Source organism: Mirounga leonina, unplaced genomic scaffold (genome assembly GCF_011800145.1).
Source record: "Mirounga leonina isolate KUSES-001 unplaced genomic scaffold, KU_Mleo_1.0 Mir_104, whole genome shotgun sequence".
Lineage (NCBI taxonomy): Eukaryota > Metazoa > Chordata > Mammalia > Carnivora > Phocidae > Mirounga > Mirounga leonina.
Genome location: NW_023270231.1, coordinates 976461 through 1047325, shown reverse-complemented (window position 1 = coordinate 1047325; position 70865 = coordinate 976461). Strand labels below are relative to the sequence as shown.

Sequence of the window (70865 nt, the reverse complement as noted above, 5' to 3'; positions counted from 1 at the left end):
TCCCATGGCCAAGCGTTCATCCACTGAAGAAATATTTGTGCGGAGCATCCTGCCAGGGGCAGGGCGCAAGCTGAGAATAAAACAGACGCTGCCCCCACCCCTGTGGAAATGGACACAACCGCGCCAGCAAATACACGTCGAATCCCAGATCTGATGGGGGCCAGCGGGGTGGTCAGGGAGGTCTGGTGGGGGGGCACTGTCAGGGGCACAAGGGGTCGAGGGGGAAGCACCAGGACGTGAGGGCGGCAGGCCTCCTCGAGGAGCTGGAGGGAAAGCAGGACGTGGAGGATGAGGCGCCGGGAGCAGAGGTGCGAGCGGCCGGCAGGCAAGGTCCCACAGGGCCTCCAAGGCCTTTGTACGGAACCTGATCTTTACTCAACTGCAAGGGAAGCCACTGGCGGCCTGTGAGCAACGGAGAGCTGAGGAGATTGACATTTGGAAGAGATCACCCTGGTGCTGCTGTGGGAGATCACAGGGGACCGGAGTAGAAGCAGATGGGTCCTTATCTCATCCTCCCTGTTTTCGGGTTGAATCCAGGTCTTATCTTGCTTTCTAGAGAGCTCCTGGAGGCCAGGCAGGGTGCCTGTCCCGGGTGCTCACCGAGCCCAGGCTGTCCCGTCCCCCAGGCTGGCTCCGTGTCTCAGCCTATGCTGTGTCCCGGGGTACAGCCTGGGATCCACGCTGCTCTTGGCTCCGGGGCTCGGCGGCCCCAGTGCGGGTGGAATGTTTGACAGAGGAGTGCGCACGTTCTCCAAACAGACCTTGATTCATGTCTCCAGGAGGAACTTGCAAACAGACTCTGCCGCTGCATCCATCAGAGGAGAGATGGGCTCTGTAAACAGAGGCCCACGGGCTGTCTCTGTCTTCCTGCAGACACCCCTCCCTGTGGGTCGCCGGCACTGCCCTGCCCCGCCCCGGCCACGGGGGCCACGCTCTGTGGCAAGCTCCTCTCGCGAGCCTCAACCATGCACGGCCCTCACGGCCTCCGTCGTACAGGTGAGGAAGCAGTCTCAGACATGGCAAGCCAGTTGCCCAAGGGCATGTCGTCACCCCAGCTACTACAAGCACTAGACTGTTCTCCTACTATACGTGATGGCTAATACAACTAACAGTAACTCACATTTACTTGTGAGCATGAGTCATGTGCCCAGCTCTGTGCTAAGTGCTTTATGTAGACTAACTCACTTGGTCCTCGTAATGATCCTGTGAGGTAAGGGCTCCCATTTTCCCATTTTTCATATGGGGAAGCCAAGGTAAAGAGAGGGAGATCAGGTGATTTTCCAAAGTCCTGCTGAGCATAAGTGGGGAAAGTGGGACTTGAACCCAGGCAGGGTGAACACGGAGCCCATGCTTCACTCTCCCTGAGGGAGGCTCACCTGCCTCCCGGGAGCTGGGAGCAGGCCCTCACTTTTGTCTGTTTGCCAAGGGCAGAAACTGAGGCCCCAAGAAAGGAAGTGACTGTGTCTCGGCCCCCTGGGCTTCCACGGCAACGTTGGGCCAGGAGAGTGGTGTCTGTGGGCTCTCCTTTTCAGAATCCATGATAGGAGGTAGAGGGCTTCCTCCTACTCCCAGCAGTGCTTCTGCCTTGTTGTGTGACCTGTGACAAGTTCCATCTCCTCTCTGAGCCTCAGTTTCCCCAACTGTTCAATGGGGAACCCCATTATAAGGCCTACTGTAAAACCAAGTGTGTGAAGGGGCAGGGGGACGGGATGAGTTTCCTGGCCCTGATTCCTGTCCTGTGAATGGAATGTCCAAGCGGCCGTCGTTCTGGAGTTGAAAGCCCCAGGGGTGGAGCTGGGCTGTGCTGGGCCTCCTCCATGGTGAGACCCCCCACCTTGGGCTCCAGCCCAAATTGCCAGACACAGGCCTGAGAGGAGGGCCCCCTCCAGGCGGGGGGTGACCAGGAGCCAGCCGGGCCGGCCATTTGTCCACAGATGGGTGTGCAGATAACGGGCGTCTGGAGATAAGGCAGGGCCTGCTCGAAGCCTAGTGGAGAGCCAGGCCAACTCGGGGGGGAGGTGGGGTGGAGAGACAGGGAACTCAGGGCAGCTGGGCCAGATATGGCTGGATCCCAGCCCTGAGGCCTGGACAGAACTCTTTCTGCCGCCCTGTTATACAGGGCTAATGGCTTCCCCTGTTCTGGGCCCGCCCCCACCCCCACCAAAACAAAACAGAATAAAGCAAGCAAACAAACAAGCAACATATACTTTTATCAGAAGCACTGCTTAAGCTGGAGAGCCCTGGGCTAGCCCTGGGTCCAGCCTAGCCCTGACTAACTGACAATCCAATTCTAACTGGGTTCTTAACCAAATGTCACTGCCAGCATTACTAAAGGAACCAAGCAAACTGCAGTTCGAACCCATTTTGATTGAAAAATACGCACATTTATGTTTGTATATTCATAGACATTTTGGGAAAAATATCCCTGCAAATGTCAACAGCGTTAATACCCAGAGCAGAGCTTTTCAACCTCAGCACTTTGGACATTGGCTGCGTAAGTCCTTGCTGTGGGGACTGACTGTCCTGTGTGCCACACGATGCCGAGCAGCGTCCTGGCCTCCAGTCCGCAGATGCCAGGAATGGGGCCACCTCCCCGACCCGAGCTGTGACAGCATTCCCACATGTCCCTCTCCTGTTGAAAACCACGGATCCGGAGGACACGCGAGGAGGGACTTGTGCTTGTTAAACCCCACACTGAACGTGTTGTCGTGTGCAAGCATGACTCCGTGAGAGGAGAAGAAACCCCAATAAGATGAAAAACTCAAGAGAAGTCGTTGCAGGATGGACGGACGGATGGGATGGACGGATAAATGAACACGGACTGAAGGAACCCGAGGAAAATCAGAGCCTGGGTGTTCAGGGGCAGCACTGGAGACCACCCAGTTAAGGCCTGCGGTTTACAGAGACGAAAGGGAGGCCCACAGAAGCCAGGGGCTTGTCTACATTCACAGAACGGGCTAGCACCGTGTGAGAGGGAAGGCTGGGTGTGTTGGCCCCCAGCCCAGGGCCCCGAACCCCACAGTGGGGAAAAGCAGATGCGAGAACAGCGGGCTGAGAAAACGTTCCTGCTTTTGCAGCTGGAGGCAAGTGACCCCGCCGGCGACCTGGCCCCAGGGGCCCTCGGCCTGCCCCGTGCGTGCATCCACGCGGCAGTCTGTGTCAAGGGCCGGAGGAGGTGGGAAGGTCTGTTCCACGCCCCGGGTGGTGGCAGCACGCGTGGGAAGGCTGCCCGAGAGATCGAGGTAGCCCAAGTGCCAGGCCCCGGAGATAGTGGGGGGCCCTAGGCCTGCTGAGGGTTGGATGACCCAAGAGGTGGGCTGCCTCTCTCCCACAGATGGCCACAGCAGGGGGGGCGGTTCTCTTTTACTGAACACTTACTAGGTGCCAAGGGTCCCACGGGGGACCCCGAGGGGAGATGGGATCCAAACCTGGCGCCCCTGGCTCCAAAGCCGGTGCCCCTCACCTTGCCCTCGACTCCCGGGGAGCCCTGTGCAGCAGACAGAAAGAGGCCATAGCAGCACCCCCACAAGGGCCACGAGGAGCCAGCCCCCCCGCATCCGCCGCGGACACCGATGGCAAAATGTGGGCTATGCCACAGCGGAGCACGACTCAGCCTCACAAAGGAAGGGACTTCTGACACCAGCAACAACATGGATGAACCCTGAGGACATCACGCTCTGTGAAATACGCCAGTCACAAAAGGACAGATGCCGTATGATTCCACTCACATGAGATCTCTAGAGAAGTCAAATTCGTAGACGCAGAAAGAATGGTGGTTGCCAGGGGCTGGGGGAGTTTCAGTTTTGCAAGATGAAAAGGGTTTGGGAGACTGGTTTCACAGCGACATAAAATGTACTTAATGCTACTGACTTGTATACTTAAAAATGGTTAAGATGCGGGGCGCCCGGCTGGCTCAGTCGGTTATGCGTCCGACTCCGGATCTCAGCTCAGGTCTCCATCTCAGGGTCATGAGTTCAAGCCCCATGTTGGGCTCTCCGTGCTGGGTGTGGAGCCTACTTTAAAAAAAGGTTGAGGTGCACCTGGGTGGCACAGTTGGTTAAGCACCCGACTCTTGGTTTCGGCTCAGGTCATGATCTCAGGGTCCTGGGATCGAGCCCCACAGTTGGGCTCCCTGCTCAGCAGGGAGTCTGCCTGTCTCCCTCTCTCTCTCTGCCATACTCCCCTACTCACTCTCTAAAATAAATAAATACATCTTAAAAAAAAGATTAAGATGGTAAATTTTATGTCATTTGTATTTTACCACAATTAAAAAACAAAGATGAGGGGCGCCTGGGTGGCTCAGATGGTTGGGCAGCTGCCTTCAGCTCAGGTCATGATCCCAGGGTCCTGGGATCGAGCCCCTGGTCTGGCTCCCTGCTCAGCGGGGAGCCTGCTTGTCCCTCTCCCTCTGCCTCTCCCCCTGCTGATGCTCTCTCTCTCTATCTCTGTGTCTCTAATGAATAAATAAAAAATCTTAAAAAACAAAAACAAAAACAAAAAACGAAAGATGAGGCAGAACATAGGTGAAATAGTCAGTGTTCCCTCAGGGAAACAAAACCACTGTGATTTCTGGAAAAAGGGCTTTGTTGTGGGAATCACACCCTTACACAACTGGGGGATGGGAATGCAGGAGGGGCACTGGTGGATCGGAGGAGACAGCAAGGGGGTGTCGCTGGAAGGGTTTTGGGAAGGTGCTTCGGTGGCTGCGTCTCTCCAGAGCACCTCCACTGTCCAGGGTGTTGGGTCCCAGCCGCTGCTGGTCTGTGGGGCCATCATTTGGCATTCAGCCTTGGGAGAGGAACGACTGCGGCTTCATTTCCGCCTTCCAGATCTCCACAAATTCTTCTTTTGACCAACTCTAACCAGAAACCCTTAGAGGGAAGGGTGTTTAGGGAAACAGCTCCCAGCTTAACCAAGATGGCCCAGAACAAATCACTTCATGGGGTGATGGTGGAATGATCTCCTAAATACATAGTTAATTGAAAAAGATGGACAAAAATGTGGATAATACACACATCATTATTTTTTAAATTGTGGTAAAATACACAGAAAATTTACTGTTTTACAATTTTTAAGTGTACAATTCAGTGGCATGAAGGACATTCACATTGCTGGGAAACCATCATTCTGTCCTGTAGAACCTTCTCATCATCCCAAACCGAAACTCTCCGCACATCCTTTTTTAAGGACACATGCACACACTTCTACTTCAGTATGCACAGAATATCTCTGGAAAGATACTCAAGAAACCAAGAAACCAGCAGGGAGGAGCGGGAGGGAGGTTTACTGATGGAGACTTACTTTTCGCTTTGTTGTTTTGTACTGTTTGAACACGTACTTTCATTCTTTTGTCTGTGAAGCTGCCCTAATCCCTTAATTCTGAGTTCAGAAGGAAGGAATCTTCCTCCTTTCCCAAAAGTACAGTGGCTGATCCATGCCCCCCCGAACCCTCGCCTGCTGGCATGGTTTGGTGTGGAATAAAGATGGCTACACTGGTAACTCATTGTGTGTAACCCCCGTGCTCAGAGCTCAGTGTCCCCCTCTCTACGAGGGAGGGCTTGGTGCAGGTGGCACCCAAGAGCCCATATGTTCAGGGATGTGTCAACTCTAATCAGAGTTTCAGAACACGCCCCACTCTCCGCCGGAGGCTGGGTCTTTGCAGGGGAGGGGAGGCAGAGATGCAGAAGGATAGAGGGACCTGGAAAGACCGCAATGGGGACCGGATTCGACATGAGAGTTCCTTCTGCTCAGAAAGAGCCAGGAAGCTGGCCCCAAACGAATATGGCTTCAGTAATGGAACAACGGCTTCCATTAAGCAATCGGGGGACGCTGTGGAGTTCCTTGTTATCCTCGGTTTTCTCTTATATATTCAAATAGGTTCCTAACGATTAAAATAATAGTTATGCTCACTTTGTACCACGATGTAAAATCATGTGGTTTACCATACTTGGGAAACGCTGTCAAACACGATCACTGTACAATGGGTGCGTCTGGGCCCCTGGACGTGGAGATGGTGGACAGGGTGTGATTAAGCCTTCTGATTTGAGCAGATTTTCATTTGGATGTTGGCTCTCCTAGGACACGGTAAAAACAAATGGCAACCAGGACTATTATTATGTATTGTGAAATGAAGTTATTGCATACTGTAAAACGTAAAATGAAACATGAACTTATTTCTAGTGTTTAAAAAATAAGATACCTATCACATGTACTTAATTAGGCATAGAGTACCTCCAGAAAGATTAACAGGGCATTGATAGTTGTGGCCGCCTGCAGGGAAGGGAGTGAAGAGCCTGGGAGGCTGGGGGTAGGGAGTTGGCTGTACATCCTGTACTTTAAAAAATGGCTTGACTTTTAAACCTTATAAATGTATAGCTTTTAAAAATAATTAATAGGTGATTCCAGACCTGGGGCAGGAAATGTGCACGATGAGCCAGGAACATCTTATAATCAATGTTAAAGAGCAAGGGAGCTCTCAGAGTCTACTGGGGTCATGCAAAACTGAAGAGGCTCTCACTGGCTAGAAGATGGGAGGAGAAAAAGGAGTATTAATATGGTAAATAACAGCAATGAGTCTAGAGTTCATAAAGAAACATCCATCCACCCATACCTCATTCATCTCTTGTGGAGGATGCTGGGTTTGGCTGATCACAAAAATAGGCCCAAGTCTTCACCCTTCCCTGAAACTCTGGGGAATTTTGCATCTTCTCCCTAGGAGGTGGGGTCTATCCCTTGCCCACTGTGAATCTAGGAAAGGCCACAGGATTTGCTTTAGCCAGGGGATGCTGGTGAACGTGACCAAACAGCAAGCTGAAATGTGCTTGCATGGATGGGCTTGCTCCTGAGCTCCTGCCCCTGGAGGAAGAACACGTCCCAGCCTGACCCTCTGGCCCCATAAGAACAAAAGACACGTAGAACAGATCTGAGCCCAGAAGCGGCCTGGGGCCAAGCCCCACCTCCTTCATCCAAATCCAGCTGCCCCACAGACATTCCAGAAACAACCACAAACCTGTCTTTTACACCACTGAGTTTGGGTGTTTTGTTACTCAGCATTATTGTGGCAATAGTTGGCTGATACAGATCTTATGATGGTATTATAGTTGGCTTTTTAAAAAAAAAAAAAAGCCTTACATTTCAGAGGTATAGACTAAAATATTTACAAATGAAAAAAAGTAATTCATTTTAAGAGAAAAATTGTACTCTCTTGTCAGACGACCATGTGTCCTATCTTGAGTCTTGGGGTCCTGAGGCACTTCTCCTCAGTGATTCTAGAGATTTGGAGTCCTGGAGTGTCGTAGTTGAGGGATACTCTGGACTATGCTGTCCATGTCCTCATTTGGGAAGTCTGTGGATCATGGGGGAGAAGGAACTTGCCAAGGTCACTATATGCTGAGACCCCACCCAAGACTCCTTTTTCCGTTCCTCCACATTGCTGTGAGCAGGAGGCTACAGCTGGGTTTGGGCATCAGTATGCCTTCCTGGGCCCCATCTCTGACCCAGCCTAGAAAAATCCAGAATTGTGAGTACAAAGAAATCTCTTCCAGTCTTCATCCTTTGGCTGTGCAAAAGTCCCATAAAAGGCCATCTAGATCCCCAAGGGCCTGGTATAGACCCAGGACTCCCCCAGAAAAAGAGATAGTGACAGAGCTGGTTCTTAAGAACAGGCCCAGCTGTGCTTCCAATCACCCCTCTATTCCCCCAGTGCCTCGAACCATCACAGTAACACCAGCTCCTCCCACCTCGAGGCTTTTGATCCACACAGGCTCATATCTGTCCTTTGGAATGTCATTCCAATTCCATATGTTTGGAGGAGCCAAATGATTCCCCCGGTTATGTAGATGAAGATACTGAGGCCCCAGGGAGCCTTTCAAAGTCTCCTGGGGTATCAGAGGCCATCTCTACAACCCAGCTACCCAGGCCAGGCTACGTATAGCCCAGGTGTATAACAGGCTTTCTAGGTGCCCCCAAGCTCAGCTGCCTGACTTGCTGGTCCTCACCACCTGCCCAGCAAACCCCCTTCCCCACGAGGGCCCAGGGCAGCTGGGCTGGAACAAATCCTGCGTGCTCTATGGCCACTGGACAATTTGGGATTCCCTGACCCTGGTCTTCTCTGCCCCAAGTGCCATACCTCGACATCTGCATAGCCAACTCGTTCATGTCCTACAGGTTTGTGCCCCAAAGTTGCCTTATTAATTATTTAATTAGTTATCATGCCAAGTGAAGGAAGCCAGTCACAAAAGACCACACATCGCATGATTCCCCTTACATGAAATGTCCAGAACAGGCAACCCCACAGAGACAGAAAGTAGATCAGTGGTTGCCAGGGGCTGGGGATAAAGAGGAATGGGGAGTGGCTGGGGGCAGGGTTTCTTTTTGGGATGATGAAAATGTGCTGGAATTACACTGTGGTGATGGTTACACTACTCTGTGAATATACTAAAAGCCACTGAATTGCTTACTTTAAAAGGGTGAATTGTATGATATGCAAATTCTATCTCTATAATGCTATTTTTTAAGGAGTGAAATAGGAAAAAAAAAAGTGGCTTTATGAGTGAGGCCTTCTCTGACTACCCAACTTGAAACTGCAATCCCTCTCTGCCCCTCACACTGAGCCTCACTCTGCTTTATTGTCCTCTAAAACACTTCTCACCATGAGCCATGTGACCTGTGTTTTTGTTTATCGCCCTTCCCCTCCAGCAGGAAAGAAGCAGGGACCTCCCCTGTCTTGCTCCCCGCCTACCCGCGTGCCCAGAACAACGCTTGACGTGTAGTAGGCACTCAGGGACATGGTTGATGAACTCGTTACCCAGCCCAGGCATTTATAAGGTTCCCTACCAGGTGTATCCCACCTGGGGATCCTGAGACATGGTGCCTTTTAAGCATCTCCAAGCCAAAATTTTAGAGTGACTCCCCTTTGGTAATCCATCTGCCTTGCTCCCTCTCATTCCTGCCCACCGCCCCCAGACCCCCCCCCCCCCCCGCCGAGCCCCCGACCCCCGCCCCCCCCCCCCCCCCCCCCCCCCCCCGCCCCCGGCCTCCAAGGAAGGCCTGCTGGGACACTTCCCTCCTTCCCACTGTCTGCGTTGCTCATCCTGGAAGCATCCCACCTAACCTGTCGGTCTCCCTCCTGCTGGCATGCTCCTCTCCACACAGCACAGTGACCTTTTGGCAAATGCAGCTCTAGTCTGATCCACATAGCCCCTGCTTTAACTTTAAACATCAGGGACTCCCCGCCGCTGTCAGGATAAAGGCTAGAGCCCTTGCCGACCTGGCTTCTGCCCCCTTTCCCTTGCACAGGCTCACCCTTCTCTCCGGAGCTCCAGCCGCACAACGCCTTTTAGGTCTTCGAACTCAAAGCCTGCTCTCTTGCTGCTAGTTCTTGTACAGTCTGTTCCCTCAAGAACACTTGTCTTGCCCCCTGTTTGACTTCAGGGCTCAGCTTAAGTGTTGCTTCCTCCAGGAAACTTCCCCTGACCCTTAGTAGACTCAGTGACACCCCGGAGGTCCTAGGCATCCTTCTTTCTCTTTTTATACCGTTTTGTCTTTCTATACCATTTTGTCTCTTTTTGCATTGGGCTTACTAGTCTGTTCTCCGAGGCTGAACTCTCCTTATGACAGGGGATGGGGAGCGACTTGCCCCACTCAGGGCCCAGCCAGGACCCGCTGCACATTAGGTAATCATTCAACATTCCAGTCAACAAAGGGGTGAATGAATCAATACACCCCTTCTTCCAGGCCTGTACTCCTTCCTCCTTTCCCTCTTTTCTAGTCCTGCCCACTCAGCAGGCGCAATTCAGTCCCATCTCCTCAGAGAAGCCTTCCCTGATGCCTGTAGCAGAAATGCAGCTCCCGTCCTCACGCCTCCCCTGGGCACTTGGGTGGCACACCCCCTGAGAACTGGGCTCAGGCGTGTTCCATCTCCTCCTTCACTGCCAACAACGTGAGTGAAGCAATGTGGCTATCCCTACACCCAGAGACTTGGGGCTCAGGGAGGATGCAGAGAAGGTACTGAGTGGAGACAGAGGTTGGGAGACACAGCAGAGGATGCTCAAGCAAGTGCACGTGTCACCCAAGAGTTCCGGTGTCAAAGAGTCAGAAGGACTCATGGTTAGAATAGATCGTCAAGCCATATGTAACACCTGATCCCCCAATGATGGAATTTTATTGATGACTCACTATGGAGCACTCACTATCTGCCAGGCTCTGGCTGAATTTTTTTACCACAGCATGTCACATAATCATCACAACTGCCTTATGCACTGGGCACTACTGCTGCCGTCATTTTACGTATGGAGGAAGGGAGGTTCAGAGAGGTGTAGTAACTTCCTCTAGGTCACACAGCAAGCAAGTACCAATGTCGAGATTCTTAATTTCTCTTCATGACTAAGGCATGCCACCTCTACAGCGTCACCCAGAGATAAACATCCAGCCTCCACTTGCTTCCCACCGTTGTGAGAGAGCTCACCACATACCAGGTCATTCTTCCTTTATTCGTTAAGTCAATGAATATTTATTGAGCACTATGCAGACACTGTCACTGGGGCTAAGGGATGTACAACATATCTGTTCTCATGGACCTCACATTCTAGAAAGCAGGAGCAGACAGAGGCCACTGAAAAGTAAAAATCCGAAGGGGCACCTGCACCCCAATGTTTTTTTTTTTTTAAAGATTTTTTTTTTTTTTTTTGAGAGAGAGAGAATGAGAGAGAGCAAGCACATGAGAGGGGGGAGGGTCAGAGGGAGAAGCAGACTTCCCGCCGAGCAGGGAGCCCGATGCGGGACTCGATCCCAGGACTCCAGGATCATGACCTGAGCCGAAGGCAGTGGCTTAACCAACTGAGCCACCCAGGCGCCCCTGCACCCCAATGTTTATAGCAGCAATGTCCACAATAGCCAAACTGTGGAAAGAGCCCAGAGGGCATGTACTGCATGGAGCACTGGGTGTTATACGCAAACAATGAATCATGGAACACTACATCAAAAACTAATGATGTACTGTGTGATGACTAACATAATAAAATAAAATACAATAAAAATAAAGAAATACAATGTGTCTGCTCACATCCGAGCAGCACAGCGGGGACCATAGAGGCTGGTGTGGAGCCTGGCACCCAGGTTCGGGCTCTGCCTGCAGGACCCACAGGGTGTTGCTGGGGAAATGACTCCCCACGCTGGAATTTGAGCTGGGAATGGGTTTCCCTACGGAAAGAGTACTTGTTAGAGACTCAAAGGACAAGGCTTGAGTCTATGTGAACTTGGATGGGTACCTCCCCCTCTCTGGGCCTCAGTTTCCCTATCTACATTCTGAAGGAGTTGGAATTTGCTACGAGTTTCCCAGGCCTGAGAAGCAAGTCCACGCCTCCCCCACTCGGGGTCCTGGACCCACACAGGATTCTGGGAAGCAGGTGAGAGAAGGACTGGGGAGGCCCCAGTTGTCCCCTACCCCCCAGGGCCTCTGCGCCTGGGAATGGAAGGAGAGATGCAGGAAGGGCTCCAGCCCTGATGTTAGCAATAGTCCTGTTTCCTGCAGGCCCCGTTCTTGGGGAACAGTCCCCCAGGGTTGTCAATCCTTTCCCCCTTTCCTTAACAGCCCTAAACTGAAACAAAGCTGGTGGGGGATTTTGCCTCTACCCCATGGGTAACTTCAGGCAGGCATGCTTCACCACTCTGGGCCTCAGTTTCCCCAGCTCTGACCTTCCTGGTGCCCAAGCTATCTCAGTGGGCCTAAAGGCTGCAGCAGGGTCGCCGATGGTGCCTCGGTGGGGCCCTTTATTGGGAGAGAGCCCACAAGGGCGACCTGTGGAGGGAATGTGCTTTACCCACAGGAGCAGGGCCCGGGTCAGGTGGCGAGTCTGGTTACTGCCTCTGTGCATCAGGCCTGTCGCCTGTTGACAGGATTTTTTGTTTAATTGGAGGCATAAGAAAACAATAACATCTGTCTGCATGAGGAGAGTTATGGGAGCCCAGTGAGGAGAGCTCCAAAGGAGGTGAGTGGGTGTGTCAGCGGGGGGGGGGGGGTTCTGAAATCTGAGCTCTGCCATGAGGGCTGGTGACCCTGGGCGAGTCACCATGGCCTCAGTCTTGCCCTCCAGAAATGGGAGGTTGGACTACAGCTGGCCCAAAAACACCTGCATCAGGATTCCCCAGGGAGCCTATTTAATTCCAACTCCCAGTGGTGTCCAGCGTCGCCGACCCAGAATCTCCTAGGGAAGAGGCCCGTGAGTCCGCCACATCCTGCGTGTGACTTGGCAGGGTGAGAATTGGCACTGTGGTCCCCAAGTGTCAGCACAGGGTCTGGTGCACAGGAAGTGTTAGTTCTTCTTGTGAGCTGAAAGTCTAAAGGATTTGCACCAGAATGTTAATGGGTGATAAAATTTTAGAGATTTCAATTTTCCCCTTTTCTTTTTTGCCTTCAAGCACTTGCTGATTTTTTTACAGTGGACATGTATAGCAGTGTAACTGACAAAAATAATTATGGGAGAAAATGAGATGACTCTACAGTTTGGATGGTTAGTCTTTATGGTAGGTGTGCATGTAATTATATTTAAATTTTTTTCTTAACTGCATGACTTACAGGTTACCACAGCAGTGCAGGCTTACTAAAACAAATAAAACAACAGAACACAAATGTGTACACGTGACAGGTTGTTATCCAAACCCTCCCTGCTCTTACCCCTGAGGTAACTAATGTTAACAGCCCATTGGGGATCATTCCACACTGTTCCTCTCGCTCACACAGAGACTGACATCTTGGTGTAAGGTCTGTTTGGGACTTTTTGTTGTTGTTGCATTTACTGAAATCTAATCATCTTGTATACCACCCTGCAATTTATTTTTCTCTCTTGAAATATATCACAGACATCCCTAGGAGAGAAAACTAGCTCTATTTCATTTCTTTTTAGATTTTCTCAATAAATATTTAATTCTCTTTCCTGCCTCTACAAACAGAAACAAATGAAAATAAAAGCTACCTCTAAAACTTCAGGATTCCAATTTTGAGCTTTGAGATGGACCATGCCATACCCATCCCCCTTCAACACACATAGCTGACATGTATGCACACACAGGTGTGTGCATGCACACGATATGCACGTGGATGTACACACACACACACCCCTTCTTTCCTCTCCTTGCATTGTTGGTAAGCATGAAATCTCACCCCTTCAAGAGCAGAGAATGGGTCTTAGTCACCTGGGCTGGACGCACGCTATGAAGTCAGACCCTCCTTCTAAATTAGCATTGAAAACCAATACCAGCCAAAGCCAGAAGGAGCCCCCAGACCCAGCCCGATCCTCAGGCTCTGGAAATGGATTCTGCTGGTTTAGGGGGATAGCAGCCTTTTCTTTCAACACAATCATCCATCAAACCTTTAACCCAGAGTTGCAAACTGAGGCCACATCTGGTTACAGATGGGTTTAATTTGGCCCAATCAGCATTAAAAATGTGTTTTAAGGGGCGCCTGGGTGGCTCAGTTGGTTAAGCGTCTGCCTTCAGCTCAGGTTATGATCCCCAGGGAGCCTGCTTCTCCCTCTGCTCCTCCCCCGTGCGTGCTCTCTCTCAAATACAGAATCTTTAAAAATGTGTTTTAAGTTAAAACATTTAAAAAATGGGAAATTTCATGGGGACGCCTGGGTGGCTCAGATGGTTAAGCGTCTGCCTTGGGCTCAGGTCATGATCTCAGGGTCCTGGGATCGAGTCCCGCATCGGGCTCCCTGCTCAGCAGGGAGCTTGCTTCTCCCTCTGCCTGTGGCTCCCCACTGCTTGTGCTCTCGCTCTCTCTCTGACAAATAAATAAATAAAATCTTAAAAAAAATTTAAAAGTGGTAAATTTCATATAATAGCCTAGATTCCTGCTTTTCTTGAAAATTCCAGGATTTGGCCCCTCTGGGCCCAAATTCCCAAGTGGCCACAGCCAGCCGGCACCGAGCACTGCTGCCCCCTGAAGATGGGGCGCTGCCCTCCGCACAGCCCCACCTGGCCCACTCCGCTGGGGGGTGTTTCCTGCCTGGTCTCTGCTGGCCTGTACTACAGTGGAGGCCCGCGGAGGAGTGCATCACAGGTGCGCCCGGGGCAAGAACAGAACGCCCAGAAGGACACTGGCATCCCAAGAAACAGTCCTTGCCAGGGGCCTCCTTTGGCCCTTCATTGGCTGAAATATGTCTGGTCACCCCTCTATGTTGGGAAGCCACAACACCACGGTAACAGCAGCTACTGTTTATTTATTTATTTATTTTAAATTTATTTGACAGAGAGAGACAGCGAGAGAGGGAACACAAGCAGGGGGAGCAGGAGAGGGAGAAGCAGGCTTCCCGCTGAGCAGGGAGCCCGATGCGGGGCTTGATCCCAGGACCCTGGGATCATGACCTGAGCCGAAGGCAGACGCTTAACCAACTGAGCCACCCAGGTGCCCCAACAGCTACTATTTACGGAGTGCTCGCTACGTGCTGAGGACCGAGCTGAACACTTCACTCTCAGGACCTCCTTTGACGCAACAATCTTATCTAGGCATTATTGTCTCCACATGGACCTGATGAAGAAACCTAGGCTCAGAGAGCTTAGGTAATTTGCCCAATTAACGCCATTAGCAAGTGGTGGAGTTTGGATTGTGACCTAGCTGCAGAGCCCGAGGGAGTACTTAGCCCGCGTGCCACACCCCTGCCTGGACCAGCAAGGGCCTTCCGATCATTTGCATATGAACCTAACCCTGAGGGAGTATGGGAGGGCTGTGGTCCACTTCAGCTTGCCCTCTCCCTCCCCCGTGGAGATAGCACATCAGAGCGGTCAAGAGCAGGGCTCTGGTGTGAGAGAGACCTGAGCTCAGAACCCAACAGCTGGTAATCCCATGTACTAGCTGTGGAACCCAAGCTACCAACTAAACGTGGAGCCTCAGCTTCCTCATCTGTGACATGGGAAGGAGAGGAACGCCTGGCGCTGAGGGTTCTTGGAGGGCTGAGCTTGTGCATTTGAATGCTCCATGTGTAGAGTTCTTTGGTGGCAGGCATAAGAGAGTCTAGCTAAAAAGTGAACCAAAAAAGGGATAGAAGGACATGGACTACTCAGAATCCAAAGAAAAACTGAAGAACCAGGAAATGAAAGAGCAGGAATAAGGACAACCCCTGGAGCAGTAAGCGTCTGACCTCTTTTCTCCCCATCCTTTATTCAGTGTCCCGGGAGACTTGCCTGCCCTGGGTCCCATTCCTACCTGGGTTCCGTCAGGTTTCCTGGAAGCAGAGCTCAGGACGAGGAATCCTGTGTGATCTGTTTGCTGACAGGGTGCAGGCAGGAGAAGAGCAGGCAGGCAGCAGGACTGGGGAGGGAAGAAGCCAAAGATGTGGTTTCAGGAGCAGTCTAGTCCTGGTCTGATCCCACGGGCAGGCTGGAGCATGGTGTTTATACCAGTCTGTCCACACTTGAGGCCCAGCAGCTGGGTTTATAGCCCCCATGAATCAGTCATTGACCACAGGCTACCCCCAGGGAGACGCACACCCTCCCAAGTAGCTCCAGGTAATTCACCTGGGGGTACTCTTCCAGAGAAGGAGGCAGCTGAGAGCCATTAGCACCCAGCATCTGCATGGGGAGAGGGTGCGTTAGCCCAGGAAGGGAGTCTGGGCAGGGCACCCAGAACATTACTGAATGTCCCACAACGAGGGAGAGGTAATTACTTGAAAAGAAATCAGGGCACTGTTTGCAGAAGAAGGAGAACTGGAGACGGAAAGCTGCGGGGGGAAAAAAAGCAAATATTCACTACCAGTGGTCAGCCCTGAGCCTGCCACGTGTGTAGTAAGCGTCAAATTAGCGGTGGCTATTATTATAAGTGTAACAGGATATTAAAATGGAAGTGGCAGCAAGAGGCCAAGGTGTAATAGATGCCACATTCCAGAGTAAGGTACAAGACCATGGTAGATAAGAACTGGCTGTTTTCAACCCCTCATTGCGGGCAGTGTTAAAGGACTGGAAGAAGTTGAGGATGGGGGAGGGGGTAGTTCTGTAGAGTTGTTGGTCTTCTGTGAGTACCCTCTGCCCTCAAAAAAGAGTGATGGGGGATACTCTCCCTTCATCTCCCATTGGGAGGGTGGTACTCCTAGAGCTCAAAATATGTCTCCTACATTTCAGTGGGCACAACACCTGCCGTTGGACCACCCTGCCCGTCCCACTGAATGGGCCACCTCTGGGCTGGCCAACTGCTTCGACAGTGGATGGGAGGGGCCGTGGCTGCACTGGGTAGCCTACTCTCAGAGCTGATTGGAGCAAGGGCTGTGCAGTTTGGTGAGAGAGCCCGGAAGATTATCTCAGGGTCTGTCCGAAGAGGGTTCCTGGAGGGCAAGCCGAGAGGAGTCGGAGGGCCTGCTGGATGCCGAGGGGCTGAGGAAGGAGAAAGCCGCCTCCAAGTATAGAGAGATATATCCACCTTGCAAAGGACCTGCGGGTGAAGAGCCTCAGGAAGGGCAGAGCGAGCCATGGAAAAGCCCCCCTGCGGGAGTCTACTGTAGATGCCTGCCCGGCCCAGCGCGCCCCCACACGGGGCTACCGCAACAGGTAGCCCCTCTCTTCCTCCATGGCTCCAGCCCTGGAAGTCAAGCTTACCAAATTGTGCAGGGAGGGGAGATGCACCAGGCAGGAGACAAAGAGAGAAGCCAAATATGCTTCCTCCCTGAATAAAGGCTTCAGCGGACCTTCCACACAGCCAAGCTGGGGATGGGGGCTGCAGGGAGAAGGCCCTGCTTCCAGCCTAGTATGGAGATGTGGTGGTCTGGGGGGACTGAACTGAGATGATATCTAGTGACTGGAAGTGGCTCCAGGACTTTTCACTACTGAAAGGAACTAGAAAACTCATGGCTCTGCCCCAGTCTTCATATAGGGTCAGGATAACTAGCCTCACAGAATAAGTAACAAGGGACACAGGGAGCAAAATACAAGTTCCTTCTGCATCAAAGCCTGTGTGTTCTGAGTGTTGTAATAAAAGTGACTTGAGGAAAGGCATTGGAAATGACATTTCCAGATTGGGGCCTGAATATTAGGCCAGGTCTCATTCTGGAACCAGTGAGCTTTCCAGAGCTGAAAGGGCCTTAGGGACCATTCAGTGCCCCCAACATATTTTGCAGACTGGGAAACTAAGGCCCATGTATGAGCAGGGACTTCCAGGGGCTCAGTCTGGCCTCAGGCATGAGTAGGTTTGAGCCCTGGACCTTCCTCTGGAGGGCTCTAGGAGGAGATGCATTGGGATGAAGGGAAAAACTCCAGCCAAGGCATAATGGTGATGGGGGTGGGGGTGGGGGGAGGTGGAAATAGGACTTGTTCCATTTGGCTTTAACAACAGGGTATGTGGGGGGACACAGGCAGAAAGAATCTAAGGAAGGATGTGGACAGGTGCTGGAGAAGGTTGGCTTTCCCTGCTCAGGAGACCTTACAAACACCCTGTGGGCAAGGGGAAGTCCTCCGAGGGGGCTGGATAAGCAAGAGACATAATAAGAATTGCAAGTAGTTGGTGAGTGTTTCCTGTATGGTAGGCACTGTTTTAAGCATCTGAACATGCATTAGCTCAATTAATCCTCACTTGATCATGTCAGGTATGAATTGATATTAAATACCCAGAGACTGTGGTATAAGGGTTGAACCACTTACCCAAAGTAGCACCCTGGCTGGAGTCAGGATTCCAACCCTAAAAGTCTGACTCCAGAGCCCACTAAACCTGGCCTCGTGGGCTACAGAGGCTTTAGGAAGAGCATCCTGGGGGTCAGAGATGGACTGGGGGAGTGAGAACAGTTAGGTGCATGTAGAGTCTGCCCTTCGAGAAAAAGCAGAAGTACAGGGTCTGTGAAGACCACATAGAGTTTGCCAGAATTTCCAGGATCAGAAGAATCACAGAACAGAGTGGAAGATGTGGGGGGGGATTGGGGGGAGGGGGTCAGCTAGTTTAACCTTGTGTTTGGAGGTGGGAACAGAGCCTCAGAGAGGCAGGGCAAATTGGCATGCAGCTTGCTGCCTAGGCTTGAACCCACATGTCTTGACTCCAGTGATGGAGATGGATTTTAAAAGATGTGAACTATTAAATAAATAAATAAATAAATAAATAAATAAATAAATAAATAGATTTAAAAGGCATGAGCTATACTTTCTGGACCAATGTGATATCCTGTAAGAAAAGCTTTTTTAATGGGCATGTCCTTTGATACTTTTAGGACTTTGTCATAAGGCATATACATGCAAAGACATATGTCACAGAATGTTTCATTAAAAATAATTCTAGTTATTATAAAAATGCCCAATAATAGGGGAATTGGTGAAGTGAATGATGATAGATCTACCAGAATACTATGTAATCTTAAAGAACAATCATGTTGGGGGCGCCTGGGTGGCTCAGATGGTTAAGCATCTGCCTTCGGCTCAGGTCATGATCCCAGGGTTCTGGGATCGAGTCCCTCATCGGGCTCCCTGCTAGGCGGGGAGCCTGCTTCTCCCTCTGCCTCTGCCTCTCTCTCTCTCTGACTTTCATGAATAAATAAATAAAACATTAAAAAAAAAAAAGAACAATCATGTTGTAATTCAGGAGTTCTTAACCTGGGATATATGATTGGGTTTTAGGGGACTGTGAGCCTTCTAAAATTGTGGGTATGATATGGGAATGTGGATTTTTCTGGGAAGTGGGTCCATAGCTTGCTTAAAATTTTCAAAGGGATCTGTGACCAAAATAGGTAAAAAAACAAAACAAAACAAAACAAACTGGTATTATGGAAGAATATTGATAAAACCTCTTATTTAAAATGTAGATAAGAGAGTATCAACAATTACCAACCGTGGCCAGCCTTATTTTATTTCCACTGCCACCCAAGCCCCCCTCCTGTATTATTCTGAAGGGAACCTCAGACATCATTTGACTCAGAAACTGCTCAGAATGTATCTCTAGAAGGACTGTTTAAAAAAAAGAATGGACACAATGCATTGTCACACTTAAAAAGCTAGCGACAATTCTTTATCATCATCAAATATCCAGGTAAGATAAAAAAGCAAATGACCAGGAAATAAAAAATAAAAATAAAATAAAACTCACAACCCATCGCTAAGTGAGAAAAGCGAAATAGGATAGACTATGACCCCGTTTTGAAAACCATTCACATCATAATGGCGACAGTCATTTGGGGTAGGTAGGGTGATAGGTGTTTTCTTCTCTTTCCCAGGTTCTCTGTATTACTTTTTGAGTTAAAAAAAAAAATACAAAAAGATAAGAAGGTAGATTTCTTTTAAAATTCTAAATCCTCTGATTCATTCAGCATCTAAGTTTTAAGAGTTGATCCTGTTCCATCTTGAGATGGAGAGGACCCAGGCACCCAGGGAAGGTCAGGGTCTCAGCCACAATCATCAGGGAGGGGAGGCTATGAAGGGGGAGAGGAGGGTCTGACCGACTTTCCCAGCCTCTTGAGAGGAAATGTAGAAGCAGAGGTTCTGGAACATCTCTCAAGCTCTGGTCCCTGATGTCCTGCCACCTCCACCCTCTTACCTTTCCACCTTTATCAAGCCTCACACGTTTGGGGCACTTTGCTGCTGGAGTTGACAGACCAAACGAAACAGGGACGGGCAGCAGATAACCAGAGCCCTTTCTGGCCACACATAGGCCTGTTGGCTTGTCGGGCCTGGAAGAGAAGGCGTCTTGTTTCCCTAACACATTCCAGAGTCATGTCCCCCAGCCTGCTTGGCCTCCTGGCCAGATCCCCGTCCAGCCACTCAGGTCTTCCATGGTTGGGACAAAAAGTGAATGAAAGCCCTGACACCGTGAGGCTCCTTTATCCAAAGGCACAAGTCTCAGTTTTGCTGTGTGACCTTGGGCAAGTCCCTCCCCTCTCTGGGCCCATGTTTCTGCAGCTGGACAGGAAGATAGATCATTTCTGAGACATTCATCCCCGCTCCAGCCACGCAACTCTTTAGACGGCCAGAGTTCCTACATTTATCAGAAATGGGAAGTAGATCCACCACACCTCTAAATGTCAGCCTGGAATTTCATGGCTGCCTCCGGCCACAGCGTGAGGGCCAGTTGCTAAAACTTTTTTTGGCAAAGAGTTCATAAGATAGTCACCGCAGCTCAAGACCCAGTACACACACATATACTTGATATAAAAGTTCCATGCAGGAACACTTACCTTTCCTTCACGAGACGCACTCTGATATTTTCCATTCTATTCTGCTTCTCTTTTTAAATCTCCGATTGCAATCTATCCAGGTGTTTTTCTAATCGAGGAAACAGGTATCATTTCCATGTTGAAAAACACTGATTCAGGCAGCTATTGCCCCTATTTCCGATAAGGCTGTACCAGCCCAGACAAACACAAATGGGTTTTCACTCTCTGTTTTTTTTCAAATGGATTCTATATTAACTGCGCTTCCTAGATTTTATTGTGCCTACAAATCTCTTGGAATGTTTTTAAAAAGTAGATTTGGACTCAGTGGCTCTGAGGTGCAGCTAAGCTGCATTTCCTTTTTTTTAAAGATTTTTTTAATTTATTTATTTGAGCAAGGGAGAGAGAGAGAGAACACAAGCAGGGTGAGGGGCAGAGGGAGAAGCAGGCTCCCCACTGAGTAGGGAGCCCAACATGGGACACAAACCAGGGACTCCGGGATCATGACCTGAGCTGAAGGCAGACGCTTAACCAACTGAGCCACCCAGGAGCCCTAAGGGTCTGCATTTCTTTTTTTTTTTTTAAAGATTTTATTTATTTATTTGAGAGAGAGAGAGCACATGAGAGGGGGGAGGGTCGGGAGGGTCAGAGGGAGAAGCAGACTCCCTGTCGAGCAGGGAGCCCGATGTGGGACTCGATCCAGGGACTCCAGGATCATGACCTGAGCCGAAGGCAGTCGTTTAAGCAACTGAGCCACCCAGGCGCCCAAGGGTCTGCATTTCTAATGAGCCCCCTAGGTGATTCCACGTTGGGTGAGCAGATGGGTATCTCTGATATCGGTTCACTGGTTCCATTTCATTCTTGCCAATGGACAATTTTCCTCCTCCTTGGGACAATTTCCTTCTCTCCTTCCTTCTTTTTTCTATCCTTTCATAAATGTGTTTGGAGAAGCCAGCGGTTCAAATCACGACTCTGCCTCTTACTAGCTGGGGAAGCTTGGACAAGTTACTTAAATCTTCTGTGCCTCAGTTTCTTTACCTGCAAAATGGGGATAATTACTGCACTTTTCTGATGAAGTACTCTTGAGATGAATGAGATAATCCATGTAACATTCTTAATACGTTGCCCACCACATTATAAGTGTCAAATAAACGCTATGGTTGTGGTCATTATTATTTTTATTGCCCAGGTTACCCGATGGTACTTTTCTTATTGACTATCTCCTCTCATAGGAATTATGTTTCATGTTATATATTTAGTTTGGAGTATGAATTTATTTTTTAATCATAGAATCACAATTATACAACATTACAACAAGTTTGAAAAGTAGAGGAAAGGCAAAAAATATTATCCATAATTCCAATGATTCCATCAACAATGATTGTTTTGGGAAATCTTCTTGTGCATGCCTATTTGATGGTCCTGGTTTCTGGTTGATGCCTGAGTGCAACTTTTTCTTTTCTAAAACCCATTGAAATCTCTCGCTTACATTTGGATATAGATTCATGCTATTTGTTTTGTCTTAAAAATAAAGCCTTTCTTATTGTTATTTTGAAGGGGGAAAAAAAAGCCCAGTACATTTAATTTTGTGTCCTTTTTTTTTTTTACTCAACATTAGATTATATTCACTTTTTCCCTAGAAATTCATTCTAAAAGTATAAATGGGAGTAGTGTCCAGTGCGACAAGTCTGACTTCTAGAATCAAATCATCCCAACAAACTTGGCTGAGGTTTGACTCCAGTGCTAGCCTTGGCAGTGGACGCATGACTTCGGGTCTTACAGACACACAGAACTTTGGGACTTAATGGGCCCCAGGGAGGATCTGGGGTCTGGGGTCTCACAATGAGGGGGCACAGAACTAAGATCAGAGAGCATGGCCTTCCTTATGAAGGGTAGCAAGGGACTTAATTAAGGTGCAGAATCTATTTTACTTCCATTTTACTAATTTAAGTGAGACTTTATTTTAAAATTCCATATGCCAGCTCTCTTCCTAAAAGATTGTTCCTTCAACCACATCTTGCTGAGCCTCCACTGAGTGATGGGGCTATACTATATGATTAATTTCTAGATGATCATAGTGCCAGAGGCATTTCCTCAGGGTTGTCTATATTAAGCAAGTTACCATTCATTCAGTGAACAAATCTTTAGTTAGTGATTTCTATGTCTAGGTGCCAAGTGCTGGGGATACATCGGTGAATACAACAGATTTGACTCCTCTCCTCATGGGGTTTATAACCTTATTATTATGAGTTACCTATTTAGATGCAGCCTGATGAGCCCCATATGCTCCTATTAAAACTGATGAGCATGAACTCTGTGTATCAGGGAAGATTCTTAGTATATGGTATTTGGGGGTGAGGGAGTGAAACAGAGTTGCATTGCTCAGGTGGCAGGTTCATATTCTTTAATGAGAGTACATTATTATTATTAAAACATTGTTGGAGAAAGGGGCACCTGGGTGGCTCAATTGTTAAGTGTCTGCCTTCGGCTCAGGTCATGATCCCAGGGTCCTAGGATTGAGCCCCGCATTGGGCTCCCTGCTCCGCGGGAAGCCTGCTTCTCCCTCTCCCACTCCCCCTGCTTGTGTTCCTTCTCTCGCTGTGTCTCTCTCTGTTAAATAAATAAATAAATAAAATCTTTAAAAACAAACAAACAAAAACATTGTTGGAGAAATAAAAATATTTTCAGGATATTAACAATCTTTCTTCCACCCCCAACACACACATCATTTCAGTGGTTAAAAGCAAGGACTTGGGGGTCAATCGAGACCTGGACTTGAATCCTACTTCCCCAGTGTCCTAGCTGAGTGACCTTGGGCCTATCTCCATATCTATAGAATGGAGTTGAGGGCCTTGCTGCAAGGATTAAATGAGGGATGTGTGTAAGGCACATGACATCCAGTAAGAGCTTAATGCAACTGTCGATGGTGGTCTGCTGTGACAGAAGGTGGTGGGGGGGGGAGGGTTCCTGCCTCATGGTTTCAGGAAAGAATTGCACATTTGTGAACTGCAAACAGCCCACTATCCTGTTTCTTGGGCTGTCTGTGCAATTTTGCTGGAGTCTCCAAAATGTACTCTGATAGTTCTGTTTGGTACAAGGTGGGGACTGCCCCACTCACTTGCAATCCACGGTGTGGCTGGGCTGCCTCAGGCAGGGACAGCCCTAAACTAATATCAGAGAGAGCAAGCAGAAAGCTGTCAGATCAAGTGACAAGACACGGAGGAAAAGCATATACATGTTTAAACGTCAAGAGTCCCAGTGACAAATACATCTGAGTTTATGCAATTACATTTTTCCCCCTAGAGCAGAAAATGAAAAATAGAATGTTAGGGTTGGAGGTGACTTTAGAGACCATCTAAACCACAGCTTCATTTAACCAATTATTTCTTTCAGGGAATAATTTTTTGGAGGTCACATGTGTGCTGGGTGCCAAGGGTAGGACAGGTGAAGACAAGAGCCTTGTCTCTTTCTGGAGTCTGTAGGATTCAGTGGAGAAAACTGAAATAGCTCATTAGGATCAAGGAATTGTCATTTCTCCCTATATTTTTCTATACTTTCTAAATTTCCACAATAGACATGTATCACATTTAACTGTGTATATATATTGGCTTTGCTAGAGTCACACAGCTAACAAGAAAATATATTTGTTGATAAATAGGTTCCTCTTGAGACCCTGCCATATTCATAGAACATGGTTCCTGCATCAGGATGAGCTTTATCGGAAACACACATCCCACGCCCACCCCAATCCTACAAGGTTCCCTGCCTTGGAAACATGTTCAACAAGGGGATTGTGATACCCACTCAACTTTGAGAGCCAGTGCCAATGAAAACTAACTGATCCCCAGGTAGTAAAGAAAGCAACAGTGATTTTTAGAAAACTCATCCCAGAAATTTAAATTAATGAACGAATTTCATGAATACAAACCCATTTATCTTTAACTGGAATAAAGTCAACTCCCTTTTTTTCCTCTAGTGCCACAACTAATTGCATCCATTATGTGTTTTTAACAGATGCTATAAATCAGTGTGCCCCGGGGGGGGGGGCGTGGGGCGGTGGGGGGAGAGCGAAAAGGAGGGGGCATCCAACATCTGACAAAAGGGAATACTAAACAAGTGGCACACACCTTAGAGTGAGCAGCCCAAGGTCTCATTGCTGTGTGCTTCCCTCCCGCACCAGCGCCCTGCTTACTTCTGGTTGCATAACAGCTTTTTCCGGGCCCTACAAATCACAGCCCTGTCCCAGTTCTTGAGCAGGCGCCCTTTACACTGCCCAGCCCCACAGCCCTCCGGCGTTTGTAACCTCTCTCTCTTCCAGGTTATCATCATCTGTCAGATCTGAAGTTAAACAACAAGAAACATGTCAGGTGAGTGGCTGGGAGAGACACTTGGCTGTTTATGAGAAATATTCCATTACAATCTGACGCAAAATGTTAGGATGCATCTGCCAGCAAGCACCCAGGCTGAGAGAGTTCCCTTTCTCCGCAAGCAAGCTGATGGGTTTGTGGATTCAACCCATGTTTATCCTCTCTGGCTCCGTGGCAAAAGCCCTTGGAAAAACCTGGCTCGTCAGTCAGATTCATTCAATTAGGATACCCAGTTCGAGACATAATGGGTTTTGGCGAGCTCAGTAGAGTGATTGGTTTTTATACACATGCACAGAAAGATTTGATTTCCTCTGTGGAATTTATGGCAGGGGAGAGGAGGTGATTAAATTAATTTCTCCTCTGGTTTCAAGGCTTTCCTTTCTGTTCTCTCTTCTCCTGCCACCTTTGTTGTTCTTTTTAAAATTCTGAGGGCCTTGCTTGCATGGATGAAAATGAATGTAATAACTACCAGCAGTTGGCTTGAGTTTGGGGGTGGGTTCCACTGTGACTTCTTGTTCTTTGCTCCATGCTCTGAGTGGTGTTGGGAAGGTAATGGGGACCATCGTGTGCCCTGTGGTGTGTGTAGGTGAGGTGACAGGGTGTTCGTGTGGCTAAGGAGTGATGTTCATACCAGGAAGAGGGCTTTCTGGCAGGGAGCCGGCTTTCTTTCGAGTTTCATAATGAGAACCCAAAGTGTGTGCACCCTTTTCCTAGTCACCAGGTATGCCTTTCTTTCTGATTTTTGCTGTTCCCACCATGCACTTGTCTTCTCAGCCCCTGGCTCTGGAGCCACATTCTGCTGCAGCAAGGGGAGCTGTGGGGCAGAAAGGAGCAGATGCTGGGAGAGAGACTGAGCAAGCCTGCAGAGTTCCTGCCCCACCCCATCTCCCTCCCAAAGCCAAAGCCCTTTTATCCACTCCTGACTTTTTAAGCAAGGACTTCTCTGGTTAAACTAAAGAGACAAAGAAGACCCCTGAGAGATTTAAAAATTCAATGGAAAAAGCAAAAAACACGAAGCACTTAACTTCTCTCCCAAAGGACAGGAGAGCCTGCCAATTCCCTTGCAACGCCAGAGCTAAGCATTTTCCCAGTGTCAACATTAAATCCCTTTTTTGTGTTTCTCTCTTGAAGTGTGTTTACAATTGACCATTATGTGAAAGATGACGGATGTAGCCTGGCCCCGTTCAAAATAGTAAGACTAATAATGATGCAGTTTCTTGCCCACAGACCCAGTTTCCGTATGCCTCTCCGAAGAAGGCAAGAGTTGAGGAGGCCAAAACAGTCACCAGTAAGTGTAGCCCGCCACTGATCCATCCCGCCAACCCAGTTGCCCAAACGTTTGGGCTCCTGTGGACTTCTTCACCAGGAACTCAGACGAGCAGAGTTCTCAAGATTAATACCTCAGCCTCCAAGCAACTTTAAAAGTCTGCATCTTGCCCCAGTCCTGTCGGCAGCTGGAGAAAGTGTGGATCCCATGGCCCATTCCGTTTTAGTTTGGGAGAACTGAGACCCAAGGAAGGAGGAGCCACCCCTCTTCTACCCCCGAACCCAAGTTTTAAGGCTGGAAAATGGAAGAGCAACCCTATGTCGCCTCACGGTTCCTGACCCATTCTACCTCCCACCAGTTCTTGATCTTCCAGAACGGACTAGGTTGACCCGACTGGGTTTTCTCCACAGCAATTTATTGCATTTCTTTGAACCAAATGCTACTGCGTATAGATCACTCCTGCCAGGTTGTGGCTGAGGGCTCAGGCTTGCGGTGGAACCCACAGACTGGGATAAGTTACCCAACAACCTGGGATTCCCGCACTACCTTGACACCATTCTTGCGCAGAGCCGCATTGCTCCAATGTACACACGGTTTGGAGTAAATCCCAAACCTCTCTCCCTGGGATAGATGTGCTTAGACGAACAAGCCTAGAGCGGAGAGCTTGCCCCCCCCCCCGCCCCCAACTGGGGACGCTGTGGGGGCGCTGCCAGAGAAGTGCATGATCCCAAGTAAAAAAGACGGTGAGGTAAGGTTCAGCCTTGCATTTCTGGGAAAAAGCAGACTCCATGATTGCTCACGAAGGCCCTGTGCATCCAGTTCTGTTTGGACTACAGGACTCCCCAGCCTATGGGGCTGGTGGCATCTGTCCTTGGGGACGTGGTCCCAACTCCAGCCTGTTGCCAGTCCTCAGCCAGGGTAGGCTAGCAGCAGGATCCAAAAGATAGGTGGAGTGGATTGATTCCATCCTCCCAAGGCATTCACATTGGATTGAAAAAGGAAAAATTTCTCTGACCTGGGAAGCAATGGTCAGGCGGTGAAACTGACGTTCATGACACCCAGCGCAGAGATAAACTTCTCGGCAAAAACAGCTTTGCACACAGTTGATCGGTTGGTTGGGGGCCAGGAACAAGCGACCTGCAACCCAGCAATATGAAACTAACCAGCGTGCACTTAACGAAAAACCTGCTGTGTCTAAAACGGAGGGTGCACAACCGAACCCGGTTAGGGGACTACCTGAAACTGATCGCTGTGAGGCTAAACCAAATGGAAGCGCCCTGAAAGCAACCGGCCTGGGTGGAAAGGAACCAGAATGAAATCCACCTGCTTGCCACGGCGCAACTGACCACGCAGGGGATTGGAGCAGCGAGGGCCGCAGAGTGGAACGGGGAGGGGGCCTGTCTCCCCCACGAGCACCGACTGGAGCGGCTGAGGGGACGCAGCGGGGCAGGAGGGGGATGTCGGTGCTTTTAAATTTATGACCGCCGCGCCCCAAACGATCCCATAAATTTGGGGGCCGTTTTCACCAAAACTGTGAGTTACGATTTTTCAAATAAATACATTTTCCAATCAGACGGGGTTCTGTTTAGGTTGAACGCGTCCTGAAGCAGACATCTCTCTGCGCGGAAAATACACAGAGGAGGAAACGGAGCCGGGACGAAGCTCAGACGACACAAAAAACTTGTGTAAACACGTTGTCATTTATGGACTTCGGAAGGGAAAGGGAATGGGGGAGGAAGATGTTTAGTTCTCTCCGACTCCTCAGGTCCCAGCCCCGAGGGAAGACACGGAAAATTTAATATTCTTTTTCCATAAGCTTGATTTATGTTACTCATTAGACAATGGCCGCATCAGGTTTACCTTAAATAGATTTTGTATTTTTGAGGCTGTTACAAACGTAAGAATGGACAGGGTTGCCTCCCACCCGCCCCCCCGCCCCCCAAACACATGCTCTCTCTCTCTCCCGCTCTCTCTCTCTCTTTCTCTTAGTTTTTCTTTAGGAAAGAATGTTGGGGAGATAAACGGAAATGGATTAGCGGAGGGTCTTCTATTTCTAGCTGTGCGCCCTATCCTCCGGGCCTGTGTTTTGCCACCTGTAAAATAAGGGGACCACACTAGGAAGCAGAGGACCCGTTGCCCACAAGAACATTCACACGTAATGCTGTGCACAGTTGCAGGGAGCTCAGGGACCCCCGAAGCTAAAAGGTAGAGAATGGAATGTCAGCTCGTAGCTTGGACCCTCTCTGGCTGGACCACTCCTCATCCCAGGAAAGGGGATAATAAGGGGAGACAGAGACTGCCATCAATCCCCGCCTCTCCTAGAGGTCTGGCCTCTAGCTGCGTCTCTGCCACTCAGTGGCTGTGCGCCCTTAGGTAAACTGCTTCCTCTCTCTGGGCCGGCTTCCCCGTTTATCCTAACGCGATCAGATCTCTGGGTAGACTTGCTACTCTCCCATACCGGCGTAGTCAAGGAGGCTTCTCACACCCCGAACTTATGGGAGAAATCGACCCGCTTTCTCTGTCTCCCCTGCCCTGACTGTTCCCCGGCCCAGGGGAGCGGGTGGGGCCAGATTGAAAAGTCCTAAGCACTCTTTAGATGCCGCAGAGAAATGTTTAAGGGATTTGCGCGCTCAAGCTGCGGGGTAAATGGCCCGCGGGCTGATTTATGGCGCGTTACCGCGCGACGCGATTCCCCAAGACAGCGAGAATATTTTACACCGCGCTAATATAAACAGGCGGCCGGCCGGGTCCTTTTTATGGAGTTCCTGTAATTACCCGGGCCCTGACAGGTCCTTGATTTACGGCCCTATTTAGATAAGGGGTCCGGTGCGGGGATTGCCGGTGGCGTCAAGGTCACGGGACGCGGCGGGAGAAGGTTTTGCGGTAGGCGCCGCGGCGCGGACTCTCGGGCCTTCCAGTCCCGGGGTGTGGGGTCCGAGTGGGAGTGAGGGGAGGAGTGGGGCAAGGGCAGGAGAAGGACCCCAAGGCCCAGGCCGAAGTCACTCCTGGGCGTCTAAGTACAGCCAGTCCACTGCACAGACGGGGGAACTGAGTCTTTGAGGGGCCGGAACTACCCCGGATCAGACAGCCAATGAAAGGCGGGTGGGTGGGATCGGGAAGGAATTCGGGTCTCTGGCAGCATGACCCCCACACCTGGCAGTGCTCGGTCTCTCTCACCTCCAGCCTTATGGCAGTGGGGTTCTGTAGCGTAGGTAGTTGGGGAAAGAGGAAAATTCCAGTGCGGTCAGAAACAGGCTTGGTCAGATCGGGACACAGCACTTCAAGCAGAGACCAGTGGCCTGGACCCCCTCCCTATCCAGGGCTATGCAGTCGTGTGGACGCCCGAAACTCCATTTCTTCCCCTGTTAGATTAATTCCCAAGCCAGAGCCACCGTTTATCCATCCAGGTTTACTGTTATTTTGCTAAGAGCTTCACCTATATTATTTCAATTAATCTTAAACTAGCACTCTGGGCGGGTGTTACTGTGTCCCAGTTTACAGAGGAGGAAACTGAGGATCCTAAGGTTTACACAAAGAGGGGTGACAGTGCCCAGATTTCAACCCGGGTGCACCAGTTTCCACGGCCAGCACTCCTCTTAAGCACTCCTTTACTACACTTTTTAAACCTCTTTGTGCTTAAGCTCTCAACCCTGTAAAATGGGGGAAGAGTTCTTGCCCGACCTCACTAGCACAATCGGAGGAAAAAGCGCACATTTGCAAACGCCGCGAGTGTCAGACCTTCAGCAGGAGCTATCTGGGTGAGCACTGCGGGGTACCGGAAGGGAGGCGGGGCTGGGGGAGTGTGGACCCGCGCGTAGGCCCCTCGGAGTCCCCAGCTTCTGACCCTTGGTCTGTAGACGGTCCCAGAACGGAGCGCTAAGTCCTCGGAGAGAGCAACCAGGGTGGGGTCCTTGTAACAGTCCAGAGCTGGGAATTAAAACTCCAGACTATCAGTCCTATCCCTTTCTGAAATTGGGGAAACTGAGGCTCAGAGAGGGAAAGGAACGCACGTTCAGCCGACAGCTGTTTTGGCCAAACTCCTGGGTTGCACACCATATAACCTGGGGCGGAGAGAGAGAACGTCCTCACTGGGTCCCCACGGTCGTGTTTCGCTGCACTGCAAACGCACCTGAGCCAGGCTGGAGTTAAAAGCACTTCGGGATCTCCCAGAAGGCCTTGGCTGGAGCCTAGGCGCCTTGCGGTCTACGCAGGCGATCTTGGTGGCGTCCATCCTGCTGGAGGCCGCCAAACCCGAAGCTCCAGCGGGTCCCCTAGGGCTGCGTTCCCACTGAGGGCGCCGCTGGGCTGACAACTTGACTCCTTCACAGGCGGGGGTGGGGTGGAGTGGGGGGTGGAGTGGGGGGTTCTGGGGAGGAGAGCAGTATTTTCTAAAGCCCAGATGACTAGGGGCACCCTGCTCTTTACCCACAAGAGGCTGCCGGGCATTCTCAGGGCCCTCAAGGGGACTCATCATCCAGTATTGATAATGCATTTCCTACCACACTAAGCAGGCCGGATATGGGGGGGGGGGTGTGTGGAGTGCTCTGAGGGATCTAGGTAAGGTGGGGGAAATACCTGGGATGTGCGTGAGTGGGTGCTGGAACTGTGAATTTGTAGGGTAAGTGCCAGGATCCATATGAGCGCTTGCCGTTATGTGGGTACTGTGATACTGTGCATGTGTTGCTCAACTTCGTTTTCAGGGCTGGTGAATGTGGCTGCCTATAGGTAAGACAGAATATACGTCAAAGTGTCTAAGGGTTTGCAATTTGGGTGACTGCGTGTAGTGTGCAAACATGCGAAAACGTCTACGTCGGAGCACCTGTGTGTACGCGGTAGTAATTGTGGCTGTGTGCCTGGGTGTGTGTGTTGGACTGAAGCCTTAGTTTCCACACTGAGAATACACGAAATGCATGGTGGCGTTTTCAGCAGTTTGTGCTGTGGAGACGATTGTGGGGAATTGTAAGAAAATACAAATTGGTGAACCTGTGCACAATTGTGGGCCAAAGACTATGTGTAAAACCCTGCAGCCGGGTGATACTTTTGTAGAGTCCGTGTGCCTCTGCTGTGTGATGGTATCTTTATGCGTGCCTGCTTAGAGGGTGGGGAGTGGCTCGTAGCTGTAACACAGCTGAGCCAGGATGTGTGCCCTGTGGGTGACAGAGACAATGCATACAATTCTAGGAATGCATGGATATTGAAATGCTGTGTGTCTCATGGCTGTACATGTGTTACCGTGAGAATACCCATACTTCTGGGCATCTGTATAAGTAGATGGACTTTTGTGTACGCCAGGGATTTTTGTGAGCCTTGTGCGCCTATATGTGCACGTGTCATGGTGAGCCCCCGTGTGCCAGCTGCGAGATGCTGCGGGTGGAGATCGCTCGGATTAGGGCAAACGCTGGGTGTGTGTGTTGAGGACTGAGGTCCCTCTCCACAGGGTAATTACAGCTTTCTACCCGCACACCCTCACTCAAGAGTGCCTCCAGGCCAGGGAGGCTCGGGACCCCGTGGAGCCGGGGCTGAACCGGGCGCCGGGAGCTCCCTCCCGGTGAGCCTCCGGCTCTGCGCTCGGCCCAAACCCCAGCGCTGCTGGCGCCAGGCGCCCGGGAGAGCGGCGGGTTTCCAGCCCGCCTCAGGCAGGAAACCAGGACCTCCCTTCCCCCCACCCCCACGCACCTCTAGGGCCCACAGCCCAGCCAAGCTCCCACAAGTGGAACCTGCTCAGAACTGTTTGTCTGCCTCTGTCCTGTAGTGTCCCCGCCTCTATCCATTGATTCCCTTGTACAGGAGAGGAAGACCACATCTCCACTTGCTACCAACCCCAGAGAAAATGGCTCATCGTCTCTGGGCCTCACCTTTCCTATCCCTACGAGGAGAGAGTTGACCTTTCTCCCTCTGCCTCTGTACTCCTTAGTGTGCCAGGCACATCATGGGCGGTCAATAAACAATGTTGAATGACTGCATAAAGGAATGAATTTGCCCTCTAAAAAGAGCAATCACATATTTATCTCCGCCCTCCCCGCTCCCCCCCCTCCCCCCGCCTGAGCATCACTTTGGAGACAGGCACACTCCCTCTGCCCCAGCTAGGGAAGGGGGTTGGCTGGGGAGGGTTGGCTCGGATGGAGGGACTCAGGTATGAGGGCGTCAGTTGCGAAGCTACTTCAATGGGAGAAGCAGCACGACCCTGGGATTTTCAGGTCCCAATGAGAGCCCTGGGAAAGGCCCCTGAGGAGAGAACCCAACAGACCCGGAGAGGCCCTAGCTGGGAGGGGCAAGAGTGGAGGTCTGCACCGCCAGGATTTCTCTCTGCTCTCCTGGGTGGGGGATGCCAGCGTGGTAATTCTCTGGCTGCGCCAGCCTTGCGAATAGTGCGGAGGTCCTGGTCCCTTCTGTATGTGTTCACTGCCAAGCGCCGATTTCTCTCGCTGCGAGCCTTGGCTCTGGTGTGAACATTCTCAAGCAGGGATGACCTAGGTGGAGTGGCCCAACGTAGCTGGGCTTCGGGCCCTCCATCCGGCCTTTGGGCTGGATCAGGCGCCCGGGAGGCCAGAAGAGTGACTCCCAGGCCCTGGAGCCCGGAACAAATCAGTAAATGCCTGTGGGCTTGGAGCCTGACTTCCTCCACCCCCCTCCCCCACACACCAAGTCTTCTCCAGCCCTGGGCGGGCTGTGGGACCGTGTAGATGCCTTGGGCAGAGTTGGCTGGTGCGATACTGGGTTGCACAGTACCGCTCAGGGCCCCCGCTGCATGGGGCTGATGACTAGGGGCTGGGGGTGCTTCGGGAAGACGTTAGGGGTCTGTGCTGCCTCCGGCAGGGCCCTCTCATCTTCTGACGCTGAGGGGAGTAGATGGAGCTCAGGACTGAGAAGGGCTAGAATTCCTATTCTGAATTCTGTACAGTCTAGAAACAAGACACTCTTTCCCCGAGTCTCAGTTTCCCTATCTGGAAAATCAAGGGGTGGGCTCTAGGTGAAGGCCTTCTGTTCCCGGATGATTCTGGATTCCTTTCCCTGGCTCCACAGGGAGGAGGGGGCAGCCACCGTCTAGGGTGTTGACAGGCCTGTGCCTCAAGTACGGAGCCCCCGCCTCCCCCCAGCCAGGAACTGGGGGTGGGGAGGCGGAGGCGGGGCCGCCTCCCTGTCCCCGCAGGCGGCCTAGAGTCGAGCGGTGCCGGCTAGCCGAGCTTAAAACCAGGGACGGCCACCCCCTTTCCTCCTCCCCGCCCCCCTACCATTGGCTCCAGGGAGAGGTTGACATCCAAGCCGCGGCCTTATATAAGCCAGACCCTGAAGGGGAGGCCGCAGAAGGGTTAAATAGGTCTCCCGGCCTCGGCGTCCCAGCGCGCGAGAGGCCAGCGGGCTGCGCGCCTCTCTTCAGCCTTGCCCCACACTGCCCCAGAGCCGGCGTCCAGCAGAGCGCCACCCCGGAGCCCACGGGTGGCCCCGGCAGTCTGTGGGGCGCATGGGGCGGCGCTAATCGCGCTGGCGGCGCAGGCCAGAGGCCGCTCCAACATGAACCTCGTGGGCAGCTACGCACACCATCACCACCATCACCACCATCACCACCCACACCCAACGCACCCCATGCTCCACGAACCCTTCCTCTTCGGCCCGGCCTCGCGCTGTCACCAGGAGCGGCCCTACTTCCAGAGCTGGCTGCTGAGCCCCGCTGACGCTGCCCCGGACTTCCCCGCCAGCGGGCCACCGCCCACGGCCGCGGCGGCCACCGCAGCCTACGGTCCGGACGCCAGGCCCGGCCAGAGCCCCGGGCGGCTGGAGGCGCTCGGAGGCCGCCTGGGCCGGCGGAAAGCCTCAGGACCCAAGAAGGAGCGGAGGCGCACAGAGAGCATTAACAGCGCGTTCGCAGAGCTGCGCGAGTGCATCCCCAACGTGCCTGCGGACACCAAGCTCTCCAAGATCAAGACTCTGCGCCTGGCCACCAGCTACATCGCCTATCTGATGGACGTGCTGGCCAAGGACGCACAGGCCGGCGACCCCGAAGCCTTCAAGGCCGAACTCAAGAAGGCGGATGGCGGCCGCGAGAGCAAGCGGAAAAGGGAGCTGGTAAGTCCGGGGCCTGCGGGCTCCGGCCCAGGGTGAGGGCTGGGTCAGCACCCGCAGGCCCCGTTCGCAGTGGAAGGAGTCTGCGTTGCCGTGTGTGTGATTTTGAGAGGCTGCGGGGAATTCTGAGGCTGTAGTGTGGGATTGTGTGCGTGGTGGGAGGCGGATTCATGTTTGAGCTCATTTGTAATGTGGGACAGTCTTTGTAAGGCTGTGAATGAAGACCATCCTGAAAGGATCCCTTTTAAGGATCCTTTGGAAGATGCGGACCCGAGAAAATGCACATGTCTTATATTTTGCTTCCAATTTCAAGGGGGTCTGATCCATTCCTGGGCTTTCCTGGAATTCACGTTAAGAATGCTGTAGAAGTGTTTAATTTGCCTTAGTGGGGGTTTATGCACGTGGACTCAGTTACTGTTTTCAAAGGGTTTTTGCTGAAGAGGCTAGGCTACTTCCATTGTTGTACGGATAGGGAAACTGAGACCCAGAGTGGTACTGGGAGGTAGAGGCCACACACCGAGGAGTCAGAGGTGGAACTGGGGTAAAACAAGTCAGGTCTTCTACTCCCAGTCTAGAACGGGTCCACTGCTCCACTGGCCACGAGCTAGTTCTGAGGGCGACCTTGACCGTTTGGTGTGTAAACTCTGACAAGCAAGAGGCACGGGTCTCCCCCACTGCGTTTGGCTTTGGAGATCACAATCCCTACTCGACCTTTCTCGATCCTCTCCAGGAAGGGCAACACTTTCTGGAGGGCGGTGCCGCTGGCCCAGGGCTCTGGGACCTCTGAGGGCGGTGATTGCCAGGCTAGCGAACTCGCTTCTCTAAATTGGTGTGTTCAGGCCCGCCGCAGCAAGTTTGGAGTCAGCCAGAATGCCCTGCCAGGTCTTCTTTGACTCGCAGGGGCCTGTGGTAAACTAGGGAAAGCTCGCCTGGGGAGACTGGGCAAGATCGATACGCATCGGGTCTCTAAACTGCCACCAGGGTGGAGGAGAGGCAGGCCGGGGCGACACCTGGTTGCAAGGAGTTTGGGGGCATATCCCCACCCACTGCTCGTCTACGCCTCTTGCAAGTAGCACCGCTTGGTTCGTGCTAAGAGCCGGGAAGGAGGATAGTGGGCCAGGCCGACTCGTTCCTCCTTCGCCTAGCCGTCTGAGGCTCCCAGCGCGCCAGCAGGGACCCAACCCCGCAACCAAGCCCGACGCTAAATTAGGTTGGAAAGCGGGTGGGACTTGTAGGGGGGACGCAGGTCCGCGAGCGGGAAAACTGTTGATTCCCACCCTTCGCATTCCAACCCCGGCGGTCATCCTTTGGCACCATAAAGCCCAAACTACGCGCACCAATTTCACAAGACACAGAAAATTCTTGTTACCATGCTTCCAGAAGCTGCCCAGCCCATCCCGGCCCCCAGAAACTCTGGCGCATAAAGGCAAATTTATGAGCCTGTTTGCCTATTTCGCAAACAGAAATCCGTCACTTACTGAAAGGCGCCCAGTTACTGCTCCCAAAACCTTTTCCCCACCCCGACTCAATGCCCGGGTGATAGGAGCAGAAAAATTTAAACCTGTCTCTCGCCTCTTTTCTTGTGTGTGTCCTCTGGCAGCAGCAACACGAAGCCTTTCCTCCTGCCCTGGGCCCAGGCGAGAAGAGGATTAAAGGGCGCACAGGCTGGCCGCAGCAAGTCTGGGCGCTGGAGTTAAACCAGTGAGCTGAGGCCGCGCCGAGGACCCCGCCACGGCTGCCCGACCCCGGAGCCCCGGGAGGAGAGGAAGGCGGCGGCGAGGGCCAGGCTCTGGGTGCCAGGGGCTTATAGGGGCGCATCCCGCAGAGCCTCTGCTGCGAGCTGGCAGGTTGCCGGCTGCAACAACACACTTGGATCGCACGTGCAATGTCATTTGAAATTGTTTTTAATACATTAAGAGAAAGAGAAATATATATATATCCACCCCCCCCCAAACTGAGAGGGCGGCTCTTGGCTGCACAATGCGGGAGAGAGGGACTGCGGGACTCCAGCGCGCTAAAACGCACCCTTCCAACCCTTCTGGGGCGAATTTAGAACCCCCGATGCTTTCTCCACTTTGCCTACTGGCTCTTTTTCTCGTCCTCCTGTCCGCTTTGCGGCAAATCCCCCGAGCGCTCTCTTCCCAAATTAAAATGCAATAAGAGGAATCAATAGTTTTCTGCCAGGGAAAGAGAACCAAACCAGGAAGATGGAGGGCTGCCTTTTGTTGTTCTCCCTCAAACAGTGGTGTTTTATTTTATTTTATTGTCGCTGCACTTCCTATTCAGTTCCAAGGGAAACGCTTTCTCTCCTTCCCTCCTTTCCTTCCTTCCTTCTTTCCTTCCTTCCTTCCTCTATCCCTCTCCCTTCTTCCTTCCTTCCTTCCTTCCTTTGTAAATAAAAACTTTTCTCTATGTTGAAAAGTTTTTATGTATTTAAACTACCTACTATGCCTGCTGCGCTCAGGTGTTTGTTTATCCCCCATCCCTACCCTTTTTCTACCTCAAATCTATAAGACCACTCACTGCCCCCTCCCTTTGCCAAAGCAGTATCTATGCTCTTGACTAATAAAAGATTTTCTGAAATCAGAGGCAGCCTGTGTGATGTCTTGGTGGGTATATCCACTGGCCCCATCATTTCTGCTAGGTGGAGAACCTTCTGTTCTGACTTCTGTTTTGATAAATATTCAGACCAAATTGCAACTCAAGTCGGGAAAGGGGGTAGATAAAGGATTTATTCGTGGGACAAAGAACAAAGTTTTTAGAATATAATGGCTGGCCGGGATAACTTTAGTGAACCCACAGACAGAAAACTGGAAACGAATTAGACCCAGCTAGGACAGGCTAGGATTTATATGGGTCAGCATTTGAGCTTGTGTGTGGGTTAGTATGGTGTCTGCAGGCGGTGTTTTGGGGTTATTGGGAAGGGGGCTTGTCACACAAATAAAGGGCATCCGAGGGCATTGCAACTCGGAGGAGCGGATGCGCTGGGGAATATGTTCACGTACATGAGATTCCTGATCTTATAGATGTGTGCATAGTGGTACAGGAACTCACACGGAGCCCCGCAACTGTGCCGGGGTGGGGGGCGCGGATAATAAGCACAGGGTGTGCCTAGCACAGCTCCCTGCATGCAGTAAGAGCTCGACAGATCATAGCGGCTATTACTTTATCCTTGACTAAAATAAGCTCGTGAGTGCTTATGGTTACACTGAGACAGTTAGGTTTCTTTCCAGCAACAAAGCACTAAACAGGTATTTGTGAGAGAGCATGTGGATTTGTGCAAAGCAATGGAGTGTGTGTGCTTGCTCGTTCGGGCACGTGTGCAGGACAGCTGGTTTCTGTGCCCCCACGGGCACACCCAGGACTGGGTGTGGGAGCGAATAAAAGCGGATGCATTTGCCAAGGCGAGGATGCGTGGAAGGCTAAAGTGGGGCAGGCAAACGCTGGCGTTTACGTATCCCTAAATAACAGTGTACAGACAGCTAGCTTTGCGCGCAACTCTGCGCTAGGCTCGAGGCTAAGCGCTTTCCGTGTCCCAACAGCTCCCACGTCGCGCGAGGGAACGCCCGCTTTGCGGTGTCCGCACGGGTCTCCGCGTTCACTGCCAGGGAGGGGCGCGGACGCACGCGCGGGTCTCCGGGCGCTTTCTTGCTCGGGAGCTGGAGGCCCTCGGGTTGGGGTGTGCGCCAGAAAGGAGACCCCGGGCAGCTCCAGGATCAGGCGTGTCCAGGGCGCCTCGTCCCGGCATCGGGGTGAATATGGGGCCCCATTAGACTCGGCTGTAAACACCCACCGTGGCAGGAGCTGAACGGCTACGCCAGCCCTTCCGGACGCGAAGGAGTTAATAAAAGGTGTTTTATGGGTGCGAGGAAACGGTGGGGGAGGTGTGAGTGTCTCTCTACTCCGACCCCCCTACTTTTTCCTTTTTTCCCTCTCGCCACCCGCCGCCAGATCAAACAGGCCCGCGATTTAACTAGGGCAACACCTCGTGGTAATGAGCGGCCCTGCACACCCCTCCCCCGGCCTCAGTCCCCGGCCCCAGGCCCCAAGGCCCTCAGGGAGGAACAGAAAAGAAAAATCGAGGGGTTTTCTTTTTCTTTTTCCTTTTCTTTCCAAGAGCTGAGAAGCCCCTTAGACATCCTGACACGCATGGAGAAACTGAGGCTCAGGGAGCAAGCCGATCCTGGTTCCTCCACACGGAAGGGGGCCTTATCTGGATTCGAACCCAGGACTCCAGTGTAGTTTCTAGATGGTCCTCTGGCTTTACGCAGAGCTCGGCTCCCTCGACTATTTTTAGCGCCGTGAAGTATCCTAGGCACGGGAGGAATGCGCACCCGGGTCCTGCTTTCCCGGAGCCCTGGCCAGTGAGTGGAGAGAGGGTCCCGAGGGGTACCGCCCGAGGCAGCCGGAGCCAAGCTTGGCATAACCATGCCTCCCCAGGAAGCCCCATCCGGCCGGGCCCAAGCCGTGCTTGAGAAGACAGTGGTGGATGGAGCCTCAAATTCAGTTCCAACCATGTGTGGTCCCCATCTCAGGCCTAGGACCTGGGAGCTGAGACAGGGGGCTGCCCCTTGCGGGGGTCACGGGGATGTCCTCGCGCTCTCCCCCAGAACGCCCAAGCCACACTTGCAGTCCTCCCTCGCCGGCTGGCAGAGCCCAGCCCCCAGGCCGCGGCGGACTTGCTCCGGGTTTCACAAACCAGTCTGCGCAGGGGGTCTCCGGGCTCGGGCTCCCGGGCTTGTCTCCGCCGCCGGCTCTCCAGCCTCTCACCTTTCGTGAGCGCTCCCTCCATGGAATGGCTTTAGAGCCTGGGGGGTGCTTCCTCATTCTCTCCCGGGGTTCAACGCGGTTTGTCGGAAACCTACCTCAATCCCGCAGAGGCAGAAACAGTGTCATTAGTATTTTTGAATTAAGAACATCACTTTTTTTTTTTTTTTAATATCAAGGGGGGAAATGGAATGGTCGCTGACTTAAAAGTAAATTCCAGGTATTTATTGTAAGGGAGTAGTCACTGATGTTACAAAGCTTTAACGCCAGGACTATTCTACTGAAGAGTGAAAAATACAGAAGGACCCGATGTGTTATAATTACAGAACTGGTTAAATAAATCCATCAGTGCAGTGGGTTACTACACAGCCACTGGAAAAAGTGTGGGAATTGACATGGAGATTGTTCATGATATATTAAGTGGAGGAAAAAAAAAAACCAAAAAACCCTCCCGGGTTGCTAAAGACAGTTTATCCAGACCCTGCTTTATGTAAAACTAACTAAATAGCATTCGTGGAGAAAAAGTGGAAGAATATACATCAAAACATTTACACCTCTACCTCTGAGTTTGAGGAATAGGGATAATTTTGACTTTTCCTTTTGCTGAGCTATATTTTTCTACATTTTTAAACAATGAATAAGTATTACTTTTACAATCAAAAACATTATGCTGCCGTTGCCTTCTAATTTCTCCAGTGGCCAGTGTACTTTTGGTACACTTTATTCAACATACATGAATTGAGCACCCACCTGGTGCTAGGCACTGTGGGTATCAATATAAGAATATGAAAGGATCCTAATAATCACCACCCATTAACATAGAATAGTAAATATTTGTTGTGAAGAGTTTTATTATTCCTTCCACGCAGTAAATAGAATCTTTTCTTACGTTTATTTTTTTTCTTTTCTTACATTTAAAACCTATTAATGCATGAAATAATCATAACAACAACTAAAATTTGTAGAGGAAATTATTTAAGCCCTTAGCATGCATTATTTCATTTAAGCCTCATGAAGATTGCATGAGGTTAATACTGAGGCAGCTGGGCTCCGGAGAGGTGAAGGACTTCGTTCAAGGTCACACAGACAGTAAAAGGTGGGTTGGCTCGGATCAAAGGGCATCTCTGTCTGCCTCTGGTGACCTGGCTTTTCCCCACATCTCAGAGCACCTCCAAGATGTGTGTGTGTGTGTTCATACAAATAAAGCCATCTCAGTCGGATCTTTCTTGGCCCCCAAAGTAAGGTGGTTTAGAAAGAAAGGAGGGGGTTTGGGAAGGAATCTGGATTCTAACCCCAGCCTTCACCAGTAACTCTCTTCCCCTTTCCCAGCTCAGAGTGGATCCCATCTATAATGTGAGGAAGGTGGTAGGCTTCTTGACCTCTGGGTTTTCTCCTGACTGTAACACTCTCACTCCAGGAATCTACTTTCTGCTGGTGAAAACAGCATGTTATTCTTTGTCCCAGCCTCTGATATTCATCTTTCCTTGGAACTTCCACTTCTCCAAGCATGTTTTTCTCCCCATAAACTAGAAGGGTTCAGTGAAGGAATCCTGCTCCTGACAGGAAGAAGGGAAGGTGAAATGACCAGCTCAGGGTCACACATCCAGTCAAAGACTGAGCTAGTGAGCTAGGATTAGAAGGACGTCTGAAGGCTTCAGGCCCCCCCCCCACTCCCCCCACCCCCGCTCCCTTGGAAAAGGCTCTGGATCCATTCTCGTCATGCAACCAACAGTTAAGCTTATGGTCTTGCTAAATCCCCATAAAAGAAACGAAACTAAGAAATCAGCAAGTCTCATTTTTAAATGAAAAGTGACTAGGAAGAAAAAATATGCAGGGTCTGAAGTGTCTGAAACCAGCCTCCTGATTTAAACCTAATTTGTTTGAAAAAAAATTTTTTTTCAGCCAAGGGAGTTTTTACAGCTGAGCTCTCCCAAACCCATAAAAAACAAGGTTTATATGGGAAATAGTGAAAGACTCTTGACTATAATACACAGCGTCTAATGTAAGCAGACAGACACTATATACAGCTCCCACAAATGTTATTCAAACAAACAGAAATGCACATTTATCCCCACAGAACGGACAATGGAAGTCATTGGACTTTCAAAGAGTTCCGGAAGTCCTATTTTCACAGAAATGTTCAGAGCACCCCATAACACTGGGACCTCAAAGATCCTTACCCACCATCCAAACATTTCCCTCATTTTACAGGAAGGGGAAACCGAGGCCCATAGAATGGAGGGACTTGCTCAAGGTCACGGCGGGGAATTTTATTCTTTTCCCCGTGTTTACTTTCAACTTTTAGTGCAGGATATAGAACAATACAGTGGCCAAGAGACTCTGGACAAGTGACTGAACATTTCTTTTTTTTTTTTTTTTTTTTAAAGATTTTATTTATTTATTTGAGAGAGAGAATGAGACAGAGAGCATGAGAGGGGAGGGTCAGAGGGAGAAGCAGACTCCCCGCCGAGCAGGGAGCCCGATGTGGGACTCGATCCCAGGACTCCAGGATCATGACCTGAGCCGAAGGCAGTCGCTTAACCAACTGAGCCACCCAGGCGCCCCTGACTGAACATTTCTGAGCCTTGTGTCCTCACCTACAAACTAGGAGAGATCATGACCCCAACTTCCTGGGCTGTGTGAGGACTGAATGAGATAAGGCATGCAAAGTAGTGCATTGTCCCTGGTAGATCTATTTTTATGATTTTATTTCACCCCCACAATAGCCTGTGAGGCGTTGAGGATTTATTTTGGTTTGTTTTCTTGTTTTGGAAAGGTCAGGGCACACAGGTCCCCCTGCCTTTCAGAAGTTTGTCCTCTGCTACTTCACTTTATGAAAGACCTATGTGAGTACCTGTTTTCTGCTAACCAAAAGAAATTAGAAGAGGATTTTCACTTTTATGAAAAAAGGCAAAAAGCAAAAATAGCATTCAGTGTGTGTTGTGCAGTGAGGTGATACAGAGACAGCGCAGGCCCCTGCAGCGAGAGGGGCCCCACCAGGCTCCTTCCCTGAGAGCCACACTCAGCATCTCAGCATCAAAATCTACCAGAGCTTTGACCTGTGCCTGTGAGCATCTGTGCTCTATCTCCATTAGCTAGATGTGTCCTAAGGTATCAGAGAAGCCTAGGAAGTTCCTTTTTTTGGTCCAGGAATGCTCAGTTTTTTCCCCCTATAGATTAACAGTAATTACTCCTTTGCTTTATGCCATTTTGGCTTACAAAAGGTGTCACAGGAATGCTCTGCTTTCAGATGGGGGGAGGCGGGGCCAGGGAGGGGGCGGACCTGTATTTCCAATTGGCACAGAAATTTGCAGTGACTTGCCCAAGGGCACCCAGCCAGTGAGTGGATTCCTGGTTCAAATCCCTTACATTCCACATCATTAAGGTAAACCAGGGCAGGCGGGCTGCAATAGCGGCATTTCTTTTTTTTTTTTTTAAAGATTTTATTTATTTATTTGACAGAGAGAGATAGCAAGAGCAGGAACAGAAGCAGGGGGAGTGGGAGAGGGAGAAGCAGGCTTCCCGTGGAGCAGGGAGCCCGATGCGGGACTCGATCCCAGGACCCTGGGACCATGACCTGAGCTGAAGGCAGACGCTTATCGACTGAGCCACCCAGGTGCCCCAATAGTGGCATTTCTGAAAGTAAGGCAGCAGTATATGGTAGAAATACTATGCAAACCACAAATGCGAGCCGTGTCTATAATTACAATTGTTCTAGGAGGCACGTTAAAAAAGTAGAGAGAAACAGGTGAAATAAAATTGAACAATATAGTTTATTATATTACTTATACATTATATATTTATTTATTAATGCAATATGTCTAAACTATAATTTCGACATGTAGTCCACATAGAAATTACTTATGAGATATTTTCCATTCTTTTTTTCATATTAAGTCTTCAAATTCAGGGGTATATTTTATACTTAGAGCACATCTCAGCTTGGACCACACCTCAAGCACTCAGTAACCATACTTGGCTAATGGCTGCCATATGGGACAATGTACATGTAATAAACTATATTGTTCAATTTTATTTCTACTGTTTCTCTCTACTTTTTTAACGTGCCTCCTAGAACAATTGTAATTATAGACACGGCTCGCATTTGTGGCTTGCATAGTATTTCTACCATATACCACTGCCTTACTTTCAGAAATACCGCTATTGCCCCCCACCTGCCCTGGTTTACCTTAATGATGTGAGGCAAGGAATATTAAACACAGAGCTTTAGTTAATCATATCAATAACTAGGCACCATTTCCTGAGCACTTACTGTGCACCAGGCAGCAGTGTGCAACATCTATGGGCTCGTTTACACTTCCTAACAGCCATGGAGGGTAGGTAACTATTCACAGTCACATAACTAAGTGGCCCAGCGGGCATGCACACCCAAACCCGTCTGTCTCCTAAACCTGCGATTTTAGCCACTGAGTTCCACAAGTTTGGGAGACATCAGCAGGGCTGTAGTTGGGCAGTGAGCTGTGGAGGGTCCTTTGGAGTATTCCACACAGTGGGTAAAGCCCTGGGTTCCAGATCCAAGCCTACCATGTGTCAGGTGACCTTGGGCCACCCATCTTCTCGGGTCCCAGTTTTCTAATCTTTAAGATGGGCTAATGATGCTTTTCCTCAATCCACAGAACTCTGTCAGGCTGAAACAGGAAAAGGTTTTTTGAAGTGGTTTGAAACAGAGAATATAGTACAAAAGACAGGGCCAAGGTCAACAGGGAGGTTGGGACTGACCCCCAGGCCTGTACTCAACAACCACATGAGCTGGTTGGATAAGCTGTGTGGCACTGGACAGGTTTCTTAACCTCTCTGAGCCCCAGAGCCCTCCCTCTTCTGTAAAAGGGAAAGCAGAATGACTCACGGAGATGTGATGACCCAATAATGATTAGATGATGATTGGAAAGCTCTCAGGCTAGCCCAGAATAGGCAGTGGTAAACATGAGCTATCGTTACTGCCTCTGTTGTAGTTGGGGTTCGGCTGCAGGGTTTGATCTAGAAGCAACAGGGAATGGCAGGGAACAGGGAAGGAGCATGGCTTCCCCCAACGCCCTGAGATACGGCTCTTGGCTCAGAGTAGTTCCAGCAGTTCACTGGTGGGGAGTGGGAGGTGTTTGTGGGAGTGTGAGAACACTTGGTGTGTAGGGAAAGCACCAGACCCAGTGGTCAAGAGAAGGGGTTTTTAGCTGCTGTGTGACCCTGGGCATTTCCTTGCCCCGCACTCCCGGAACTTGGTGTCATCTGTAAAATGAGGGGGTCGGACCAGAGATCTAAGTCCCTTTCTGCCTTGACTGTTTAGATTTTTACAGTGGTGTGAATCAAAGCAGTCACCGAACACAGCACCTGTGAGGGGACAGAAAATACCCCTGAGCCTTCCCCTGTGGCCTGGGGCTGCCACTAGGCGGAGGGCGCCACCTGGTGGCCACACTCCCTCCTCCGAGTTCGGTGTGGAGAAACCAGTTAAGGACTCCAGACCCTAGAGCCCCAGGCCCACTTTTCCTAACGTCCTTCGGCAGCTCAGGCGAGCAGAGAGGGGACCCAGACAGTCCCAGAGCTAGGAGTCCTGGGCATGAGGCTAACTCCCGAGGGATGTTGGGGTTTTGCAATCCAAGATCTCTGAGGCCTTCTTCCCTAAAGTCACCTTGGGACAGAAGTCTGTGTTTCCCTATAGAAGTCCAAAACACATCATACATTTTGTTCTCTTTCTTTGGATAGGAGCCACCGAACAAAACAATCTTCTCTTGGTAACTCAATCTCCTTCTGTCACTACTGCGCAGGGCTCATAGGATGTGGAGGACTTTTTCCCTGCAAGAACCCTCCCCCCCCCCCCCCCCCGCCCCCGACTGCTGGGATCCCGAGTTCTGCTGAGAGCTTTCCTGACCCTCCATGTCTGTCAGTATTCGACTTCTCTCTGTAGTGGGGGTCACACGGTGCACAGAGGAATCAGACTGACATAGGTTCAAATTCCAGCTCACCATAAGACTCTAGGACAGCTGTCTAACTTCCCTGAGCCTGTTTCCCCACTGGAAAAATAGCTCCTTTGCAGATTGGTGTGAGGATTATGACCCTAGCACAGTGTCTAGCACTGAGTAGGTGTTTAACAAATAATAGCTCTTGTTTCTGCTGATATGGTGTCCTGACCACTTTTTCATATTCAAGGAAATATTCCTTGTTAGAAACACGAATAGGATGCATCATATCAAATATTAGCCACCAGAAATAAACACCCTTACCGTTGAAGGTGGTGGAGCCTCTTCAGAACTGTTTAAGTTGGCTCAGTGAGGTCCAACTTGGTCTAGTGCAGATAAACCCCAGTAGGCAGGCTGGGATTTTGTCAGTGTTGCTTTCCACAGTCCTCATTCTTTGGGCTTCCGTAGGCTTCAATACTTACAGTTTCACCTTCAGGCAGTTGCTTATTGACATGGCTGAGTCGGACCCCCCCCACACACACACACACAGCTGAGGGCACTGCTCGCCCTGAAGCCGGGTCCACCCCTGCATTCCCCCGTCCTCTAAGGAGGAGCCTCAGAGGGGTCTGATTGGGCATCGGGATCCTCCTGTTGCTCCTTTAGCATGGTCCCATCTTCCCGGTAGTCATGCGCCCTCAAAAAGTCTCTCTCATTAGCTGCCTTCACTTAATTAAGCTCATTGCGTTTGCTAAGCCTTACTGGCTTCTCTAAGATGGCACGAGCCCATTACGCACGGCCCCTTCATCCGAAGGCGGGCTGGTGTGGGTTTCCGAGGCCGCCCCACAGACCCTAGGATTTCAGCAGTGGAAGGATTACTTTCCGTCCCTGTCTCACAACGAACTCCTCTGAAATTCCCAGCTCCTGGGGGACAGAGTCCCTTTCCAGATTCCCTCAGACACCTGGCATTTTCTTGGTGTCACTTGGTGTCACCTCAGACACTCAAACATTTCTTGGCCATATTGCGTTGCTTGGTTTGGATTTTTATTAATAGTAGGTTTGGTGACTCCAAAGTCCATGCTCCTCACTCTGGCATCTGAGCTTTTTGCTCCCGACTGGACTTCCCCTCAGCCTAGCCTCCTGTGAAACCTTCCATTTTCTTCAAGGGTCTGTTTAGGAGCCTCTTCTTCCAGGAAGCTCCCTTGATTTTCAGAAAGCCTTTTTCTTCCTATTTTCCCCTTACTCTGAATCATATGATACAGATATAGTATGGCTATACATGGAGCTGGGAAGTAGATGTCTTGATATGCCTACAGATGCGGCCTGAGTCACAGATACCGGTGTGTGCGTGCACGCGTATTTATGTGTGTATATGTATATATTCATGTTCATGTAACATGTATGCATATATACCTATGTACTCTACCTACCTAGTATTTCTAAACTGCGATGAAAGTTCTTCCATGCATTAGAGATTATTCTACATGTAGACATAATACTTCTAAAACCGGTTGCCTTTTATTTGACATACAGATCGTTTCCGCTTCTTCACTGTTGAGAACAATGCTCCCATGAGATAGTAGCTCACCTGCTGAGTGAGCAGCAGGGCACGCTGGACTTCGGGGCCAGATAGACCTGTGTTTGACCTCTCGTCCCCACCACGTCCTGGTGGCCTTGGACAAGCCATTTCACCTCTCTAATAAACTTAACTATGTAATAGAATAATAGTTCTCACCTCCGACGGGCCTAAGGCAGGTAACGTGCTTAGCGTTGGGCCTGGCACGGAGTAAGAGCTCAGTGACGACATTGCGCCACGCGGGGAGGCAGAAGAGAGGATTTGCTTTGGTTCTCCCCCACTGCCCGGTGTGACCTTGTATATGGCTATTTCACGGGGTGTGACAAAACCCACCGAGACGATGGGTGACAGCCCTTTGCCAGTGAAATGCTGCCCAATTTAAGACTGTCTTATTCTTGTTGCTTTTACCTATTTTCTACAGGTTTGAGGAATATGTCACCTCAAGACTGAGCATGTGGAGAAGAATTGCTTTGCAATTTTATAGGTTTGGTGAAAATGATTCATGCCCGTTATCAGTGATTTAGACGACATCAAAAAGGCACAAAGTAAGACTCCAAATCCCACCATCAAGGAGTAACCACGGCCGCATGTTGGTTGTGGCCTTCTTTGACTTGCTCCCCCTGTGGTGCCCATGGCAGGACAGGGCAGGCTTCAGCTTTTTAATAAATGTCTCTTGACCTCAACCAGATTGAGTGGTTAACGGTGGCGTGCCCCGGCTCTGTCCCTCCCGGCCCACCTCTGACAGTTTCATTAACCCCATTAAATCACGAAGGTGCCTTTACACCTCCCGGGCTTGTTAATCTCCGCTCGGCTCTGGTAAGTTAAAACCTGGCGGGAAAGTTGGATGTACCTTGTTAACCTCCATTAAACCCTATTAAATTTCCTAACTAGAGTCTTAGTGACTTCTAGGAATCCCTCATTAAAGTTTAGTAAATCTACTTAGTAAATCCACTCTGGGACAAGGCTGACCGGCTCTCCTGCCTCAAAGTGTGGCATTCCTGAGTTCCCTGACATGTCCCTAGGACCAGATGACCCTTGGACCCAATCCCAGGAGTGCCTCTAGCTTTTTGACTCGGGCAAAGTTCCTCCTCTCCATGCCTGCATTTACACCTCTATAAACTGGAGTTAACAACAGTCCCTATTCTATATAATTGTAATGAGTGTAAATGAGTCAATGAGTGTAAAACCAGCAGTGTGTTGTCTGGTGGGCACGCTGCACTTGGCAGCTATTCTTGTTTCTAGATGGGAAAGATCCTTATAAACTAAAAAACGGTTAGGTTAATGGAAGATTCAACTGCAGACATTTATAGCATTGCCTTCCACGCCGGGCAGGGTGCTCGGAACTGTGGATTATTTTCTTTCTGGTTTTATCCGGACTGAAGATGATCCATTGCAATGACTCCTCATAATAGTGTCCCTGTGGCTGTGCATGTCCTCGGATTTGTTCAGGCTCTGACATGTCTGAGCTGTTCCAGGTGGAACGCAGCTACTTTCTCTCCCTGGGCCTTGTGGGGTTGTGGTTCCTAAACTGGGATGTGCAGATAAATGTACCAGGTGATTTTGTAAAAATGGTTTCCTGGGCCCCAGGAAGATTGAGGAGCTCCTAGGTCTCACTGGGAACTCTGAGCTAGTATTCCCAACGAGGCTGAAGCTGCTGGATTGGGAAACCTCTGGACCAGATTCTTAACTTTATCAAGCTTAAGTCTTACATGGGGGAAATTTAAAAATTCACATTCTTGGAATTCGGCCCCTGAGCTTTCTGTTCTGAGACTCTGGGATAGAGCCCAGGAATTGGCACTGTACACAGCATTCTTAGGGGATTCTGATGCGGGTGGGAGGTAGCAAGTGCCACACTTTCAAAACCACTGGACTTCAGATGATCTGGTATTCAATATTCTAAAGGTTTATTTTGAAAAAGGGGTATCAGGTTCCTAGTGAACCTTCTGTACAAGAAGATGTGGGTCCATCCTGCCATCATAACCCATGTCTACAGATGCTCACGGGAGGTCGACTCCAGCAGAGGTCGGCCAGTCTGGGGGAAGCCTGGGGACAGAGCACCTGAGTTCAGTGCGTGTGGGGTTAGAGTACAGTGGGCAGCCCGACGCTTCTGTGTGAGAGAAAGAGAGAGGCAGGCAGAGGGAGGGAGGTAACTGTCACACTCACATGGGGAGACAACATGCTGCAAAACTTAGAACTGCCTTTGCTTTCTGAAGGAAATCAACTCAGGGATCACCTAAATGATGGCATCCTTCAGCGGCAAGCACCAGGAATCCTGTGGGCTCCCAGGGACAGCTGGGACTCCCCACCCTCGTTGCCCCCCAAAATGCCTCCTGAAGAGTCAGCCTCCACACAAGGAAGTGGCCTGGGGGTGAGGGGGACGGTGAGGGGGAGGAGCTGTGCTGTCCGTTTGGGTGCCATTCAAAAGTTTAGAGCTAGCGTGTATTCCCTCTCGTTAACAAAGAAGACAAAGACAAACATTCATTGCATTGCTTCCTTTCCATTCTGCTGAGGACAGAAGCGCACTAAAGGGGCAGACATGAAATGAAAGCCTGGTGTCCGAGGAGCAGCTGGGCAAGGGCCTCACTGCACCCCCACCCCCGCGGCCTCGGGGGGGCCCCCACCAGTGAAACGTGGTCAGGTAGCCCCATCGTCGGCATGTGACTTGCCTGCGGACTTTGTTAAAACACGGACCTGACTCAGTAGGCAGTTGGCAGGTGAGGGGGGCAGAGGTTCTGCATTTCTAACAAGTGTTCAGATGATGAACCAACTCTAAATAGCAAGCCTCTACTGTATGTGAAGAAACACTAGTCCACACCCTGTGAGAGATGTTTTTGAGACATCTGAACATTGGGATATTCATATAAAGGTCTGGATTACCAGGTCCTCTTGTGAAATTTTGAGCAGTGGCCATACAGGGCTGGCACCCCCACGTGGCGACAACAGGCTGGAGCCGAGGAGCGGCTGCCCTAGGAGGGACCTGTGTTCCCCAGCTGCCCCCCACAGGCATTTCGGCTTGGAGTCCTCCAGCCAGGTTCCTGAGGGTCCATATGGATGGCTAGCTGCAGACCCCGAGCGAAGCTTTTTGCTCAGGTTATCTGGGATGTTCTGCAGCATTCAGACTCCAGCCTCTGGCGGTCGGACCCCTCAGTCTCTCTCCATAGGAGAGAGCAGGAATCAACCTCGCCACCTAAGCTCACTCGCTGTGCACTGGGATTGGAAGGGGGGAACGCGGGAGCCAGTACTCAGAGCCCGGAGGAAAGACCATTGTCACCGATTGCTGTACGACACAGCCAGGGGCCAAATACAGAAATGAAACCATCTGAAGTCCACGTGGACGGTCAAGGAGAACAGAATGTGTCTCTCGTTACTCATTCAGATCGTTTATTAAGAGCGAAAGTCGGGCCGTCCCATCTGTGTGATATTGCAACATGAAAAGTCACATACATACTAAGGAGACCCCACAGAACTGAGAGCCTTTCAACAGTACAGAGCCATAGATTACAAAATTAAAATACAAATGATCCTCCGAATTTGGCAGGAAACAAGTACAATATGAGGAGGCCTGGAATGGAAGGGCACTTGCTTTTTGATAAGGCAGTTACAAAATGGAACACAAACCCACACGGCGAAAACATTCCAATGGGCATCACAGACAGCAGACACATACAGAAGGGGTCCCGCACAACCCTCCGTCCCGGGCGATGAGGTGCTCGTGGAGTGAGAGCAACCAAAGGCTTCGTGGTTTAGGACACAAGCTAGATGAAATAACAGCGTGTAGACATTTCTACCTTAAGAAGAGGTCCCACCGGGCCCCAGACTAGACTCCACCTCAAAATGTCAGATCAACTTTACCCTTCCTCACCTTGAACTTGGAAACAGTCTGTAATAAAATGAAGGGAATAAAAAGGCACCCCAAAGCACCATGCTTCCTGGACCATGACCTCGAGTTCACCTGTCCTTCGGTTCAACTGTCAAGCCCAGTACGGGGACTGGGAGACCGCGAATCACGGGGCCTCAGAGTGGTGTCTGTTGGACTCAGGGCCAACCGAATGACACAAGCCCAAAGGACCACCTGAAAGGCAGAAGTCTGACCAAGAGATCTCAGAGCAAGCCCATTTCGTGAGAATTTCGATTCTAGGACAACACTACACCTCCCGCCAGGACTTCTGAACTCTGGTCTTAAATCATCAGCTAGTTCTATTCTCCCCTCACGTTCACTTGGCAAAACTCAACTGCTTTCCTGATCGTGTCACACAGCCTTGAGTCCAGCAGGTTGGTTCACAGCCCCTGGGAGCCAGGCTGGCCTTGGGGACCTCTCTGCTCAGTGGCAAGGTCTCAAATATCTGAAGGCACCTTACTCTGGACAGGACTCGAGTCATGTGCAAGTCAGAGTGAGAAGAGCTCTGGACAGGTCAGGAGGACAGGAGGTTAGTCCAGACAGTGCCCTGTGACTCAGACAGGTCGTTCTCAATGTCAGTTTCCTGTCTTCAAAACGAATGATGGGGCAAGAGTAACCTTACAAGACTTTCCAGCTTGAAAATATGGCACTTCTTAGACACAGAGACATGTGATGCGCCCCTCCCCCAAGGTCCTAAGCTTTGTTTTCTCCATAAAAACAATGTGTGAAGTACTTGCAGAAATCTTAAGGTACAAGCTCTCAGCAGCCATGGAGCCCTTAAACTCCACACAGAGCAGTATTTTACAATTTCCTAGCTAAAACTTTTCCTAAGTGACGTGAGCATCAGTTTTTGTGGGGCAAGCACAGAACTAGGGCCCCATCCCTTCTTAGGTTATTTTTTTAATCAGGCTGATAGCATCCCCTCCTCCCTGACCCCCTCCATCAGCTTCCACAAGAACACGGGAGGAGAACCAGGCTGATGGGGTTTCCACAACATCCTTCAACAAGGAACTAAGTGGACCCATGCTAAAGGGGAAAGACAGCCAGGACACCAAAATATCCATCTGCTAGCTGCTCCTTTCAAAAAGACAACTGCCGTGCCCTGGGACAGTGCAGCAATGAGGGTCCTTGGCCACGATGAACAACTTGTTCCACACGGCCCCTGCTGGGCAGAGACTAAGGTGGAAATGACAGAGAACACAGAAAAGCCAGAGGTTTATAGAGATGGAGCAGGCTTCCCCAGGAGGTAGTGAGTTCCCTGACCTCAAAGGTGTTTAAGCCCAGACTGCTCAAACCCTTGGTGGGACAGTTGTAGGCAGAATGTCAGCACCTGTGGGGAGACTGGACTGATGACTTAAAGACCCTTTCCCAACTTTTGGATCTCACCATTCTAACAACCGAGAGCCTTCAGGTGACTTCCATGAAGCAACTTCTCTGGGATCCATGGTCTGGATAGCCTATTTCAACAGACAAGACCTCCCGAGTAAGTACCCTCTCCTACTTTCTCCCTTCCACCAGGCAGTTGTCCTGCAGGATATTAACCAAAAAGTTCCCACAAAATAAGCAGCTGAAATGCCAAGGTTAGATGCAACGTTCCAGCTGCAAACAATTATTAATATCTGTTCTCTGGAAGCCTAGCAGTGAATATTTAGCTATGACAGGAACTTCTAACAACTTGGTGGCTCTAACACATAAGTGAAATTCCTTGTCATTTTACAATGCCAATCCTGAAGCCTTTGGTTTCAATCTTTCATGGGATTCGGCTATGAGCTTTTTCACGTGATGTTGCCAACCTAAGAGTTTGTTGAAATAAGAAGTTTGTCCATTTGTTTTTTTAAAACCCTAAATCGAAGCAACACGAGTGGCAGGATACTGGCATTTCCACGTGACAACCTTCAGGGTATATGAAAGAACCATACCAAGCCGGACCGAGGCAGGAACCGTACTCTTTAAGAAGACAAGGTCAGCTCTGGATTTCACATTCCAGTTTTGCCCAGGAGCACCAAGAGGAGAGAAGGCAATGTTGCAACATTATAGGTGGAGAGAAGCGCAAGAGTCCTTGGCAGGTGTATAAAAATGTAGGCAGCCAAGATGAACACTGCTTTCCCCAAACTCCACTGCTTCGGAGCCATTTCTAACAGGCAGAAGTCTCCTGCCCACAGATGAAGCCTTGGGAAACTGCCGAAGAGGCTAAGGCAAGTGGCTTAGTGGTTTGATGAAAGAACAGATTTCTGCACACAAGAAAATCGTAAGTTCATATAGCTTTGTCTTTTCTCTCATCTGACATGTTTTCAAAGGTTGAAAAGATACCCACAGCCTCCATTTTCCAAAAGCACCTCTCTTTTGAGGGAAGGTGGCAGGGTGGACTCAGGTGCGCAGAGCATCTGGCTGAAGGTGAGCGTTTCCCCAGGCTTCACGCTGGAACAAAAATATTCTTACAGAGACACGGGAACAGATGGATCCCAACACCACAGCTTCTTGTACAGAAATGTACTGTTGTCTCCCTCAACTGGGAAATAGATTTGCTGTTAAAGAAATAGTGACATGACCTACACATCGGCGATTTTCACTTCAACATCAGAAAGATACATTTTCTCAGTAAGAGATGGACATTTCCAGAGAGCAGGTTACCAATGCCTTCACCTGTAGGCGCCATCTGCCCCCCAAACTGTGGCCTGATGAGAAAACATTCCCCTTGACAAAGGGGGCCTGGTGTTTGATGCCTTCAAGACTTTCTAACTCAGTCTCTCAGGAGAAAAACCTATATAAGCAACAGAACTTTGAGCCTTCTTGACGTCTGCACATCGACATCCTTCAGCTATAAGCAGTGAGACAGTCTCTACATACTGAATCTGAATGACTAAAAACACTCAGAGAGCACCTTGATGTGCCATCCACAGCTGGGTGTATTAAAATAAGATCGCCTCATAGTCTAGAATATGTTCTATGCACATTCATTTATACATATTTAAAAAGGCTGCAATCTGCTAGACATGCATTTTGAACACTGGTGAACGCTTTGCTGCAACGGAACACACTGCATTTTAGTGAGGGGGTGGCCAGTCCCCAATCCACAGACAGCATGGTCCTCTGCCCCACAGAACCCAGCCTTTAGACACTGCACCGCCCTGCTTAGCGGGGGTTGTGTTCGGACTTCTCTGTGCTGATGCTCAGAGTAAGCCATCTATGAGACATTAAAATTCTCTGCCGGGCTAGGCCATCCACGGCTCCTTTTAAATTTAAGGCTTAAGAAAGCACTCACAATTAAAACTGAGTAAGAAAATGATACTTTTGACCGCAATATGTGTCAAGATGGTCAGAAATTAGAATCCAAGTCCTTTTCTCTTTTGTTCCATCCCCTATTCACATCCTTTGTCCCCTAACACACTGATTAGAAACTTTTGCAAAAGCATACTTTTGGATATAAAGCTTTGTTTTCAAAGGAGACTTTGGCTCTGATATAGTAAGATACAGGAATCTGAGTTTTTGAACTTTAAAAAAAAAATCAGGTAGTTATTCATACTTAAAAAAATTGTTTTAGCAATCTCCGCCCCCCGCCCCCAGAGGGAGGCAAACTGCTCACAAAAATGAGTATCAGATGGCACTGACCTTTGTTGCTCAAACCCATGATTTGCTGGTGACCCCAAGCCCAGGGAGTCATGGCCAGTCAGACTTTTTGTCCCAGAATTGGACTTCGGAGCAGGCATCACATGATCCTTGGCAGCTTTCTTGGTGGCTGTGAACTAAGGATTAGTATTTCTGAAAACACGAGCCCCAAATCACTAAATATCTCCATTTATCGAAGCATTTATGGCCTAGGAGGATGACTGAAGTCAAACTTTATAATTTCACCCCAAAGAGTAAAGCACAGAGTGATGTACAAAGAGCTGCATCTCCTGCGAGGGCCCCTGCCTCAGTGTTTCTGGAACCTCCGCCAATATAGGTTGGTGCCTGCGACTGCCCTCAAATCCTCTTCTGATGAGAAACCTCCTGTTGGTGCATCAGGATTTCCTCCACATTCTAGAAGTTAAGTGGTGAGCCACAGAAATGGCAGAGGTCTCATTAACTAGAGGTGTGAAGCGGATGCTACCAGGCTGGCAGTCGGCCACCCATACTGACTGACTGCTTACTGTGTGCCGGGCAGCGGCCAGTGAGCGGGGACCACTGTCAAACCGATTTGCTGATCAACGACACAGCCAGCAACAAAGCGGGGCATGACTGTGCCCACCAGACTGGGGTCTACTTGCGCTTCTCCGGCTAGCTGCACCCCACTGCTCTTCCAGGCCTATACCTCACACAAGGCAGCGTGGTCGTACAAGGTGAGTACCAGGATATTTTTTATCCCACATTTCCAGTAGAATTGACTTAATGCGTTGTTGAATGCTGCAATACATCATTTTTAAATCTCTCAGTGGTCTTGTTTTTTCAGTCCCGTAGTTGCCTTAAAAGAAAGTCTTTGTATGCACATGCTGAACATGAGAATATAATCCTCCTGACCAAAAAGATTTACAGTATTCATCATTCAAACTTTTTTATTTACAATAAAATTGAACAGTCTTTACGGGCTTACACGTAGCAGATTTCACCTGTGCATTCAGCATTATACTTCATTCCTTGATGTACTTGATCCTCACTCAAGCTGTTTGCCGCCCTCCGATTTCTGGTCCAGTCGACTCTTGTTACTCTTCACCATGTAAATGAAGTAGGCGAGCGTCTCTTTTTCATTCACAGGTATGTTCCTGAAGTGTCGGCTGACAGTCTGCATGGGGGAAAACACCAGAGTCTGTTAAAGCATCGTATACATCAGGGCCACAAATTCTGAACTGTGCAAAAGAAGGAGCAGGGGTTAGCTTCCAGAGCCTGGGAGGGGGTTATGATCCCTGCAGAACTCAGACGCCCTTCTCTCCTAGGCGGCTGGGTGACTTGGTTTCAAGGCCTCCAAAAGCAGCACTTGAACCTACAACATTCCCAAGGTGCAGTTCTATTTCAGTGGCAGCTAACTGTCCATCATGGCATAATCTCAAGGGCACCCCCAAGGAGGAATAGGTGGGGACGGCTCTGCTTGGCTAGCTGCTACCATCACCAGCTCTCAGGCCCTGGCATCACCGGGCAGAAAAGCGTCTTTTTAAAACTGTGTCAAATGAATAGCCAGTTGGACAGATGTTAAGTGTTTGACCCAAGAATTCATCTAAATAGTACATAGCTGCCTCTTGAAAAACACATCACATTTGAAAAAGAATTCGTCATTTACTGTGTACTCCTGACACTTGGCTTTGTTTTACAAGTCCTGAGAATGCAGGTCTGCCCTTGCCCCACCTCATCCCATCCCTTTCAGCAGGGGAATGCTGCCAAATGGGTAATGTGACCTTAAAGTAGAAAAGAGTTGTGCACTTCTATCTGTTTTATCTAGATGCTGGGGAATGAAGTTTAAGAAAAAATGATGGATCAGCAAGAAACCCCTAAAGGAAAGACCAAAAACCAATGGGGCTGTCAAACTTTAAGGAAATCTCTGAATGGGTTGAGGGGGCTAGGACAGATCAAAAGAGTCCGAGAACTAGCACTATAGAGTGGTGACCTCTGGATGGTAGCATTCTATTTTTCTTTTTTTCCATCTTCCACATTTTCAACAATAGGCAGAAAAGCACACTGAGAAAAGAGGGATGAGAGGAAACTTGCACAAATGCCAACAGGACAGAAGTATCAAGCCAGGCTGTCAGTAGGTTCAAATAAGGGCCAATAGAGCATTTCTCCCCCTCCAAATTTTACTAAGAGCTCAGGGTAAGAGAAAAATTTCTTGGGTTCTATTCATTATAATAAATACTTCCATTACCAACATCAGAGAAGAAATCAAAGGAAAAACTAAAGAAAAAGAATAGCTCCCACAGAATATGAGCAAAGGTTTTGGGGTGATTAATCTGACACACTGGATGTGCAGGAAGGACCATATTTATATGGAATCTTACAAAACAAGATTCAAACAAATGCACAAACAAAAGCACACTCAGGACTTATAATCAGGAGTCTGGAGATTCAAGGCTCAGTTCTACTACTAATTTGCTGTGTGATTTTCAGCAAGTCTTTTCCTCTCTCGGTGCCATGGTTTCTTTTATAGAAAGAGGGCCTTTCCAGGTCTTAGAGCTGTGGGATTCTAGATTGTATGAGAGAGGGAACAGGAAGTTACTTGCAGAGCTAGGAAGTTACTTGCAGGGCATTATGATCAACAGACACACGTAGCAGCAGGGAGAACCAAGGTCACCATCAGAAGCACAACGCTGGCTCTCTCTTTTTGCAGTGCAATTTGTCTACCTACTTCTGCTAACTGGGCCTTATTGAAGCCTGGTCTGGTCTGCAATTTGTAGTGTCGTTTATAACGCCGTAGAGTGTTCACCTGCAGCTGGAACAGATCAACCTGGAGAGAAGAGGAGAAACACATTATCCATCACCTGACTAGCCACAGCTCACTGAGAGCACACTACGTGCCCAGCACTACACTAGGAGGGGTGGGGGGAGGGGGGAAGAGGACTACAGAGATGTCTTAGAAATGGTCCACTGAGGACTAATAACTGGCTGGGAGGACCAAAAAAAAAAAAATCAAAAACCGAACAAAACAGTGGAAAAAGAGTTCTAGCTGGGGAGGGGTGGTCCTAGGAGGCTCACAAAGGCGGTGAAACTTATAGCTAAGGAGAGCAGGGCTTAGAGAGGCAGCGGGTAACAGGACTAGACTAGGGAATGAGAGAGAAGACCATGAACGCAGAAAGCCAGGAGATGAAGCGACAGACTCGGGCGTCATAGGCAATCACGATGGGTTTAAAAGGTGAGACTGGAGGGTAACATGTCTTGAAAAGCAGAAGGAGTGACCATAGGTGGTAGGGGGTGATGTTCAGGAAGACGGATCTAGTAGTGGTTTGTAGGGAAGATTGATGGGGGGTGCAGGCGACCGTGCTGAGCAGTGATCGGAAATGAGATGCTCAAGTGGAGCTTTGGAAGCTGGTGATACCAGAGGGGGACACCAAGTATGGGGAGCAAAGGTAAACCCAGAGAGGCATCCTGGAGGAAGACAGGCTTGAGCTTGGTAGCAGATCAGATGGAGGGGCGTGAGATAGGACAGCGGGAGGTACTGCTGTTCCCAGAGTTCTTCCCTAGGCTCAGCCTTCAGGTATCAGAACCCTGAACAACTCTCCAGAGAAAACTCGAAAGCTACTGTGGCGAATGTACAAATCAGCAGGTTAGGTTGGGGTCTCTGCAAATGACTGGATAACAGAGGGAAAGGACCCCCCCTTTTTTTCTAACACAGGAAGAGAGGAAAGCTGCACAGTCATTAAGTATTGAAGGCCCAGAAAGTTGGGCTGCTTTTACCTGCCTCTAAAAGAGATGTTCTTGCTTCAGGCAGGTGGAGAGCACTTAAAAACAAAATGAATGATCAATATGAGGGACCAAAGTCCTTCATTCTTTTCAAAACATTCCTCAAACCCCCTTTTTTTTTTTTTTGTAAAAAGCACTGAAATTGAATACATCCATTTCTTTATGAAATAATAATACCAATGCTGAAGGCAATAGAAAAATATTGTAAACCAATGCTAGAAAAAGGGATACAGGGAGGGGCAGAGGGAAAGGACCATATTTTCAAAGGCTTTCTCCACATCTGCAGACAAAGGCCCGCCTACTCTTTCTATTCCTACGCAGTCATTTCCACTCTGAGTGCTAACAGGCGGTTGCCTTATGAAATATTCACGTGTCAAAAAGTCAGTGTACATTACAAACGGGTTTTCTTCTGCTGAGTCTGAAGTGAAAACAACTTAGAAAAAAATCCAATACTCCTTTCTGTAGCCTTGCTCGGCAGGCACCAGCACCCTGAAGGTTCAAGAAGCCTAGGTCTCATCGTCCAGAGCAACGGGCCTCGGCAAGGGTTGGTTTTGCCCCCAGAGGACGTCCTCTAATGTCTGCAGGCACTCTTTGATGGTCACTACTTTGGTGACTGGCATCTAATGGGCAGAATCCAGGGATGCTGCTAAACATCCAGTGATGCACAGGACAGCTCCCACGACAAAGACTTCTCTGGCCCCGCATATCAACAGAGTCAGGGCTGAGAAACCCTGGGCCCTTATAACTGACTTTGGAATGGCTCCTGGGGAACCAGAGCTGGGGAACCAGGGACCAGAGCTGATATGAACTGACAATGTACACCTTCATTTTGCAGATCAGAAAACAGAGGGCCAGTAACTTCCCCCAAACCATACAAGCTCAGTCTCCAACTCTAAAGCCAAAAAGAGGTTTTAAACAACTTGACGTCGTGGTTATATTCAAGAAGCTATCAGGGGCTTCCTGAGGAAAGACAGTATGGCCTAGTGGAAAGGGCAGTGGCCCAGAGGCCCCGAACTCTGTGTGACCTCGGGTCTCTATGCCTGTCTGTAGAACGAGGGGGCAGTGAGACCAGCTGATTTCTAAGTTTTCAGCTCTCAGATTCAGTATTACCATGATTCTATGATTCACTTTTCAGATAAACCACAGCAAAACAAAGAGGACTAAAATTATTTCTTAATCCAAAAAGCGGACCAGGCCAGAGATAAAGATCACATTAGAATCCATTCTTTCTCAGGCGGACTTCTTGGACTTTTACCTCAGGAATGTCAGTATCATGCTCAGGAGAATCTCCGCCATCATCACTTGTCTTCCTCTTCCTTTTGTTTCGTACGCTCTGGATGAAATTTTTGTGGAAGTCGCAGATATACAGGTGTCTTACCTGATGGGAAGCAAATTAAAGTGAGACTCGCCAATTCCATGGGAACAGCAACAGGTATCTATCGAATTATGGGGCTTCTCTTCTTTGCAAGGCATTGAAGAGACAGAAGGAAGAACAACATAGAGGCCCTAATTTCCAGAAGTCTACTGTTGAGTTGTAGAACAAGAAGCCGACAAAGGGACACAAACACTACCAACACACTGGGCAACAGCTTATAAACTAAGTTCCCCCTGAAGGCTGGAGATAATAAATGGTAGGGGTTCAGCCAAGGAAGAGAGGCCCGTGGCTGGGATAGTCAGTGTAGAGGTCCCTGACTAAACAGGAGGATTTATGGGTAGACAGGAAGCATTCCAGTGGGAAGACGAGCCAAGACTTAAGAGTTTCAAATATGGGTGACCAAGAGATTCAGGGGTGGGGGCACGAGAACAGCTTAGACTTTCCTTCAGACTAGACAGCCCCCCAAGGTTTTTGAAGCAGAGAGTGATGTGACTTACAGGAGTTATGAATTTACAATGGGATGGAAGGCATTGTCCCAGGAAAGAGGAAAGAAGGGACTGTGGTAATGGTAGACAGGACTTCCTATTTTTACATCGACAACAGCTCCTACTGTAGGACGACATCTGAAAAACTTTATTCCTGTGTATCAGAATAATACTTCTTGCATCACCACACATCTGGTCCACAAAGAGAAGTGGGAAGAGATGCAGAAAGGCTCTTTCTCCCAGAAACCACACGAAAGAAGCTGGATGCTACTGCCGACTTCCTAGCGCAGGCTGGGGGCATAACAGCTGAGAGGTAAACATGTTTTTATTCAAGAATGTAAGTACCAGGGGCGTCTGGGGAGCCACTCAAAACCCTAACAGAAACAAAGTGCCTCTGTCAATGACTTGGGGGTCTTGACACTGGAACAGATGGACACAAATGTTCTTGAGAGACTTCTGAATTTGAATTTATTTCTTCAATTCTTAAAGACAAAAGTAAGCGGATAGGAAGCCAGCATCAATTAATTCAGACCTTTGCATGGAGAAAATAATGAAAACTGCTTTTTAGTCCGATGAAGCAGCACTTTCACGGGGTTGGACTGGTGAGTCTGGAGCACTTTTCAGTTTATACCGTGGCCGTGTCTTGCGCACAGCAGGCATTCTCTAAGCGCACCGGAACTGGCACATGCGGTCCCTCCTGAGAGCAGCCTCGGCCAGCAAAAGCCACCGTTTACATATGGTCGCATATTCGAGAAGCCTTGCTGGCACCCACTCTGCCAAAGGACTTTGGGACACAGCCTGTGTCACCGTCCCAACGAATCCCTCCTAGCTGATGTACAGTCCACCGGACATGCTGTTACTGGGGAAGAAAGCATACTACCCCTCCCCGATGGGAAGCTGGCCCTCCCGTTAGCTAGTTCCACGTGCAAACTCTGAGATGAAGCAGCTCCTCAAATTCATAGAGGGACACACTTGGTAGGAGAACAGGCAGAAGAGGTGATGTCCTGAAGCTGTGGCTGGGAGGTTTCAGGTCAGGACACTAGAATAATGGAATTCTGGATGGAAGAGAACTTAGCAATCACCAGTGTAACCCCACTGGCCCCAATCTCATTTTCTACGGAGATAAACGGAAGCCACACAGATGGGGTTATGATCTGGTCAAGGTCACACAGGCCTTCTGACCCCCTGTGCATGTCCTTTCCTACCCCAGCATTTTCTTTATACTGTTTTCAACTTCCACTTTTCTCCAGAATAAAGCAGAAATATGTCAATTGGAGGAATGTTTGAAAGCATGTTATATATTAATAACTCATAGCGCACGGCCAATGTCTACATGAAATGAGTTTAAGCTGCCTGAGTTGGATTTCTGGTGTTATTATTTAAAACGTTTCTCTGCTAGGCCCTTTTACAAGATAAATAGTCATTATTTCTCCTTAACCATTTTCAAGTACGTGCTGGTTTTCAGAAATTTCAGAGCTCGGTGGCCTTTGGGGGCTAGAGGTGGAGGAAGAAGGATGGTAGCAAAGGTTCCAGGGTTTTTCTTTTCTGTTTTAACTTTCTGCAACAGCTACAAATTCCTGTAACACGGCAGTTACTTAGAATTGAATTCCCGCCCAAGCCTGTGAGAATGAGGTAGAATCCCGTTCAGAAATAATGATTCTGCGCCACCACCTTGAAACATCTTGAGAGTGATCCCCCCGTGAGACACTACTCCTCCAGAAGCACTACGTCTGGGGAACTCCAGGGCCAGGCTCACGCGGCCTCTCTTGTAGACAGTGCGTGTGAAAGCACCAACACAGCTCAACACCGGTTCCCCAGCGGGGTCACCAGGTAAATGGTGCCCCAGTGGCAGCAACACAATTGTTCACATGTCATGGCATCCAAGGCTTTAACAGAACTGGAAATTCCTTCCCTCCTTCCTCTTTTTTTTTTTAAGGACAGGAAAATATAAGCTGCTCAAGTAAAGGCTCCCAACCACCTACACAAAAGGTAGGCAGTGTTTCCAAGAGGATGAATTCACTGCTCTGTTAGAATTAGGCATTTAACTTCAACACGTGTCCTAAACTGGACCTTAGTGTCTAGCCAATTGTTTGCTGATGAATTCCTTTCATTCATTCATTGATAGAGATTTGTAGTAAGAAAGCCATTAACTCACCCCCAGCCATTTTAAAAAACAGCATCTTTCAAGAGTGGCAAAGGTACTGCAATTGTTAACGTAAATAAATAAATAAATAAATTGGGGGTGGGAGGGAAGAGCCTGGAAGAGGTGGGAAGATTTTTTATTTATTAGCACTTCATCAAGGCTTATGCATGGGGCTTGGAAGTAAGTCAGATAATGGGTTTAAGAAATTAACCAGCCTCTTAGTCACTGTGTGACTTTGGCTCTGTCATTTCTTATCTCTGGGCCTCAGTTTCAACTGTAAGATCCGAAGTAGAAAGGTGCGTGTCCTTTCAGTTTAACAAGCAATCTCTAATTTCCTCCAACAGTGGAATTTTGGTCCTAAAACAGAATGGATGTTAACCACCTGAGCTTTTAGCAGGTCTACCTGAATATTAAATACCCCCTTAACTCATTTCCAATTCCTAATCACAAGGCAGCCACTTAAGGCTTGCAGCAACAGATGTCAAACTAAAAAGTTCTTAATTGGTTGACAATAGGCACATCTTTAGAATTGTTAACTAGAAGTGGTGAAATCATACAGGAAAAGTTTTACTATAATTAGGCACAAAACACAGGGCTATTCTATTCAAATTTAAAGCCCCCTCCCTAACGCCCTTCTACAGAAGCTACCCCTAAGAAAATTGATTTTCTTCCTCCCCCTCACCTGGGCTGCAAAGAGCCTCCTCCCGAGACCTGGCCTTGGCCTTATTTCTGCCACATCCTTCAAAATCCCACTTCCCCACAGCTGCATGCCAAGCAGCGAGCTCGGTGACCCTCTGCAGAAGCCGAGGCCGCCGCGGCAGGGGTGGTGGGGGGTGGGTGGGAGTGGGAAGTAACTGCCACCTTTCCTTTTCTGAAGGAATAACAGGGTTCCGAGAAGGAGAGAGAAGTTGAAGAAGAGCCGGGTCCCTTCATCACCCTCTCCCCAACACTTGCTCCTTCGTGGGCCAACAGAATCAACCCAGGTCTCCAGGCCCCAATATCTAAACCAATACAACAAGCCCTAAACTGTTGTCAAATCTTCCCAGGCAGGAAAGGTCCTCGGTAGCCCCCTCCCCCCGCCCCCAACCTCCCGGATTTGGGCAGAATCCCAGTCCGAGCCTGCCTGCGCTGAAGCGGCCTTTGAAATCCCGAGTGCAACTCCCCAGTTTGCAGATAAAGGGCGGCGAGGCCCAGGGCGGGGAGGGCCCCGGGGTCCGGCCCGCAGCCGGGGACAGCGGCCGGAGGGCGGCGGCGCGCGGGGACCCAAACGGGGGCAGGGGCGGGGGCGGACTCACGCTCTTGTCGATGTCCAGCTTGAGTTTCTTCTGCGAGATGCTCTTCTGGACCCTCTTGCTGAAGGAGGCGTTGCCCGCGGGCCGGACGCAGCGCTCGCCGTCCTCGATGAGGCAGCAGCTCTGGCCGTAGCCCGGGGCGGCGGCGGGGGCGGCGGGGGGCCCTTCGCGGCTGTCCTCCTCCGTGCTAAAGCCGTTCATCTCCCCGCCCCGGGCCGGCCCCTCTGCGGGAGGGTCCCCTGTAGGCCACTCCGCGGCCGCGCGCCCCGCGGGGCAGGTCGCCGAGGCCCCCGCACCCGAGGGTCCCGGAGTCCGTCCCCAGACCAGGCGCTGCCCTGCCCCGCGCCCGGGAGGCCCGGCTCCGCTCCGCCGCGCTCCGGCTCCTTCGGCCCCCGGCCCCGCGCCTCTGGAAAGCCCCTTCCTCCCCGCTCGAGGCCCCGGGGTCGACTCCCGCGGCTCGCAGGGCCCCACCGGGGGTCACCCGGAGGCGCCTTCTGCCGGGGGCCCAGAACCGTTACCCTTCGGCGGGGGCGTCCGGGAGGGCGTCCCAGGAAGCAGCCGCTCCCCGGGGACTCCGGGCCCGGCTTGCCAGGGGGTTTCGAGGGCCCCCGCCGGCTCCCGCCTTCTTTCGGCTGCGGGGCAAACTCGCCGCCGGGCAGCTCTCCCGGGGTGGCGCGGCCTCCCCGCGCGGGGCCCGGCCTCGAACCCGCGGCGCCCGGGCCCGGGGGCGCGTCCGGCTCGCCCCACCCCTGCAGCCGCTCGGCTGCGCCCCGAGTCCCGCGGCAGCCCCTGGGCCGCCCGGCCGCCGCCCGCCCAACGCTCCGCACCACAACAGTTCGCTCCCCCGCCCTCCGCGGGACAGCGGAAGTCCCGCCTCCGCACGGCCATTGGCCGCGTTCGCTCTCTGGGCGGGGCCTCTGCCGCCGCTGGCGTGCCCCATTGGGCGCCTCCGCCGCCAGTCCCTGGCGCCTGGCTACTTCCTGGACTCTGCTGGGATGGGTTCAAAGTAGAGAAAGTGGAAGAGGGAAGAGTTACCCGGTTGCGGGCGGGGAACGGGGCCGCGCACTCTTCAGGCCGGGGGAGGGTTGGTGAGCAGGGGCCTGGCTGGACCGAGGGCCAGACTCCGGGAACAGAGGAGCCCATTCGGGGGCGTACAGAAGTACAGACGTGGGCAGGGGTGCGGAGGGACAAACATAGGGAGGGGCATTTGAGGGGGGACCTTTCGGGGATAGAGGTTCTGTCACGAGAAGGACAGACAGGGTAAAACCGAAGAACCAGGGCCAGAGGACCCGCAGACCGGTGGGAGGTAGGGTGGTTGAAATAGGACAGAAAGCCAGACATGGCGGGAAAGACTGAGGGACAACCCGGTACAGATACGTGGAAAGACGTGCTGAGGAGATGATGAGGGTCTGATGGCGGGTATTGCAAGGTAGTCGGATGCTTGAGGGTGGCGGAGACCTCAGACTGTGGAGACTGGGACTGGCTTGGTCCGCGCGGAAAGAGAAGGAGAGGGAGGAAGAAGACCCCTGGGGGCTTGGGTGACCCCTCGGCTGGGAAGAATCGGAAGTCAGTATAAGGTCTGGAGGGTGGACTCGGTGAACCGCGGGGAAGAGGAGAGGCTGCGGAGGACGCGGAGAAAAGGTTGGGGGTGGAGGATCGAGGGCCAAACTCGGCATGGGGAAGGGCTTGCGTGTCTTGAGCCCTCCCTGGATCTCTGTAAGCTGTAGCTTCTGTTGCTTTAAGCCTCCCGGTCTATCTGCGAGGTGACCGTGCCCTACCAACTCCCTGAGCTTGGGGTTCGGCGCCACGGCATCACACACACACATCTAGAAAGGCCTTAGGGAAATCTTCTAGTCTGGCACCCCTAGTCAGGCCACCGCTGGGTAGCTTGGTGATAAATGAGGGCCTTTGGCCCGTAGGGACTAGCCCAGGGTCATTCTGTCATGCAGTCAGTCATTTAGGGTTGGGTAGCATTGACGGGGGTAGGGGCTTGGGGGTAGGGTGGGGTGGGGAGGGGGCGCAGAGTGGGGGGGAATGTTAGGTGTGCACGTGTACCTATTTTGGTAGTACTAGCTGGCTTGGCATTGAAGAGGCTTCTGGTTTGTGTCCTGATGAAAAAGGGAAAGCTACCAGTTCCCATGTTTAGAAGAAGATGCCCTGTGATCTTAAATTTTCTTCAGTGACCTTAAACGTATTTGTACCCTCTAGCCTAGTAATTTCACATGTGGGACAGCCATTTCAGGAAATTGGCCTACCAGAGAAAATATTAAACAATGATGTTCATTGTAGGATTATTTATAATAGAAAAAGAACCTCAAGTTCCACCAGAGAAGTGGTTAAGTAAACATCTTCAGAATGAGATATTTTGTGATGTTTTCCACATTTAAGGTAGTTTCAACGTCAATGTAAATTTTTTCTATATATAATATTCATCATTGGCTCTTCAACAAAGAATTGATGATGAGTTGGAGAAGTGCTCTATTCATGTTAAGTTAAAAATGCAGGATATAAAATTGCATATGGGATATGATGTGTGTACATCTAAGTTAAAAAACAAAGGAAAAAGCAACTATTTGTGCATAAAATATACACTAAAGTACTAATAGTAATTATTCCTGGGTAGTTGGAAGAATGGCTGATATTTTTCTCCTTTTGGTCTCCTTTCATTTTCCCCAATAAGCATTTATTGCTTTTATAGTAGGCAAAATAGAATGAAAATAAATGGAAGAAAAGGCACAGTTTAATAGAATTCCTCATTCAGAGTTCATATATTCAGGATAAATTATTGAGCATATTATGTACATTCATTTCAGGGTTGGCCACAGGAGAAGGATAAAACCTTTGTCCTAAAAGAGAATATCTTCTAGTAGGGGAGCTCAGATACATAAGCAAAAAACAGTTGGGTATCTGTACAAGTCAGTGTGTGATGTAGGTTCCAAAGTTGACTGGTATGGATGAGAGCTCTACATTTCCCACATACATTTATTGCCCTTAGATATTTTTTTTCAAAACACCACTTGCATCCAGTGCCAGGCGACTACAATACACACAGCTTCCTTAGCTCCAGCTTCCCCTGACATTGCCCCTAGAGCAGGGGAGGAGGATGGATGCCTTTTCCTTGGGTGCTCTATCTCAGCCTTGGGGGTATTGGCTGCCCCTTATCTGCTATTCCTGTATTCTTTAGAGTTCTCTTTACTCTTTTACTACAGTCCCCTGTTATAATTAATAACTCTTCATATTAATTTTCCTCCGTTCAAATTGCTGTGTGGTTTCTCTTCTAATTGGACCCAGACTGATAACCTCAGCCTCTGTGTAATTTTTTGAGGGGGGGGCATATGCTTTTAACTGCCCTTTATGTACAATCCTATAGTCTTTCTTCCAGGAATATTTGATCATAAGTTCTCCCCCCATGTTATTATGTAGTTCAGTTCCAAATAGCAATATTTGGGAAAAAAATTCTGATTCCTTTGCTGGAGGAGTAAATCTGTATAATATTCATTATTTCCAGAAAGGAAATATAAATAAATATTCAGATAATGAAGAATACCGAGAGGAGCTTCTGTGATCCTTGCTTTGCTTTGTGTAGGATTTGAGATTCTTTGAAATGGCCAAGAGAATCTGCTTTGCTACATTTATAACTTCAGGTAATTAATTTACAACAGTGCTTAAGTGCTTAGAAAGATCTTGCTTTTTAGATTTGTAAGTCTGCCCTGTTGGGCATTTAAAGTGAGAAAATCAGGCATATTAAATTTGTAGTCTGAAATGTCTAAGGAAATTTGATTAATTAAAGCTGTAAGTCTGTTAAATGTTTAAGGAGGACTGAATGTACTAAACTTAAGAATTAATTCCAACAGTAATCAAAGACCAAGTGAAAGTGATTGTTCTTATCTTTACATGAAAAATCACTAGATTTATAATGTAGTAACAAGATTTGTAAATTGAACATAAAGCCTTTAACAAAAGCTAGGTTTTATAATGGGCAACTTGAGTCTGTAATTGTAACATTCTTTTCCATGCCCAAATCTACCTCCAGATATTTAAAATTGCGGGTAGATTACCCCCAACTTTACAGTTCTAGCTGAGGCCTCTCCTCTGAGCTGCGGAAAGCAGCATTCAGTTCTTTGCTTGGATGCTCCAGAGGCATCGCAGACCCAGATGTTCAAGTTAGAAACTTCTCTGATACCCGAATCCATTAACTGTGCCGCCTGTACCCCCTTGTTTCTCCCTTGCTTTCACCCCACTCAAAGCCCACCCATCATCGAGGCACCTTCTTCTCCTTCCAATGGATATTTAGATTCGGTCCCCTTTGCTTCATGCCCTATGGCCAGCAGCAGCGCCAGCCCAGGCCCCCATCATCTTGTGCCTACAGTGCATCACCGGCCTCTGAGCTGGTCCCTAAACCACTCTTTCCTGATGTGGCCTCCATACAAACCAGACCGTGCTCCACCCTTCTTAAGGCCCCTCACCAGGTTTCCAGTGCATTCTGACAGTGCCTGCTGCCATCTCTCGGCTCTGTTCCCATGCCTCAGCTCTGTTATTCTGCCTTAAGTTCCTCAAATAAGCCACACTCCTCCCTGCCCGAGGTCTTTGCGTTTGCAGTTCCCTCCACCTGGAATGCTGTTCTGCCTGCTCCTCCCCACCCACAGCAGGCTCCATCCTTCAAGTCTTAGTTCATCTTTTTTTTTTTTTTTTTTTTTTAGAGAGAGGGAGAGAGATGGGGGAGGGACAGAGGGAAAGAGAGAGAGAGAGAAAGAGGGAATTTTAAGCAGGCTCAGTGCGGAGCCTGATGCGGGGCTTGATCTCATAACCCTGAGATCATGACCAGAGCTAAAATCAAGAGTCGGATGCTTAACCGACGGAGCCACTAAAGTGCCCCCTTTAAGTCCTAATTTAAATGTCACCTCTGCAGAGAGTCTTCCCTGATTAAAAGGATTTTTCCCCCATTGTCCATTGCTATTCTCCATTCAGTGTCTTTTCTTATTAGCACTCATCACAATGTGCAATTGTCCCCATTTCAATATAAGCTCCAAGAAGGCGAGGAGCATGTCTGTCCTGTTTGTTGTAGCTCCAGTGCATCTAACACTAATTCTCCAATTCTGGTGGCTAACAAGAGGAGGACTCAGTAAGCATTTTTTCAATAAATCACTTTATTTTTTTTAAAAAATATTTTGTTTATTTACTTGACAGAGAGAGCGAGCACAAGCAGGGGGAGTGGCAGAGGGAGAGGGAGAAGCAGACTCCCCGCTGAGCTGGGTGCCTGACACTGGGCTCCATCCCGGGACCCCGGGATCATGCCCCGAGCCGAAGGCAGATGCTTAACGGACTGAGCCACCCAGGGGCCCCAAGGACAGGCATTTAAATGGAATAGATGTAGCTTTATGAAAACCCCGCAACATTGCCCTTGTCTTCCTCATCTCGCTGAGGATCTATGAAAGCTTGCCCTGGCTCTGGCTCTGGTCTGCAGCCTGGCACTTGATAGGCATTGCTGTTGGCCAATGGTAGCTATTGGCGCCGTGGGTGAGAGCAAAGGCCCTGGCCGGAATTCCAGCTCTGCCACTTCACTGGCTGTAGGACCGTGGACAACATACATGAACTAGGTGAGTCTCCGTTTTCTTCGTCTGTAAAATGGGATGATAAAAGTACTTCTCTGATGGGGCGATTGTGAGGATCATATGTGATATTGTAAAGCACTTGGCACAGTGTCTCGCACATGGTAAATGTTCATCCATTACATGCTGACACCCCTAAACTTCCCATTGTACCAAGTTCAGATTTCTGCATGTTAGGGAAGGAGACATCATCTTGCAGGATGGCAAGTCGCTCAGTTTCCGCACAGGCAGTCTCCATATCCATCAGCGCAGCAATGATTGGGAAAGTACTTGATTGTTTTACTGCATCTTTTTAAAAAAATTTTATTTTATTATGCTATGTTAATCACCATACATTACATCATTAGTTTTAGATGTAGTGTTCCATGATTCATTGTTTGAATATAACACCCAGTGCTCCATTCAATACGTGCCCTATTTAATACCCATCACCAGACTAACCCATCCCCCTACCCCCTCCCCTCTAGAACCCTCAGTTTGTTTCTCAGAGTCCATAGTCTCTAATGGTTCATCTCCCCCTCCGATTTCCCCCCCTTCATTTTTCCCTTCCTACTATCTTATTTTTCTTTTTTAACATATAATGTATTATTTGTTTCAGAGGTATTTTATTGCATCTTAACCCCATCTTAAAAAATTCTGTGAATGGAAAAATGAAAGTACCAATAGTAGTGATAAGAAGTATGTATCAAGAAAGTGAAGAGACAACTGACAGAATGGGAGAAAATGTTTGCAAAGATAAGGGACTTGTATTCAGAATATATAATCAACTCCTATAATTCAAGAATAAAGACAAATAAACCAATTAAAAAGTGGATAAAGGGTTTTGGTTTGTTTGTTTATTTGTTTGTTTTTAAGGACCAGAGTGCACTAAAGCGTTTATTTGCACGTATGTATTATATCCCTAAAATCCCAGGATTTTCCTTCCTGTGTGCTTCCGTCTTGCTTCTTCATGGTCCATGATGCCAGCTGAGGTTGTCGGTACAATGAAACCAAACTGGCAGGTCAGGAGCAGATTATTCTGCCATTTTTCTAGATCTTTGAGTTGTATATCAAATCTGGGGCTGATTGCTCCACACTTGTTTAACCTGTCTGAGCGGTTCACAGTTTTCCCAGCTCTGTGATCATCAATGATTTTTTTTTTTAAAGATTTTATTTATTTATTTGACAGAGACACAGCGAGAGAGGGAACACAAGCAGGGAAAGTGGGAGAGGGAGAAGCAGGCTTCCCGCTGAACAGGAAGCCCAATTCAGAGCTCGATCCCAGGACCCTGAGATCATGACCTGAGCCGAAGGCAGATGCTTAACGACTGAGCCGCCCAGGTGCCCTGATCATCAATGATTTCTAATTCACCAATGTAACCATGCTTCATCATCACAGTTAGAAACGGGATGATGACCGTGGTGAATGGCCTAATAAGAACCTGGTGTTTGCCCCTTTTTTTGGAATTGTTAATCCCCTTGAGGGCATCTGCCAGGACGTTCACATGCACCATTATGGTGGCATGGAAAGCTGGTGGAAAGGGGTGGAGATTTTGAATAGGCATTTCTCCAAAGAAGATATACAGATGGCCAAAAAGCACATGAAAAGATGCTCAACATCACTAATCATTAGGGAAATGTAAACCAAAATCACAATGAGATATTACTTCACACCTACTAGGATAGCTACAGTACATAAGACAGATAATAGCAAGTATTGCTGAGGATGTGGAGAAGTTGAAACCTGCGTACCACTGGTAGGAATGCAAAAATGGTGCATCCATCTTGGAAAAACAGTTTACCATTCTAACTGGTGTAAGGTGGTATCTCAATGTGGTTTTGATTTGAATTTCCCTGATGGCTAATGATGATGAACATTTTTTCATGTGTCTGTTAGCCATTTGTATGTCTTCTTTGGAGAAGTGTCTGTTCATGTCTTCTGTCCATTTTTTGACCTAATTATTTGTTTTTTGGGTGTTGAGTTTGGGAAGTTCTTTATAGATCTTGGATATCAGCCCTTTATCTGTAGTGTCATTTGCAAATATCTTCTCCCATTCTGTGGGTTGCTTCTTTGTTTTGTTCACTGTTTCCTTTGCTGTGTAGAAGCTTTTTATCTTGATGAAGTCCCAAAAGTTAATTTTCACTTTTGTTTCCCTTGCCTTTGCAAATTTGTCTTGAAAGAAGTTACTGTGGCTGATGTTGAATAGGTTACTGCCTATGTTCTCCTCTAGGACTTTGATGGATTCCTGTCTCACATTGAGGTCTTTCGTCTATTTAGAGTTTATCTTTGTGTATGGTGTAAGCGAATGGTTGTTTCATTCTTCTGTATATAGCTATCCAATTTTCCCAGCACCATTTATTGAACAAGGCAAGAAACAACAAATCTTGGAGAGGCTGTGGAGAAAGGGGAACCTTCTTACACTGTTGGTGGGAATGCAAGTTGGTACAGCCACTCTGGAAAATAGTATGGAGGTTCCTCAAAAAGTTGAAAATAGAGATACCCTATGACCCAGCAATTGCACTCCTGGGTATTTACACCAAAGATACAGATGTAGTGAAAAGAAGGGCCACATGCACCCCAATGTTCATAGCAGCAATGTCCACAATAGCCAAACTGTGGAAAGAGCCGAGATGCCCTTCAACAGATGAATGGATAAAGCAGATGTG

At 49.5% G+C, this 70865-nt stretch overlaps 2 protein-coding genes across 2 annotated transcripts; one reads left to right on the top strand and one right to left on the bottom strand.

Annotated features, from left to right (window-relative positions):
- Positions 1 to 33254: 33254 nt before the first annotated feature.
- HAND1 (heart and neural crest derivatives expressed 1) lies at positions 33255 to 35508 on the top strand. The gene is made up of 2 exons (XM_035012315.1): positions 33255 to 33806; positions 35404 to 35508. Exons 1-2 carry the CDS (start codon positions 33255 to 33257, stop codon positions 35506 to 35508), a joined length of 657 nt encoding a protein of 218 aa, XP_034868206.1.
- A 13906-nt stretch (positions 35509 to 49414) lies between these two features.
- SAP30L (SAP30 like) lies at positions 49415 to 63400 on the bottom strand. The gene is made up of 4 exons (XM_035012769.1): positions 62614 to 63400; positions 58571 to 58693; positions 56264 to 56362; positions 49415 to 54712 (listed from the first exon to the last, which is right to left on the bottom strand). Exons 1-4 carry the CDS (start codon positions 62809 to 62811, stop codon positions 54584 to 54586), a joined length of 549 nt encoding a protein of 182 aa, XP_034868660.1. The 5' UTR covers positions 62812 to 63400; the 3' UTR covers positions 49415 to 54583.
- Positions 63401 to 70865: the final 7465 nt, after the last annotated feature.

Excerpts from the sequence above, each read along its gene's own strand:
- HAND1 (XM_035012315.1), top strand. The coding sequence starts at position 33,255 with ATGAACCTCGTGGGCAGCTACGCACACCATCACCACCATCACCACCAT. Across the intron at positions 33,807-35,403 it reads GCAAGCGGAAAAGGGAGCTG|CAGCAACACGAAGCCTTTCC; the intron begins GTAAGTCCGGGG and ends GTCCTCTGGCAG.
- SAP30L (XM_035012769.1), bottom strand. The coding sequence starts at position 62,811 with ATGAACGGCTTTAGCACGGAGGAGGACAGCCGCGAAGGGCCCCCCGCC. Across the intron at positions 56,363-58,570 it reads ATGATACTGACATTCCTGAG|GTTGATCTGTTCCAGCTGCA; the intron begins GTAAAAGTCCAA and ends TCTTCTCTCCAG. Across the intron at positions 54,713-56,263 it reads ATAAGGCCCAGTTAGCAGAA|ACTGTCAGCCGACACTTCAG; the intron begins GTAGGTAGACAA and ends TCCCCCATGCAG.